This window comes from Hypanus sabinus, chromosome 31 (genome assembly GCF_030144855.1).
Source record: "Hypanus sabinus isolate sHypSab1 chromosome 31, sHypSab1.hap1, whole genome shotgun sequence".
Lineage (NCBI taxonomy): Eukaryota > Metazoa > Chordata > Chondrichthyes > Myliobatiformes > Dasyatidae > Hypanus > Hypanus sabinus.
In genome coordinates this window covers 20,758,158-20,830,246 of record NC_082736.1, presented here as the reverse complement: position 1 = coordinate 20,830,246, position 72,089 = coordinate 20,758,158, and positions in this window count along the sequence as shown.

Genomic DNA, 72,089 nt, shown 5'->3' with positions numbered 1-72,089 from the left:
GGACTGATATACTTCTGCACCAAGAAGTGTTGATCACGAGACATACTCCTCCACCTCTTTTTTGAGAGAGTCTGTATGTTTATCCTGACAGTTTATAGTAAACCAGTCGATCAGAATCGCTGCTTGCGGGACGAAAGTGCTTAACAAGGATTCTCTGAAACAAATTTCACACTGTCCAATTATTCAGTACCCGAGCTCAGAGATCATCCATTTTATTCAACAGAGACTGCAGGTTTGCCAGCGAGATAGTCGGTGTCAGTAGTTTAAAACCCCGTTTCCAGAAAAGTACTTGTATCCCTGATCTGCAGCCACGTTGCCTAAGTGTTCACCGACGTGGACACTTCCGTCCTAATGAGTATTGTTTCCGTCAGTTGTAAGCAGCCATAGTCCGTTAAATGTATTAACACATCGTTGATGACGGTACTGACCTTGGAAGCTGAAACGAGATTCTTTAATCCTGTCTTTTGATAGATCTACTGCTACTCCAGTCGCCCGTAGGCGGCCCCGGAATAGTCGATGTTTCGGCGGAGACCGGCAGCAGGATATTTCAGCCCCGGTACGGGTCCCATGCCACTGAATCTCTTGTGATTTGAGATCTGGTCGTTGCAATTTCTGTGATCCTCCAAGAGGACCACAGATTTGTCCGGTTTGGAGTCTTGCCCGCTTCAACGTTTTAGAGACCTGTGTTGTCTAAAATCAGGGACTACGTTTTTACTCTAGGTATAGTCACCCATCCTAAACCTGAAAACGGTAGTTGCCAGACTAAGAGTAATCCACCGATCTTCAACATTTCGGGTTTCTGCTCAATGCTTGAAGCATGACAGGATAAAAAAACTTATGAAGCAGCCATGAAGATATTTTCTATATATGTATTCAACGAAGGACAGACAGACATAACGGGGCAGTACGAGAGGTCTCCCGAATGCCAAGGAGAGACAGTGGAACAAACATGTTGAAACAGCATGGAAAGACACAAACTCAACAACGTAGCTACAGTGGCGGCTTTATTTTTCCATGGGGCTTCATTAGTGGCTCCTACATGTCCTTTGAACTTACTGCTCTGACGTTAAAATCGTGCAAAATACATGGACACTTCTCTGACACAGGTGACACCAGACGGATGAGGCAGGGAATTAAAGCTCTGACAGACTACAAGATCAGGCCGAAAACTGATGACAGCGACGCCTCTCTTCCAAACAGGCTTAACAAATACTTTGCACGTTTCGAAGCATTAAATACTACAGCAAGGGGGAGAGCCAGTCCCTTTTTACCAACTGACCAGCCGTCTCCAATCATTGATTCAGAGCAAACACGGAGGACCCTTGCCAGGGTTAATCCACGAAAAACGGGAGGTTCCGACAACATCCCTGGACGTGTGCTCAAGGAATTTGCTGATGTCCTGACAGAAGTTTTTCAACATCTCTCTTGGACAAGCCATTGTCCCTAGATGCTTCAAAACCTCCAAAATCATCCCTGTAGAAAAAGACACTGTTGTAGCCTGTCTGAATGATTACCGACCCGTTGCCCTGACCACCATAGTGATGAAATGTTTTGAACGGCTTGTCAATCCTCATATCACAGCCAGCCTCCCCTCATCGCTGGATCCTCTACAGTTTGCCGATCGTCCAAATCGCTCTACGGAGGACGCAATATCCACCGCACGACACATAGAACATAGGTGGGAAGAGATTGAACCAGGGGGGACAAAACAGTGTCAAGGTATGCACAAATGAGTTCAGTGGTGCCGGAGCAAGCTGACACAATAGGTCTACCTGGACAGGCGGGTTTGTGGATCTTGGGTAAGAGGTAAAAACGGGAAGTGCGGGGTGTGGGAATGATGAGGTTAGTGGCAGTGGATGGGAGATCCCCAGGGCTCATAAGGTTGGTGATGGAATAGGAGTGCTCTTTAGTGGGGTCATGATCAAGGGGTAAGTAAGAGGAGGTATCAGTTCCTGGGCGCTCAGAGGCTCCATCCTCCTCTGAGCCCAAACCTTCTCTCTCCACTAACACTACCAGCCTCTCTCGCACCTCTGATCCCATCTCTCATCCCTGCCAGGTCTTTACCATTCCCTCCGACCGCCAACTGTCTAAGGCAGATCGCTCTGTTCTCAGTAAGGCCTCAGCTTTCTCCCCCTTCGCCCAGACCTCAGCGAGTTCCGCGTACGCCATGTCGCTGAACTCTTCTTCCGTCGGGTCCGTCTCCGAGCTTACTTCTTTGACAAGGACTCTCCTCCCCCCACCGATGACCCCTTCTCCCGTCTTCAACTCTCCTCCTCTTCATGGACACCCCGCTCTGGTCTTCTGCCTGCTCTGAATCTCTTTATTGCTAATTGCCGACGGGACATCAACCGTCTCGACTTCACTGCACCTTGTTCCAATTCCAACCTAACTCCTTCCGAACGCTCTGCTCTCCGCTCCCTCCGCACCAATCCCAATCTCAGTATAAAACCAGCTGATAAGGGGGGAGCTGCTGTTGTCTGGCATACTGACCTTTATCTGGCCGAGGCACAGCGATAACTCTCTGATACCTCCTGTTAGGTACCCATTGATCATGACCCCTCTGAGGGCCACCAGGCCATTGTCCCCTGTACCATCACCAACTTTATAAGCTCTGAGGATCTCCCATCCACTGCCACCAACCTCATAGTTCCTACACTTCCCGTTTCTACCTCCTACCCAAGATCCACAAACCTACCTGTCGAGGTAGACCTACTGTCTCAGCTTGCTCCCGCCCCACTGAACTCATTTCTACATACCTTGACACTGTCTTATCGTCCCTTGTTCAATCTCTTCCCACCTATGTTCGTGACACTACTCATGCTTTGAATTTGTTCTATGATTTTGTTTCCTGGCCCCACCGCCTTATTTTCACCATGGACGTCCAGTCGCTATATACCTCCATCCCCCACCGAGATGGTATCGAAGCTCTTCGCTTCTTTTTGGATTCCAGACCTAACCAAATCCGCTCTACTACCACTCTCCTCCGTCTATCGGAATAAGTTCTTAATCTCAATAATTTCTCCTTTGGCTCCTCCCACTTCCTTCAAATTAAGGGTGTAGCCATAGGCACCCGTATGGTTCCCGCTTATGCCAGCCTATTTGTTGGCTTTGTGGACCAGTCCATGTTACAAGTCTATACGAGTATCCGTCCCCCTCTTTTCCCTCGCAACATCGACGACTGCATTGGCGCTGCCTCCTGCACGCAAGTTCGTTGACTTCATTAACCTTGCCTTCAACTTTCACCCTGCCCTCAAATTTACGTGGTCCATTTCCGACACCTCCCTCTCTTTCCTTGATCATTCTGTCTCCATCTCTGGAGACGGCTTATCTACTGATAACTACTTTAAGCCTACAGACTCTCAGAGCTACCTGGACTATTCCTCTTCCCACCCTGTCTCTTGCAAAAATGCTATCCCCTTCTCACAATTCCTCCGTCTCCGCCGCATCTGCTCTCAGGATGAGGCTTTTCTTTCGGACGTAGGAGATGTCTTCCTTTATTAAACAAAGGGGCTTCCCTTCTTCTATCATTAACTCTGCTCTCAAACGCATCTCTCCCATTTCCCGCACATGCGCCCTCACCCCATCCACCTGCCACCCCACTCGGGATAGGGTTTCCCTTGTCCTTACCACCCCACCAGCCTCCAGGTCCAACGTATAATACTCCCTAACTTCCTCCTCCTCCAACGGGATCCCACTACCAAGCACATCTTTCCTTCCTCCCATCTTCCTGCATTCCACAGGGATCGGTCCCACTCGACTCCCTTGTCCACTTGTCCACCCCCTCCCTTCCCACCGATCACCCTCCTGGCACTTATCCTTGTAAAGGGATCAAGTGCTGAACCTGCCCTTACACTTCCACCCTCACCATCATTCAGGGCCCCAGACAGTCCTTCCAGTTGAGGCGACACTTCACCTGTGAGTCGGCTGGTGTGGTATACTGCGTTCGCAGCTCCCGGTGTGGCCTTTTATATATTGGTGAGACCAGACGCAGACTGGGAGACCGTTTCGTTGAACACCTACGCTCGGGCCGCCAGAAAAAGCAGGATCTCCCAGTAGCTACACATTTTAATTCCACGTCCAATTACCATTCTGATATGTCTATCCATGGCCTCCTCTACTGTCAAGATGAATCCACACTCAGGTTGGAGGAACAACACGTTATATACCGGCTGGGTAGCCGCCAACCTGATGGCATGAACATTGACTTCTCTACCTTCAGTTGCTGCCCTTCCTTCCCTTCTTACCCCATCCCTGACATATTTAGTTGTTTGCCTGTTCTCCATCTCCCTCTGGTGCCTCCCCCCCCCAATTCCTTCTTCCGAGACCTCCCGTCCCACGATCCTTTCCCTTCTGCAGCTCGGTATCACTTTCACCCATCACCTTCCCGGCTCTCAGCTTCATCCCACCCTCTCCGGTCTTCTCCTATCATTTCACATTTCCACCTCCCCCAACTACTTCCAAATTTCTTACTATCTTTCCTTTCGGTTAGTCCTGACGAAGGGTCTCGGCTCGAAACGTCGACAGTGCTTCTCCTTGTAGGTGCTGCCTGGCCTGCTGTGTTCCACTAATCCAATTCTCAACCCCATCACTACTTTTTTGTAGAATTTTCTGCTCAAAAGCATTGGTGCTCCAGTACGAGTCCGTATTTGAAACAGTCTCCACACTCTCCACCACACATCCGCAGATGCTTGTCAATGCTTTTGATGACAGACCGAATCTCCGCAATCTAACGAGGAAGGAGTGGCGCTTCCGTGATTTCTTGGCATTATTTATATGATGGTTTCTGGACTGGGCCTCTCAGCACAGAGACACACAGGAATTTCGTCAGCATCAACTCAGTCGAATCATCAAATCCATCTGATCAACTCACATTCGTGACCGGTAATTATGATGGAAGCCTTGATACTTCGATATTCCTGAACATTCTGGCACAGACATGTTGCTGTGAGGTGTGGATCTACTCGGTAATTCTATAATTATTATGTTAACGCTACCGTCGGATGATGACACTCGGCGATAATAAAATGAAAGAAAAAATACCGTAAAACAGCGCCAAAAGTAATACATTTTGGATTATACAGGATTTAAAAAATAATATTATGTATGTTTTAATATCATTAGGAGATTTTTTCAACAATGCATTTAGAGAAAGTAATCAAATGAATTCGCTTCATACATAGAGATACCACGTAAACAAACATAGTGGATTTCCATTTCATGATGTTCCAGGTATAATTCTTCCATGAAGGTAATAAATAAATTCCAAATCGTTCATACAGAAAGATCCCAAAATAGCGGCCGCACGTCGCTCAAATCAACTACTCCACCTATTAATTGTTCTGACGTTGCAAAATAAATAAATCAATTTGCGTTTTATTTACAAATCTCTCCCGTTGCTACAAACAGGTACTTCACTCCATTTTTTAGCTCCTCCCTGAACTTTCTCTGTGTCAGTCCATAGATACACGTGTTGGTACAGGTGCTGAGAAAAGACAACATAAACCCACATTGCTGCAGGATATAGGTCGGTTTGCTCAAATATCTGTCTGTGTAGAAATAGTTTTCTATTTGCCAGTTCATTGAATGTACGACGTAGGGCATCCAAAGTAATATAAAATTTATCGAAAGAGCAAGCAACAGAATCATTGACTTCCTTCGGTTTGCCAACTCTGGATCACTACGATTTTCGCTGCTGTTCCAAAGCACCTGGCGAACTCTATTTGTCGCTATAATCCGTTTGACAGTGGAAACATTAAAGAGCAGAATTAAACAGATTGGTAGTAACGGTGTTGTGATGCTGTCAAATATCTCGTAGGCTTTCCACAGGGGTGACGTGTAGTATTCAGCTACGGGGACACAACGCCGTCGATCGACTGCGAAGTAAACCGGAATGGCCTTGGCACAACACGCTGCACTCACCGTTGCCACCACCACAGTCGCTGTTCTCTCGGTGCAATATCGGTTCCGCAGCTTCTCACAGCAGATGGCGACGCAGCGATCGAAAGTGAAAGCAACCGTCAACCAAACAGAGCAGTCCCTGGTTGCGAGACTCAGCACAAGTAGCAGAGAACACGCCGGAGTTACGAGTAAGAAATTAGCAAACAAGTAGATGTAATTTATCCTCTCTAAGAAAATAACAACGATGACCACCATCAGATCAGCTGCCGCCATGGCCACCAGGTAGAGAGTGATGCATCTGGACAGACCGCATTTCCCGCGGGACAAGATCACAATCGCCGTTAAATTAACTGTAATAGTTATAACAAGTAAATTACAATCAGGTACCGCAGAATGATTAGTATAACTTGATTTTCGTTTTGTGAATAATAATCGATCGAACAGTTGTATCGAATCTCTGCAAGTGTAACAGTCCCCCTGCGCTGATCGAGATGGTCTGCGGATGGCCGCATCCAGCTGATTCTATGTTTTAATGCAGAATTTTGATCTCGCCTATTTCACGTCAAGACGTTATCAACAGAAGAAGGGAAAGAAGTGGACAGCAGAGCGCCGACAACTGGTTCTGTTGAATAGAGATCTAAGGGCCGGGTACCTGTCCTACAAGGAGAGGTTATCAAGTGCTGCCCGAATAGGATGGCGTCTTGCGGAGAATGGCACTTGATGTGGAGAGACCCTATATCGCAATTATATTTCCTTAAAATAATATTTAATTAGATTTCATATAAAATAGAATTCTATTTAAAAAGTTATGATTTCATTTCTCTGTAAATCTAGAGGTAGCTGGAGACTGCTGGCAGTGCCTTCTGATCTCAGAAGATGGGAAACGGCTCATAGGGCTAGCTGGTCACAGGGGGACAGATCATCAAAGTTAAAAGTCAGACGTTACACTTTGTGCGCTCTGTGAGGAGGAACAAAAATAGCAGCGAAGCCTCCTGAACATTAGATAACACACAAAGAGATAAACGACATTATTACAAACTGGTAATGCATGAGAGTTTTAATCCAAGCGCAGCCGAGGCAGGCTTAATCACTGAAACGTTCCTGGGAAATCGCCATGCTCTCAGAAATATGAATATTAATTTGAAAACAATACACGGTTTAGTTCTGCTAATTCAATAAATAGTTGTTTATATAGTTGTATTAAATACGAAAAATGGAAAAGTAAGTTACGTAATGAACGAGACGGTTATTGTAATACACAATCAGGCCATAAGGCAAAGAAGCATAATTTGGCTTTTTGGCCCATCGTGTCTCTACGGCAATTTTGTCATGGATGATCCATATTCCCTCACTGTCGCAATTCCTTGCCGACCCCCCAGCCCCCGTATCCCTTCATGTCCTGACCAATCAGGAATGTAACAACCTCAGCCTCAAATATACATCAAGACGAAGCCTCCACCGCTGCCCTTGAAAACAAATAAAACAAATTTAACATTTTTTCGCTGGAGGGTAACCCACAGCCTCATCTGCACTCTACATTGACTCCCATGTATTCTGAGGCTAATTCCTCCAATCATGGAGTCCCCAACCATGCGAAACATCCGCTCCTTGTCCACTCTATCAAGGGCATTCACGATTTGAAAGGTTTCAATTTGGATACCGCTCATTCTTCCGAATTCTAATGAATAGAGTCCCGTCATTCTGTTTGACATCTTTTAAACCATCTCCTGTTTCAGCACATCATTTCCAAGATAACGGGATCAAAACTGCTCAGAAATCCCAAATTACTCCTTAACAGTGCTTTATGGATTCACCGCATTGCAACCTTGTTTTGAAATCCTAATCCTGTCAAATTTACGAGAAAATCGCATTTGACTCCTCACCACAGGCTCAATCTGCAAATTAACCTTTCGGGAATCCTGAAGAAGGACCCCCAATTCCATTTGCTCGTCATGCTCTTACAGTTGCTCTCCATTTGGAAAATAGTCAACCCTTTCACTTCTTCTACCGAAATGCGTGACAATACGGTTCCCGGCACTAAATTCCATCTGCCACGTCTTTGCTCAATCACTAAGTCAATATAAGCTCTTTGGTGGCCTCTCATCTTTCTCAACACTACCTACCCCTCCACCTTTCTTCGTATCGTCAGCAATCTTTGCAACAAAGCCATAATTATCTTCAATCTATTTATTTAAATTTAATATTAAATCAATCAGTTCCAACGCATTCCTTGTTGGATAGCACCGGTTACCAGAAGCTAACCAGAAAAGAATCCCCCTAATCCCACACATTGCCTCCAGACAAACAAACACTGTTTTATCTACGTTAGAGTATTTTCTATAATGCCATGTTCTCGCAGCTTATAAAGCAGACACATGTATAACACACTTTTAAAGTGTTTCTGAACATCTAACTACACACTAAGTGGTTCTTAGTTTTATATCCTGCTTGATATTTCTTTGAAGAACTACAACAGATTTGTCAAGCATGATTTTCCCTTGAGTACACCATACTAACTATGGCCTATTTTATAATCCACCTCCAAGTAACCTGAAACCATTTCCAGTACAATCGTCTTCATTAGCTTCTCAACCATTGTGTCCAGTCTAACTGGCCTAAAATTTCATTTTTGCTGCCTCTCTCACTTCATTAAGAGTCGAGTAACATTTGCAATATTCCAGTCTTCCAGAACCATTCGAGAACCTAGTGACTCTTGACAGATCATTACTAACACCTCTACAATTGATTCACCCGTCTTTTCCGGACACTGGGGTGTACATCGTCTGGCATACGTGACCTATCTACCTTTAGACTTTGCAGTATTTTAAAGAACTTTGTCCCGATTAAAAGTAACTTCACAGATTTCATGAACCCTGACACTCTGGAACTTCTAGCATACAATGAAAACTGATGCACAACTCTTTTTCATTTCATACACCATTTCCTTTTCTCCCATTACTAAATGTCCAGCATGCCTTTTCAGCGGACCGATATTCACTTTTGCCTCACTTTTTAACTTATTTATAAATCAGAAGAAACTCTTTTCTATTATTGGCTAGCTTCCTTCTGCATTCCATCTTTACTTTCTTATTGGCCTTTGTTGTGCCTTCCCTTGCTTTTTTGAAGAATTTTCATATCCTCGAATTTCCCACTGTTTTTTTCTAATTTTTATTCTGCTGTAATGTTGTCTTTGAATCCCCTAGGTGGCCATGGCGGTGTCCTCCTGCCTTTAGAATACTTCTCCCTTTATCAGATGCATTTATTTTGTGCCTTCCGAAATGTTCCATTAAATTCCAGCTATTGCTGCTGGGCTATCAGCTCTGCAGTGTTATTTTTAAATTCAATTCTGACAAGCCCCTCATTCATGCCCCTGCAATCTCCCTTACTTCACCTTAACACTGATACACCTGTCTTCTTCTTCTCAAATTGGAGGGTGAATTCGTTCATATTACAATCTCTTTCCCCTGAAGGTATTTTTAACTTTAGCTCTCCAATCAATGCTCCAATCAGTCCAGAATAGCTGCTGCCATACTAGGGTCAACCACGCTCTGCTCTAAAATGCCATCTCGTCGGCATTCCAGAAATTCTGTGTCCATGCGACGCCATTGCTCATTTGTTCCTCTCCACTGATCTTCCTCCTGACACATTTCCTTGCAAGTGGAAAAAGTGCTACTCCTGTCCATAAGCCTCCCCCATCACTGTCATTTATGGCCCCAAAGAGTCGTTCAAGGAGAAGCGACACTTGTAAGTGTGTTGGGCCATCGGTTGTATCCTGTGCACACGGTGTGATCTCCAGTAAATCAGTGAGACCAGGCGGAGATTGGGAGATCGCTTCGGCGTGCACCTGCGCCTCGTGTGCCAGAAAAAGCAGGATCTCTCAGTAGCCACATATTTTAATTCCACTTCCCATTCGTATTCCGACCTGTCATCCATGACCTCCTCTACTGTGGCGAGTATCCCGCACTCAAGTTGGAGGAGCAATGTCTTATATTCCGGCTGGGAAGCCTCCAAACTAATGCCATAAAATTCGATCTCTCGAAATTCTGGTAATACAGCCTCTTATCCTTCACCATTCCCTTACCATTGCCCTCTCTCGGCGTATCTCCTTGCCCTCCCATTACCTCCTTCTGGTGCTCCTCACATTTTTCTTTCGGCTATGGCAATCCGTCCTCTCGTATCAGATTCGGACTTCACCAGCCCTTTATCTTTTTTGACAAATTGACGTACCAGATGTTTATCTCCCCCGAACCCTCCTAGTTTCACCCGTCACTGTATTTTCCTTCCACTCGTGCCCACACCGTCTTACCCTGACTCCTGATCTTTTTCTCTCCAGTACTGATGAAGCATTCAGGCCTGTAATCTTTTTTTTTCTACCGAAGCTGCCTGACCCTGGTGAGTTAATCTAGGTGTGTGTGTGTGTGTGTGTGTGTGTGTGTGTGTGTGTGTGTGTTTCTTAACCACTTCCTTACTACTGTTTGGGGTCAGTATGCAACTACCATCATGATCTTTTTTGCACTTGCTATTCCTTAAACAACATTCAAACGTACGCCACGTACTTCTAGAGATTTGAATCAGAATCAGTATCATCGGCCACCTCATCTTTTTCTTATTCACATTGGTAAGTGATACAGCTGCTATTCAGAAATTACTACTCTGGAAGTACTGTTTATCAAACTTTCAGCTAAATTCCTAAATTCTCTCTTCAGTTCCTCCTCATCTTGTCCACCTATGCCATTGGTACCAATATGTACCTGGACTTCTGGTTGCTCACCCTCGCCAAGAAGCAAGTCCAACACATCCCTGATCCTGGCACCAGGAGGGCAACCATCCGGTTGTACCTACAACGCTCACAGAAACTCCTCTCTGTTCGCCTGACTGTAGAATCTCGAATCAACACGATAGTCCCCTTCAACACTCAGCCCTTCCGAGAAACTGTACCAGAGACCCAGTCACTGTGGCTCACTGTAGTATCTAAAGTTGTAAATTATTATTGCGGGGAACGGCATTGGCTATGAATTTCCCCTTATTCTCATGACAGTCACTCTCTCCAGTAACCCGGGGTGTCTACGCCCCTGTAGATACTGTCTTTCACGTACTCATTCTTCTGTACGAGTCGAGGGCCATCGAACGGAATAGCGACACATTGTGTTCCTCCCTTCAGACGACAGTCGCACTGGAAAGGACAAAGTAATCAGGTCATGTCAATTCAAGTCAAGTCAAGTCAAGTTAAGTCACTTTTCTTCGTCACTTCCACGATAACTGCTGTTACAGTACACAGTAAAAATGAGACAACGTTTTTTTTTTTCAGGACCATGATGTTACATGACATAGTACAAAAACAAGACTAAACTAGATAAAAAAACAACACAGAGGGAAAAAAATATATATATTTAAAAAAACTACACTAGATTACAGACCGATTCAGGACTGCATAAAGTGCATAAAACAGTGAAGCGATTACAATAAATGGTAACGAAAACAATAGGGCTGTAAGGCGTCAGTCCAGGCACTGGGTATTGAGGAGTCTGATAGCTTGGGGGAAGAAACTGTTACATAGTCTGGTCGTGAGAGCCCGAATGCTTCAGTTCCTTTTCCCAGACGGCACGAGGGAGAAGAGTTTGTATGATGGGTGCCTGGGGCCCTTCACAATGCTGTTTGCTTTCCGGATGCAGCGTGTGGTGTAAATGTCCGTGATGGCGGGAAGAGAGACCCCGATGATCTTCTCAGCTGACCTCACTTGCGCCTGCGATCCGATATGTTGCAATTTCCAAACCAGGCTGTGATGCAGCTGCTCAGGATACTCTCAATACAACTCCTGTAGAATGTGATGAGGATTTGGGGTGGTAGATGGACTTTCCTCAACCTTCGCAGAATGTAGGTACGCTGCTGGGCTTTCTCTGCTATGGAGCTGGTGTTGAGGGTCCAGGTGAGATTCTCCGCCAGGTGAAAACCAGGAAATTCGTTGCTCTTAATGATCTCTACCGAGCAGCTGTCGATGTTCAGCAGGGATTAATCACTCCGTGTCCTCCTGAAGTTAACAATCATCTCTTTCGTTTTGTTCGCACTCAGAGACAGGTAAATGGCTCTGCACCAGTCCGTTAAGCGCTGCACCTCCTCTCTGTAAGCTGACCCGTCGCTCTTGCTGATGAGACCCAACACAGTAGTGTCATCGGCGAACTTGATTATGTGGTTCTAGCTGTGTGTTGCCGCATAGTCAAGGGTCAGCAGAGTGAACAGCGGTGGACTGAGCACACAGCACTGGGGGGCCCAGTGATCAGTGTGATGGCGTTGGAGATAATCGAGTAATTGGCCACAGCCCCTGGTTTAACGACTACCGTATTCTTGTTTGGAGAAACATGGGGAAATAATTCCGTACTCTTAGAACAAATATCTGATTTGCATGACAGCGTTTTCGCCGGCATCAAGGAGAACCTAAGGGAAAGTGTCATGTTGTTCATTGAACATCATGCAATAGATACCAAGGTAACTCATCTGAAATATGTAGGATGGAGACACCTCTGAAAGTTGGGCACATTTTTAAGTAGTTCAATTGCAATTAGAAAACAGCGTGAAAAGATATTACTCTTGATTTCCTTCGCTGTGTAACACTACACAGCTTTGAAATGATAGTACACCAGAAATGTTATCCACATGGGCACGATATATTTTTAATTCTTATATTTTTAAGCTTCCATTTTCCACGAGGGACAGGGGAACAGCTGATTAGATTTTGGGTATTATTTAATACCTGCCAAATATCGCATCTCCTCCTCCCTTCAGTAAGCTTTCAGGTTATTAATGGCGGAGTTGTGCCGGGGCTGCCCAAGGTCAGAGAGAGATATCACGGCATAGTGCGGTCTCAAAGTTTCGGTTCGAGACCCTTCGTCAGGACAGCAACGGTGAGTCATTGCTGTCTCTGTCATTCTGCTGCGTGAAGTAGTATCTTTGCCGCTTCCCCGAGGAAGCCCATGTGTAGGGTCTGGACGCAAAACATCAAAAATGTATTCCTCTCCATGGATGTTGCCTGACCTATTGAATTCCACCAGCATTGTGAGCGTGGTATTTTCCTGCCTGCGCATTTTGATAAGCATATGTCAACTTTTCTGGCATTTAGTTGTTTTAACAATAGTGCAACGTGACAATGCGCGTTTAGATCGATATTACATTAAATATATCAAACACCTCAATCATATCCCATGTAAAACGCATCCAGTAAATTACCGCACATTACATTTAGAATCTAACTTAACGGTAAATATTTATTTTCATCGTTCAAGAACTAAAGAAAGTGCACTGGGCGGCATATACACCTTGACCGTCAAAATGACATTAATCACCGATGCCACGAGCGGAAAACAAAGGCATGATATTACCTGGAACACCGAGTGCTGCAAGCACCGGGCAGTAAATTCTGACGATGCTGTAAATTGCGGAATATCCCATTTTCTAGCTGAAACAGCGATCAGTTTGCAATTTGTCCCAACTGTCTGCATGCACTAATTTGAGGAGCTTTTATACATCATTCGAAAACACGATCAAAACAGTCAGGGTTCCCAATGGGCTCATTTGACACAATCCACAGAAAAAAACATGAAATGTCAACTGTTTTTACTCATTGTGTTATCGTCTATTATCTATAGTTTGACAAGGAAAAGTAGAAAGACATTCCTTTGTTGGTATCTGGAGGCATTGTCAGTGACGAGGGTTTTTGCAGTTCTGTTGTGTTATGCTTGAACCGGTAAATGTAGTTTCTGGTCGTTATACTTATCATTGAAAAGGAAAAACAAAAGACAACACCAAACACTATCTCCTTCAGTTATGTTTCAATTATAACATTGTTAGAAACATGTGAACTAATCAGACGAAGCGAGTTCATTGTGGGTGAAATGTGCGGTGAGCCTTCCTAGGAGAGCCCAGCTTAGTCGCCTGTCTGGTCTTTCCCGTGCCTTTAACGCCTCAGGCTACAGCCTCAGCCGGTTAAATTTGGAAAGAGACTTTTGATTGCGTTCCTTAATATCTCCTGACTTTACAAATTCGAACAAATCCGAGCAGCTGCAGAAATTTTCCCCACAGGCAAACGTTTGGACATAGATTCACCACTCGCACGCCACAGAAATCCCACCTCAGCTCTGTTCTAACAGACGTTCCTCTGTTCTGTGCCATGCTTACCAGATGGTGAAGGATGAGCGCGGCATGTTTGCCTTCATAATGGAGGCTTTGGAAGAGTTGGAATATCCTGCTATATTTGTATAATGTATTCAGTAGGGTGCACCTGGATCACTGTCTGCCGTTCTGGTCACCACACTGTAGGAAGGACGTCATAAACTGGAGAAGGAATATCTTTCGCAAGGATATTGTCTGAAATGGAGGGCGTGAGTTAGAAGGAGAGATTGGATGGGCAGGCGGTGTTTCCCTCGGTGGTTAACGGGCTGAGGGGAGGCCTGTCAGAATTTTATAAATCATGATTGACAAAGATGGGATGGACAGACAGCTTGTTTTCCAGGGTGACAAAAGTGCGATGGTAGAATTCACAGCTTCAAGTTGAGAGGGATCAGTACTTTAAAAATGAGCGGGGCGAGATCATTTCTTTCCGTTGAGAGAAGTCAGCGCCCGGCAGGCGCTGACGTGGGATCTGGTGGAAGCATTTAGGGTAGTGGCATTCAAATAGGCAAATCAATATGTAGGAGACAGAGGGACGCAGATCACAGACAAACATAAGTCATTTACTTTTACTTAGGATTGTGTTCAGCGGAGACATTGCGAGCGGAGGTGCTCTTCATGTGACAGAACTTCCTGTGTTGTCGGTGATCTCTGATGATGTTCGCCATGGATGCACGTAGTTCACTGCTGTCAGTGTGAGCAGCCATATCTCCTGATCCACAAGGGCTCGATAGGAGAGGGATAATGAGGGGCGGAGAGGAAGACACGGATTTGGTTTGGGGAAGTGAGAATGAAGGGCAAGGGGAGAGGGAGGGGGATGTGTGTAATAACGGTGGGATAGTGTGAGGGGGAGGAGTGAGGGGTGGGGGTGACGGAAGGAGACTGAGAGAGGAAGATGAAGAGAGATGACTTTCTAATAAAGAACACAGGATTAATGTTAAGAAGAAGGTCCCTTATTGTGTCGATTGCAGGGATACTCCAAGTTCCAGGTCCAAGCGGGCAAAAAACCGGCAAGGCAGTGCTGTTAAATGTGTGGGTAAGTAGTTGCTGCGGTGGGATAGATACAATTATAGGGATCAGAGGCCACTCTTCTAGGAGAAGTTGGGATCTGTGTAATGTCAACAGGTTACCCTTAAGATGAAAGAGAGCAAACTCCCTCACCAGTGGGTTGACACTTTTGAGAGTTTATAATTCTTCTGCAATGTGGTGTGAGCTAATGCAACAGGTCAGCAGATATCATGCAGTAGACGGTAGAAGGGAGGTCCAGTAATGCTGAAAGGAAGTCCCGCTGTGGCCGGGAGAATGGAGACACTGAGGTAATGAAGTGTTTATTTATTTAAGTGCCCAGACACCACAGAGTGGATTTCCAGCAACAATTACTCCGCTGCGCAGGCAAGATAATCATGCTCCACACTACACAGTGAATTCTGTACCCCGCAAAGTCCACAGTCATCTCACTGTCCTCCCAGTGTAGACTGGTAGCATTATACCAGCATCTGTCAACACGAGGAGTACAGAAATGTGCATAGAGTAGTCTTCGGACTGCAGAGTCGGCCCTTTACAATTCCAGCACGTCCAGCACAAACCAGCAGGGAGGTTAACATTGAGAACGTTAACAAAATTCCGCATAATGAAATAGAAACATACACACACACAGACACACACACACACACACACACACACACACACACACACACACACACACACACACACACACACACACACACACACACACAAAGAAAAGAACAACAACAACAAAAACAAAAAAGCAGATTGGCGCAGCAGAAGCGTGTTGGGCCGAAAATCCATGTGTTTGTGGGACTAAACTATCCGCTGCTCTATCTTCCGTGGGGATCAACAATTTTCCGTCATTGCATTTTAAAATACGGACTGTCACATTGTGCAGGTATAAATGTGGGTGACCCCTCTTTGCAATTGAAACAAAATATGTATGTCAATATTTTATTTTACTTTCGCGGAGGTTTTTGTTCGGCTGAGAAGAGTAACGCCTGTGTCCATAGTTGTACATTAATGTGATCTATGCTCTGTGCAGTATAAAGTCCTGTTCCGGTATAAAAACCGGAAAGTGATGGGAACACGCAGCAGATCAGCAACATTTGTCGAAAGGGGACTGATTAAATGTTTCGAGTGGATGTGCGTTCGTCATAGCTTTGAAAGAGAGAAAATCAGCTACATTTCCTGAGTGGAAAAGGCGGGCGGAAGTAGTCTTCCATAGAAACATTCTGGCGGTTAGAATCGGGCCATTATTTCTTTTGTTAGGTGTTGTGAACAACAGAATTTCAGTATATGTCCTGTGCGGCAAACTGTAATAATGGGGCTTTGCAGAAAGCGAAGAATGTTTCCGGAGTGTGGACGGGTGCGGTGATAAGGGCAAAGATGCGAGAGATGATAGGATCCCGTTGAAGAGAGCAGAAGATTTGGGAGAAGGACTTGCTGATGGGAGTCTCATGAATTGCTAAGTAAGCTCAAGAGGAACTGTATCCCTATTAGAGTTGCGGGAAGGTGTGTTGATGACGGATGGCCGTGAAGTTGAGGAAATGCGAGTGAGGGCACATGAATGTTGAAGGAAAGGTTTGAAGAAGTATCAGGAGGAAGGCTGGAATCAAAAGCACACTGCCCTGTATCATTCTCTGCATCATATTCTCAGACAACATGTCCTGTTGGTGAATGGTCCTGCCACGAACAGACAACGAGGGTAGAATGTGAGCGTCTTCTTCGGCCAGTCTTGACGCATGGCGTGGAAGAACCTAAAAATAATGCGTGGTCATCTCCGCTCACAGAGTAAAAGTGGACGTCGTTTAAGCTTCGGAATCAGTGAACCAACAAACGTCATAGTGATCGAGTGAGCCCTCCAGTATCTGGATATCCGATTAACAGCTCGCCCTTTCACATTGATTATTGGTTTATAATGTGCTTAGTACTCAAGCCAGTCACACGGGTTGCTTAACTAGTCATGTGTTATTTTCGATAGTGTATAGAGCAAAAGAGAATAGTGGATAATTTAGGAACATAAGAACATAGTTCTAGCTTTTCTTATCAAAGCAGAACAGCTGATGATTAGCTAGCCTTAGAGTACAAAGTTCAAAGTAACATTTATTATCGGAGTAGACACATGCCAACCACTCCGCTGTGTAGATAGGACAGAGAGAACCCACTCGAAACTGTGAAATGCAAACCTAGCACACACCACACTCAGCCCAATGTGGCCAGGGAACTGTGTTCCAGCATATTTCAACACGAGAAATGCACTGACCTGACCTGGATAATCCCGGTTTTGATCTGCACTGAGTCGTCCCTGTACAATTCCCCCGCTCCGCAGTAATGTGGTCAACAGGTAGAAACCAAACATGGTCCTACAGGAGCACAGACCTCTACAGCTTCATTCCGGAGGGATGTTGAATGTTCATCCGACGTATAACCACCATCCCAAACTCATCGCGGAAGATCATCTCCCGTCCATCGACCCCCCATCTCCCCAAAACACACTACACAATACAAAATAGTCGGGAGTTTTCTTTGAGGACAATGACTTCTGCAAAAGTCAAAATTCACACATACTGTAAACAACAGAACGCGCTGTGCAGTGAGCATAGCCTCGCCCCCAGCACTCTTATCCACTGTTAGAACCGAACATAACTACAACACTTCAAGGGCAGAAATAAGCAAAACTCTGAAACGAGACTACAATGGATCGATACCAGCAATCACGTGCCTTCCTCTGTGTATAATCAGGATATTCAGGAGAGAGCTCATAAAATAAATCCACATGACAGCATCTTAAATTCACAGAAGGTATATTTGAACTCTCCAAATATAATGTTATAAAGAAAATGCCATACAACTCATAGACTTGTATTAGCATTGACTGATGGCTGTCCTACACGCGAAAGAAAAAGCTGTCATACATTTTCCATCAGGAGAGGTGTAACTTGTGGATTGCAACAGGAATCCTTCATGGCCGCCTGTGTGGTACTGAGAACAACTGGAATATGGGACTTAAATCTCACAAAGCATCTTGGAGGAATTCCGCAGATTCAGGCAGTACCTTTTGAGAAGATACAATGGAATCAGAATCAGGTTTATTATCACCGGCACGCGTCTGAATTTGCTAATTTAGCAGCGCAGTTCATTACACGACGTAAGATTGAAGAAAGCAAATTAAAACAGAATAATAATAAAAAATAAATAAGATAATCACTTACAGTATATGTATTTTAAAATATGAAAAGAAACAGAAATAATATATATTAAAGAAGTTAGGTAGTGTCCAAGGGTTCAATGTCCATTTAGGAATCAGATGGCAGAGGAGAAGAAGCTGCTGGTATATCGCCGAATGTGCGACATCACGCTTCTGTATCTCCAACCTGATAATGACAGTGAGAAAAAGGCATGCCCTGGGTGTTGGAGGTCCTTAATAAAAGAACGTAGAAAAGTACAGCACATTACAGGCCCTTCGGCCCACAATATTGTGGACGCTGCCTTTCTGAGATACCGCTCCTTGAAGATGTTCTGGGTAGTTATTAAGCTATTACTCAAGATTAGTATTCCCATTCGACACAATCCACTGAACAAACACGCATTGTTAACTATTTTCACACGTTGTGTCATTGTCTATCATATTTAACTCTTCAAGGAGATTTAATGCTACGAAATATTTTCAGTGGAGAGGGTTGGTGCAAATCTGTTTCACAATGTTGGTAACCGTTAAACATACTTTTCATTGCAGCATTGATAGTAACGGGTGGGCCTATAAGATGACGAACGTTCAATGTAGGTGCAGTGAGCAATAGGTAACCTGGGTCGGGACGGTTTAGTCGCCATTTTGCATTTCCAGTGCTACTCTTGCTTCAGGTGAAAGAAATAGGTCATTCAATTTTCAACGAAAAAAATTGATTGCGTTCCCGAATATCTGAGGATTTGAGGAGGTCCAACATATCTGAGCAGCTACCGAAGCAACCGTTCGTGACAATGAAAAGCAGAGATTCACCAACCTGAGTTTCAAGAAATTAGACCATAAGACTATAAGATATAGGATCAGAAGTAGTCCATTCGGCCTGTCGAGACTGCTCAGCCAGTCAACCGTGAGCCGATCCAGTTCTTGTCCTGTGCCTCCAGGTACTCCGTAATCTCATCCCGAACAATCGATGCCTGCATGTTCACAACCACTCATATCAGACTAACAGGTCAACAGTATCTTTTCAGCTGCGTCCCAACATCCTTAGGTAGCGTAGTAACATTTGCAATTTTCCAGTCATCTGGTGCAATGCCAGTGTCTATCGATTACTGAAATATCATTGTTAATGCATGCACAACCTCTCCAGCTACTTCATTCAGAACCCAAGGGTGCATTTCATCTGATCTAAGTGATTTCTCCAAACCCAGAGTACCTTCCTGAGTACCTTCTCAGTCGTAATTTTCACTGCACATTCTTCATTTCCGTGACACTCTTGATTATGTGGTACACTGCAGATCATTTCCACAGTGAAGATTGATGTAAAATATGCATTGATTGAGAAGATCCTGAGAGGAAGGATTTTTGAAGATTTGGAGAGGCCTAATATGTTTCGGAATTGCCAACGTGGCTTTGACAAAGTCAGGTCGTGCCTTACTAGCCCGATTGAATTTGTTAAGGATGTGACTAAGCACATTGTTGAAGGTAGATCAGTGGATGTAGTGTATTTGGATTTCAGAATGGGATTTGATAAGGTATTCCATGTCAGGCTTAATGGAAAAGTAAGGAGGCGTGGGATCCAAGGGTTCCTGGTTTTGTCGGTCCAGAATTGGCTTGCACACTGAAGGCAAATAATGATTGTACACGGGTCATATTCTGCAGGGAAGTTAGTGAACATGATGAGCCTCAGGGATCTGTTCTAGGCCCCCTACTCTTCGTGATATCTATAAATGACGGTGAGGAAATGGAAGTCAGTGCTAGTAAGTTCGCGGATAAAAAAATATTGGGTGTGTTCTGAATAGTGTGGAGGGCTGTCACACGTTACAGCGGGGCATCGATAGCCTGCAGAAACTGGGCTGAGAATTAGCGGACGGAGTTCGTCCCAGATCAGTGTGCGGTAGTTCATTTCATAGGTCAAATTTGATGGCAGAATATAGTAATAATGCTAAGACTCTTGACAGTGTGGAGGGTCAGAGGGATCTTTGGGTCCGTGTCCATAGGACAGTCAAAGCTGCTGCGCAATTTGACTATGCGGTTAGGAATGCATACGCAGTATTCGCCTTCATCAACCGTGGGACTGAGTTCAAGAGACGAGAGGTAATGTTGCAGCTTTAGAGAACCCTGGTCCGACTCCATTTGGAGTACTTTGCTCATTTCTGGTCATTTCACTACAGGAAGTATGCGGATATTCTAGAGAGAGAGCAAAGGAGATTTGCAAGGATGTTGCCTGCATTGGGGGGGGGGGGGGGCGGCATAAATTATGAGTATAGGTTGATTGTACCCGGCCTTTTCAGCTTGGAGTGAAGGAGGATGAGACATGGTCACATAGAGGTCTATAAGGTGATGAGGTGCATTGGTCTTGTGGACAGTCAGACGGACATTAGTGTGTGGTGTGGTGGGACGGATATAAGTGTGCTGGGGGATGAGATTGGTGGTCGGTTCCTATTGAAGACGGAGGGTGTAATGGAGTATAACGAGTTGGATGTGGATGTTCATGATGTGTTTGGTTAGGACAAGAGAAAATGTTTCCCAGTTAGGGAGACAGGAAGAGGTGTTGAAGACGCATGACCGTGAAATTGAGCAGATGCGAGTGAGGGCAACATTCGCTCGGGTAACGGAGAAGTAACCCCATTCTTCGAAGAAGGATCTGGTTGTGGGTCGGAATTCACAGCAGACTGCCCTGATTTATAACCTATAAATCCTTCCTTGCATCAATTACTCAGAGAGTAAGTCCTGTTGGTGAATGTTCCTCTGGCTAACAGACACGGAGCGCAGAATAAAGGTGTCACCTCCGGCCAGTGCTTGACGCAATGAGTGCGGGAATTGATTACTCCGGAACATATCAGTTCACGGAGGAATAAGTGTACGCCCGTTAAGCGTCTGGTTCAGTCAATGTCCAGACAGCCGAGTTTTTCCGGACGCCCTCCTACACTCTGTCATCCTATTAATAGCTGGCTTCTTCGTATTCGATACTGGTTGTTAACATGGTTAGTAACACCGCCTGCTACGGGGTGCTTAAGTAGTCTTGCGTTATTTTCCTTGACGGACGGAACAAAGTAGAGTTTCCGGTACGTTCAGAGGAACATAGTTGTATTTTTTTAACCAAAACATGATAATAGACAATCAGTTCGCATGAATATACAAAATTCAAAGTAAAAATTAAAATTTATTATCAGATCAGAGTGTATAACTCTTTCTTGAATGTAATAATAATGTAATGCTTAATCGTTTGTTCAGAAAGATTGAAATAAAAAGCAGATGCATGCAACTCAGATTAAATACTCTTCCAAATAATAAGTTTCGATGTTGCAAGAAGGATTAATTAAGGTTGCATATTATTTACAAATCTGTCCCGTTGTTAGAAACAGATACTACACTTCATTCTTCAGCTCCTCTCTGAATTTTCTCTGTGTCAATCCATAGATACACGTGTTGGTACAGGTACTGAGGGATGACAACATAAACCCACTTTGCTGCAGGATATAGGTCGGTTTGCTGAAATATCTGTCTGTGTAGAAATAGTTTTCTACTTGCCAGATCAAAGAATGTACGACATTGGGCATCCAGAATAATATAAAATTGGCTGAAACAGCGAACAACAGAATCATTGACTTTCTCCGGTTTGCCACCTCTGGATCATTACGATTTTCACTGCTTTTCTGAAGTCCCTGGCGAACTCTATTTGTCTCTATAATCCGATTGACGGTTAAAACATTAAAGAAGAGAATCAAACATATTGGGAGCAACGACGAGGTGATACTGTCGAATACATGGGATGCTTATGACCTGGTCAAGCAGACGCTATACTTTTAATGCACAATTTATATCTTCCCAGTTTCACGTTCAGAATTTAACCAATGGAATGAAAGCAGAGGTTGGCAGCAGAGCGTCTTCACGGCTCCGTTAAGCAGTGAACAATGGGCTGGATACCGGTCCAGGAAAGTAAAGTTATTAAGAGCTGTCCCGAGAGCATAGCCTCTTGAGGACAACAACACAAATGATGAAGCGACTGTCTTTAATTCCAGAAAATGGTCATGAGTCAATTTCCCAGGAAATCAGGAGTTGTATAAAGACGGTTGAGAAAGCCTTCTGCCGTCGCACGATGTGAAACGGCTGTCAGGACTAACTGATCGCAGATGGACAGATTATCAAGGGTAACGTTAGATGGCATGCTCTGTGCTATCCGTGAAGAGCGGAGATACCAGCGAGGCGTCGTGACTCTGTGGTGCCCCACGACGAGAGAAACGACAAATTTGCCAGTGGGTTTTAGCGTGAGAGTTATTGTGTGTTGACATCCCTACAATTAACTTTCAGCGTGTTTTCAGCTGAATTTTGCTGAGACTGCAGGGAGAGATATCACGCCGCAGAGCGGACTCGGCGGTGACCGGGCCTGATGAGTCATTGCTGTCCTTATCAGAATGTTACGTTAAGTAGTCTCTTTGCAACCTGTTCTGATGAAGTTCTTGCGAAGGGCCCCGACATGAAGCGCCGAATATTTATTCCTCTTCTTCGATGCTACCTGACCTACTGAGTTCCGGTAGCAATGAGTGTGCATGGTACTTTCCTGTCTGCGCGTTTTGTAAGTATGGTTAAGCATTTCTGGCATGCAGCCTTGTTAACAAAAGTACAACGTGGCAATGTATGCATAGGTTATAATCTCATTAATATATACAAATGTATCAAACACCTAAATCAAAATCGCATGTATAATTAAACAATTAAATGAATGAATGCGAATTACAATTAGAATATAACTAAGCTGCGAAGGTTTCTTTTCTTCTTCCAACGACAGCACAAATGCACTGGCCATCTTGGGCATCAAGATGCAGTTAATCTACGAAACCTCGAGCGTAATACAAGTGTCTCGCATTACCTGGAACACCGAGTGCTGCAAGCACCGGGCAGTAGATTCTGATGATGTTGTAAATTGCAGAATATCCTATTTTCTATCTGAAGCGATGTCAATTGCACAACTTGTCCCAAATGCGCGGACGCACTGTTTTAATAAGTCCTTATGAACTACACGCTTAAATCGATTAGTGCTCCCATGATGTCATTAGACACAGTCCAGTGAACAAACAACTATTTTCGTCACATCGTGTACTTGTCTATCACATTCAGTTCTTCAAGGATAATCAGAAGGACATTCATTTGATGTGACTTCGAAATATATTCAATGGAGAGAGTCAGTGCAGTTCTGTTTCGCAATGATTACCTGTCGTAAAATTTGGTAACGTAACTGTAACAGTTGATTATAAGATATTATAGAAGAAAACAAACAAAATAATAATAAATAAATAATTAAGTCAATCACGTCCTGTATACGTATATGGAAAATATTCATAGAAACAGAAATAACATATTTTAAAGAAGTGAAGTAGTGTTCAAGGGTTCAATGTACATTTAGGAATCAGATGGCAGAGGGGAAAAAGCTCTTCCTAAATCGCTGAGTGTGTGACTTCACGCTTCAGAATCTCCTACCTGATTATGACAGTGAGGAAAGGGCATGCCCTGGGTGCTGGAGGTCCTTAACAACAGACGCTAATTTTCTGAGATAACGCTACTTGAAGATGTCCTGGGTATTTAGTAAGCTGGTACCCAAGATGGAGCCGACTACATTTACGACCTTCTGCAGCTACTTTCGGTCCTGTGCAGTAGACGCTACTCTCCCACTCTCACCCTCTCCCAACCCATACCAGACAGTGATGCAGCCTGCCAGAATGCTCTCAACGGTACATCTACAGAAGTTTTTGAATGTATTTTTGACATGTCAAATCTGTATAAAATACTAATGCAGTAAAGCTGCCGGCTTGCCTTCTTTATAACTGCATAGGTATGCTGGTGTAAGGTTAGACCCGGGAACTTCAAGCTGCTCACACTCTCCACTTCTGATCCCACTGTGAAGATCGGTATGTGTTTCTTCGTCTTATACTTCCTGAAGTCCATAATGAGCTCTTTCGTCTTACTGACGTTGTACCATGCTGGTGCTGCGACACCACTTCAGCAGTTGGCATATCGCCCTCTCGTCACCATCTGAGGTTAAAACATCTCTAGTAGTATCATCAGCAATTTCATGGATGGCGGCTGAGCGATGCCTAGCCACACAGACATTGGTATATATATAGGAGAGCAGTGGGTTATACACACTCTCCTGAGGAGGACCTTTGCTGATCGTCAGCGAGGAGAATATGTTATCTCCAATCCGCCCAGATTGTGGTCTTCAGGTTAGGAAGTAGAGGATCCGATTGCAGATGGAGATGCAGAGGCCCAGGTTGTTCAGCTTCTCAATCAGGATTGTGAGAATGGTGGTATTAAATGCTGAGCTATAGTCGATGAACGGCATCCTGATAGAAGTGTCTGTGTTGTCCAAATGGTCTAAAGCCGTATGTCGAGCCATTGAGATTTCATCTGCCGTTGACCTATTATGGCGATAAGCAAATTGCAGTGTGTCCCGGTCCTGTCTGAGGCAGGAGTTCAGTCTAGTCATGACCAACCTCTCAAAACATTATCACAAGATCTGAAGGAGTATTCTAAAGTGCACTGCTCCTTTAAGAGAGAGAGAGAGAGAGAGAGAGAGAGAGAGAGAGAGAGAGAGAGAGAGAGAGAGAGAGAGAGAGAGAGAGAGAGAGAGAGAGAGAGAGAGAGAGAGAGGGAGGGAGGGAGGCAGAGAGAAGGAGGGAGCGGACAGCTTGTGTACTAATTCAGCAGCAGGGAGAGAGAGAAATTCTGTAAGTTGCCTTGGAAACTGAAAAGCGGAGTTATATGATAGAGAGCTCGTGTTCAGCACTTGGAGATATATGCAAGGTCTGTCGTCTTTTTAATCAGACACTCAGGGCACACACAGAGACACACGACACCAGAGGCAAGGAGGACACTGGTGAGCTTTGTGTGCCCACGACAAGGGTGGGGCTTTTGCTCACAGTGTGGGCAAGGAAGTGACCGGTGGAACGCTATTGGTGCGTTTAACCCTGGACTGGGTCGTTAGCGTTACCGTGGAAACGGTCCCCTTTTCTGTGGTCACAAGATGGTGACTGTAAGTTTCGGGAGCTGGATGGCGACGTGGAGGATCGGCTTCGGTATTGGAAGATAAACCAACACTCTAACTCTCTCTCCAACTCTACTCAAACCAAATTCCAGAACTGAACTGATTACTTACCATACTGCCGCAAGACTGTATCACCTGATCACCTGAGCTGGGGAAGCTTGGAAACCTTATTTACTCACGTATATGTATGCATACACTTTCCTAACCTGTTTATATTATCTTGCTTTATATTGCTTTATTCACGTAGTTACTAATACAATAGAGTTCATAAAGGAAGACCCAGACTCCACGTGTGTCCATTCCTGCTGCTTCTTTTACGGGGTACGTAACGGCATTTAATAACTGTAGATGTAAGTGCTAACGTGCGATCGTCATTAAGGCAGCTCACGTTATTCTTCTTAGGCATATGTATAATTGGTGCCTTTTTGAAGCGTGGGAACTTCCGCCCGTAGCGGTTTGAGGTTGGAAATGTATTTGAATAATCGCACTAGTTGGTCGGTACAGTTTTTCGGAGCCTTAACAGGGACTCCATCGGGACTTTCCGCCTTGCAAGGATTTACCCTCTTTAAATGCAGCCTGACATGGGCTTCTGAGATTAAATACACCGGTGCACCAGGGATCTTCACTGCTGTGGTTATATTCTCCCTCTCAAAGCTGGCTTAGAAGTGATGGAGTTAATCTGGTAGTGAAGCACCGCTGCCATTCATGCTATACTCAGGGAGTCAAATTACAGCCTGTTGATCAGACTTCCCGAAGCGAGGGCGTGGAAAAACACGGTAGCCATTCTTCATGGTGGTGGAACAATGGTCTAGTGCAGGGGTCGTCAACCTTTACCACTGAAAGAGCCATTTGGAACCGTTTCCCACAGAAAAGAAAACACTGGGAGCCACAAAACTCGTTTGACATTTAAAATGAAATAACTCTGCATACAATGTTTGTGTTGTTCCCTCTAGTTTTGCAAGTGATGTGTTGATGATAATTGCTGAGTGTTGTTTTTTCAGACAGGCCTGGTTAAAATCTCCCAAAACAATGGTGAAGGCGTTAGGGTGCGCTGTTTCGCACATGTTGATCCCATTATTCAGATTATCTAAAGTCTGATCGACATTGGCCGAAGGTGAAATGTATACTGCTTACAAAATGACCACGGAGAACTCCCGCGTTAGGGAAAAACGAGGGCACGTAACTGGTAGATATTCCAGATCTGGTGAGCAGAATTGGGACAGGACTGATATACTTGTGCACCAAGAAGTGTTGATCAGGAGACATACTCCTCCACTGTATATGTTTGAGAGACTTTATATGTTTATCCTGACAGTATATAGTAAACCAGTTGATCAGAATCGCTGTTTGCGGGACGAAAGTGTTTAACCAGGATTCTCTGAAACAAATGTCACACGCGGACCCACTGTCCCACTATTCAGTACCCTAGCTCAGAGATCATCGATTTTATTCAACAGAGACTGCAGGGTTGCCAGCAAGATAGTCGGTGTCAGTAGGTTAAAACCCCATTTCCTGAAAAGTACTTGTATCCCTGATCTGCAGCCACGTTTCCTCAGTGTTATTCTACGTGGACACTTCCGTCTTAATGAGTATTGTTTCCGTCAGTTGTAAGCAGCCATAGTCCGTTAAATGCATTAACACTTCGTTGATGACTGTACTGACCTTGGAAGCTGAAACGAGAATCTTTAATCCTGTCCTTTGATAGATTTACTGCTGCTCCAGCCGCCCGTAGGCGGCCCCGGAATAGTCGATGTTTCGGCGGAGACCGGCAGCAGGATATTTCAGCCCCGGTACGGGTCCCATGCCACTGAATCTCTTGTGATTTTTGTTACATACCCCGTAACTGGGTGTCTGACCAGCAGAGAAAGAAGAATCCGTTGTAGTCTGGTGGTACTATATTCAGAAGTGTTAATTAATAAAATAAGCAAAACAATACCACTAATGAATATATATATATATAACACAAGTTAGCAATAATAAACATAAAGGTGAAGGAATAATAATAAGCAATAATAAACAAGCTCTATCGATGTCTAGGGGTAAATGAATTGTCAGAGAAAAATTATAAAGTTCAGTTCAGTTCAGTTCATGCGTGCTGAGTTAGATATGGTTGTTGTGTGTTATCGTTGGAGAGCGAGAGCTGAGAGAGAGAGAGAGAGAGAGAGAGAGAGAGAGAGAGAGAGAGAGAGAGAGAGAGAGAGAGAGAGAGAGAGAGAGAGAGAGAGAGAGAGAGAGAGAGAGAGAGAGAGAGAGAGAGAGAGAGAGAGAGAGATGTAACAGCAACTGTTGCGGCAGGGAAACCTTTTACTCCAGTCCTAATCCGTCGTGTCGTTGTGGCCATTCAGTTATGACCCCTCTGTCATTCAGCTAGACCGTTCTTCTGTGGTGGACTCGTCACTCTGTCCTGAGTGGACACACACATGTCCCCACCGGCCCTGCTATAACACTGTGAGTTTAACTGACCGATCTCCTGGTTCGGTCTCCGATGCCCCCACCTTTCCTGTGGGTTCCAACACTCAATCAGTGTCCACTAGTGTGTCTCCTGGTGTGTCTGAAGGGTGTCTCTCCAGACCTGTCTTTTATCACTACGAACCGGGTCTCAGTTATCAATCAATTTTGAATGAATGTGTCCATCAAACGAGCCCACTCCTGCAGTCCACTGAGGAATGTTAATGAGCAAAATAGTAGATAAATAACCCTTGCAGAAGTCGTAATACAGTTAATCAACAAGTCTCTCTCCCCTCTCTTACAGATGTTCTTGCATGTTTTCCATCTCTCTCTCTCTCATGAGCCGCATAGCAACAGTAATGGTTTATGATTCTCAGGGAGGGGGGATGGGTAACTCTGCACCCCATTGTCCATCAGAACTGTGCATCACTCATAACATTTGAGATCTGGAAGTTGTAATTTCTCTGATCCTCCAAGAGGAGCACAAACTTGTCGTCCGGTTTGGAGGCTTGCCCGCTTCAACATTTTAGAGACCTGTGTTGTCTAAAATCGGGACGAGTGTTTTTACTCTAGGTTTAGTCACCCATCCTAAACCTGAAAACGGTAGTTGCCAGACTAAGAGTAATCCACCAGTCTTCAACATTTCGGGTTTCTGCTAAGTGCTAGGAAGCATGACAGGATAAAAAAACTTATGAAGCAGCCATGAAGATATTTTCTATATATGTATTCAACGAAGGACAGACAGACATAACGGGGCAGTACTAGAGGTCTCCCGAATGCCAAGGAGAGACAGTGGAACAAATATGTTGAAACAGCATGGAAAGACACACAGTCAAAAACGTAGCTGCACTGGCGACTTTATTTTTCCATGGGGCTTCATTAGTGGCCCCCACATGTCCTTTTAACTTAACCCTCTGATCTTAAAATCGAGCAAAATACTTGGACACTTCTGTGACACAGGTGAAACCAGACGGATGAGACAGGGAATTAAAGCTCTGACAGACTACAAGATCAGGCCGAAAACTGATGACAGCGACACCTCTCTTCCAAACAGGCTTAACAAATTTTTTGCACGTTTCGAAGCATCAAACACTACAGTAAGGGGGAGACCCAGTCCCTTCTTACCATCTGACAAGCCGGCTCCAATCATTGATTCAGAGCAAACACGGAGGACCCTTGCCAGGGTTAACCCACGAAAAGCGAGAGGTCCCGACGACACCCCTGGACGTGTGCTCAAGGAATGTGCTGATGTATTAGCAGATGTCCTGACAGACATTTGTCAACATTTCCCTTGGACAGGCCATTGTCCCCAGATGCTTCAAAACCTCCACAATCATCCCTGCAGCAAAAAAAAAAAAATCAGTTGTAGCCTGTCTGAATGATTACCGTCCCGTTTCCCTGACCACCATAGTGATGAAATGTTTTGAACGGCTTGTCAAGCCTCATATCACAGCCAGCCTCCCCTCATCGCTGTATCCTCTACAGTTTGCCGATCGTCCAAATCGCTCTACGAAGGACGCAATATCCACCACACGACACATAGAACATAGGTGGGAAGAGATTGAAAATGGGAGGATAAGACAGTGTCAAGGTATGCAGAAATGAGTTTGGTAGAGTAGGAGCAAGCTGAGACAATAGGCCTACCTGGAAAGGCAGGTTTGTGGATCTTGGGTAGGAGGTAGAAACCGGAAGTGCGGGATGTGGGAACAATGAGGTTGGTGGCAGTGGATGGGAAATCCCCAGAGCTGATAAGGTTGGTGATGGTATTGGAGACAATGGACTGGTCATCCTTCGTGGGGTCATGATCAAGGGGTAAATAAGAGGAGGTATTATCTCCTGGGCCCTCAGAGGCTGCATCTTCCTCTCACCCCAACACTTCTCTCTGCACTAACACTACCAGCCTCCCTTCCCCCTCTGGTCCAATGTCTCATCCGTGCAGGGTCTTTTCCATTCCCTCCGAACTTTAACTGTCTAAGGCAAGGCGCTCTGTCCTCAGTAAAGGCCTCAGCTTTGACCCCCTTCGCCCACGCATCAGCGAGTTCCGCGTACGCCATGACACTGAACTCTTCTTCCGCCGGGTCCGTCTCCGAATTTACTTCTTTGACAAGGACTCCCACCGATGACCCCTTCTCCCGTCTTCAACTCTCCTCCTCTTTATGGACAACCCGCTGTGGTTTTCTGCCTGCTCTGGATCGATTTATTGCTAATTGCCGACGGGACATCATCCGTCTCGTCTTCACTGCACCCTGTTCCAATTCCACCCTGTCTCCTTCCGAACGCTCTGTTCTCCACTCATTCCGCTCCAGTGCCAACCTCACTATAAAACCTGCTGATAAGGGGGGAGCTGTTGTTGTCTGGCATACTGAGCTCTACCTGGCCGAGGCACAGGGAAAACTCGCTGATACCTCCTCTTATTTACCTCTTGATCATAAACCCACTGAAGACCACCAGACCATTGTCTCCTATACCACCAACCTTATAAGCTCTGGGGATCTCCCATCCACTGCCACCAACCTCATAGTTCCCACAACCCGCACTTCCGGTTTCTTCCTCCTACCCAAGATCCACAAACCTGCCTGTCCATGTAGACCTATTGTCTCAGCTTGCCCCTGCCCCTCTGAACTCATTTCTGCATACCTTGACACTGTCCTATCCCCCCACTTGTTCAATCCCTTCCCACCTATGTTTGTGACACTTCTCATGCTTTGACGTTTTTCAATGATTTTAAGTTCCCTGGCCACACCGCCTTATTTTCACCATGGACGTCCAGTCCCTATATACCTCCATCCCCCACCGAGATGGCCTCGAAACTCTTCGCTTCTGTTTGGATTCCAGACCTAACCAATTCCCCTCTACCATCACTCTCCTCCGTCCAGCGGAATTAGTTCCTTCTCTCAACAATGTGTACTTTGGCTCCTCCCACTTCCTCCAAACCAAGGGTGTAGCCATTGGCACCCGTATGGGTCCCAGTTATGCCTGCCTTTTTGATGGCTTTGTGGAACAGTCCATGCTCCAAGTCTATCCGGGTATCCATCCCCCTCTTTTCTTCGCTACATCGACGACTGCATTGGCGCTGCCTCCTGCACGCATGCTGAGCTCGTTGACTTCGTTAACTTTGCCTCGAACTTTCACCCTGTCCTCAAATTTACCTGGTCTCTTTCCAACACTTACCTCCCCTTTCTTGATCTTTCTGTCATCATCTCTGGAGACGGATTATCTACTGATACCTACTATAAGCCTACTGACTCTCACAGCTACCTGGACTATTCCTCTTCCCCACCTGTCTCTTGCAACAAGGCTATCCCCTTCTCACAGTTCCTCCGTCTCCGCCGCATCTGCTCTCAGGATGAGGCTTTTCATTCCAGAACGAAGGATAAGTTTTCCTTTTTTAAACAAAGGGGCTTCCCTTCTTCCACCATCAACTCTGCTCTCAAACGCATCTCTCCCATTTCACGCACATCTGCCCTCAACCCATCCACCCGCCACCCGACTCGGGATAGGGTTCCCCTTGTCCTCACTTACCACCCCACCAGCCTCCAGGTCCAACGTATAATTCTCCGTAACTTCCGCGACCTCCAAGGGTATCCCACTACACAGCACATCTTTCCCTCCCCTCAACTTTCTGTTTTTCACAGGGATCGCTCCTTACGCGATTCCCTCGTCCACTTGTCTCCACCACAACCCCTGTCCCTTCCCACCGAACTCCCTCCTGGCACGAATCCTTGTAAGCGGAACAAGTGCTGCACCTGCCCTTACACTTCCACCCTCACCACCATTCAGGGCCCCAGACTGTCCTTCCAGGTGAGTCGACACTTCACCTGTGAGTCGGCTGGTGTGGTATACTGCGTCCGGTGCACCCTGTGTGGCCTATTATATATTGGAGAGACCGGGCGCAGACTGGGAGACCGCTTCGCTGAACACCTTCGCTCGGCCCGCCAGAGAAATTAGGATTTCCCAGTGGCCACACACTTTAATTCAACATCCCATTCTCATTCTGATATGTCTATCCATGGCCTTCTCTACTGTCAAAATGAATCCAAACTCCGGTTGGAGGAACAAAACCTTACATACCGGCTGGGTAGCTGCCTATCTGATTGCATGAACATTGACTTCTCTAAGTTCCGTTACTCCCCTTCCGTCAGTTCTTAGCCCATCCCTGTCATATTTAGTTGTTTGCGTGTTCTCCATCTCCCTCTGGTGTCTCCCCCCATTCCTTCTCCCGAGGCCTCCCCTCTCCTTCTCCAGCTCGGTATCACTTTCACCTATCACCTTCCCGGCTCTTAGCTTCATGCCACCCTCTCCGGTCTTCTCCAATCATTTCGCATTTCCCACTCCCCCCACTACTTACACATCTCTTAATATCTTTCCTTTCGGTTAGTCCTGACTTGGCCCGAAACGTCGACCATGCTACTCCTTGTAGATGCTGCCTGGCCTGCTGTGTTCCACCAGCATTTTGTGTGTGTTCTTGTTTGAATTTTCAGCATCTGCAATTTCCTCGTGTTTGCATAATTAACAATCCAATTTACCACCCCATCACTACTTTTTGTAGAATTTTCTGCTGAAAGGCATTGGTGCTCCAGTACGAGTCCGTATTTGAAACAGTCTCCACACTCTCCACCACACATCCGCAGATGCTTGCCAAGGTTTTTGATGACAGACCGAATCTCCGCAATCTAACGAGGAAAGAGTGGCGCTGCCGTGATTTCTTGGCATTATTTATATGATGGTTTCTGGACTGGGCCTCTCAGCACAGAGACACACAGGAATTTCGTCAGCATCAACTCAGTCGAATCATCAAATCCATCTGATCAACCCACATTCCTGACAAGTAATTATGATGGAAGCCTTGATACTTCGATATTCCTGAACATTCTGGCACAGACATGTTGCTGTGAGGTGTGGAGCAACTCGGTAATTCTATAATTATTATGTTAACGTTACCGTCGGATGATGACACTCGGCGATAATAAAATGAAAGAAAAAATACCGTAAAACAGCGCCAACAGTAATGCTTTTTGGATCATACAAGATTTCAAAAATAATATTACGTATTTTAATAACATTAAAAGATTTTGTCAACAGTGCATTTAGAGAAAGAAATCAAATTAATTCTCTTCGTATACAGAGATACCACGTAAACAAACATAGTGGATTTCCATTTCATAATGTTCGAGGTATAATTCTTCCGTGAACGTAATAATAAATAAATTCCAAATCGTTCATACAGAGAGATCCCAAAATAGCGGCCGCACGTAGCTCAAATGAACTACAGCACCTATTAATTGTTCTGACGTTGCAAAATAAATAAATCAATTTGCATTTTATTTACAAATCTCTCCCGTTGCTACAAACAGGTACTTCACTCCATTTTTTAGCTCCTCCCTGAACTTTCTCTGTGTCAGTCCATAGATACACGTGTTGGTGCAGGTGCTGAGAAAAGACAACATAAACCCACATTGCTGCAGGATATAGGTCGGTTTGCTCAAATATCTGTCTGTGTAGGAATAGTTTTCTATTTGCCAGTTCATTGAATGTACGACGTAGGGCATCCAAAGTAATATAAAATTTATCGAAAGAGCGAACAACAGAATCATAGACTTCCTTCGGTTTGCCAACTCTGGATCACTACGATTTTCGCTGCTGTTCCGAAGCACCTGGCGAACTCTATTTGTCGCTATAATCCGCTTGACGGTGGAAATATTAAAGAGCAGAATTAAACAGATTGGTAGTAACGGTGTTGTGATGCTGTGAAATATCTCGTAAGCTTTCCACAGCGGTGACGTGTAGTATTCAGCTACGGGAACACAATGCCATCGATCCACTGCGAAGTAAAACGGAATGGCCTGGGCACAACACGCTGCACTCACTGTTGCTATCATCACGGTCGCTGTTCTCTCGGTGCAATATCGGTTCCGCAGCTTCTCACAGCAGATGGCGACACAGCGATCGAGAGTGAAAGCAACCGTCAACCAAACAGAGCAGTCCCTGGTTGCGAGAGTCAGGACAAGTAGCAGAGAACACGCCGGAGTTACGAGTAAGAAATTAGCAAACAAGTAGATGTAATTTATCCTCTCTAAGAAAATAACTATGATGACCACCATCAGATCAGCTGCCGCCATAGCCAACAGGTAGAGAGTGATGCATCTGGACAGACCGCATTTCCCGCGGGACAAGATCACAATCGCCGTTAAATTAACTGCAATACATATAAAAAATAAATTACAATCAGGTACCGCAGAATGATTGGTATAACTTGATTTGCGTTTTGTGAATAATAATCGATCGAACAATTGTATCGAATCTCTGCAAGTGTAACAGTCCCCCTGCGCTGACCGAGATGGTATGCGGATGGCCGCATCCAGCTGATTCTAAGTTTTAACGCAGAATTTTGATCTCGCCTATTTCACGTCAAGACGTCAACCAACATAAGAAGATTCAGAAGTGGACAGCAGAGCGCCTACAACTGTTCTGTTCAATAGTGAACTAAGGGCCGGGTACTTGTCCTACGAGGAGAGTTTATCAAGTGCTGTCCCGAATATGATGGCGTCTTCCGGAGAATGGCACTTGATGTGGAGAGACCCTATATCGTGATTACATTTCCTTAAATGACTATTTAATTAGATTTCATATAAAATAGAATTCTATTTAAAAAGTCATGATTTCATTTCACTGTAAATCTAGAGGTAGCTGGAGACTGCTGGCAGTGCCTTCTGATCTCAGAAGATGGGAAACGGCTCTTAGGGCTAGCTGGTCACAGGGGGACAGATCATCAAAGTTAAAAGTCAGACGTTACATTTTGCGCGCTCTGTGTGGAAGAACGAAAATATCAGCGAAGCTTCCTGAACATTAGATAACACACAAAGAGATAAACGACATTATTACATACTGGTAACGCATGAGAGTTTTAATCCAAGCGCAGCCCAGGCAGGCTTAATCACTGAAACGTTCGTGGGAAATCGCCATGCTCTCAGAAATATGAATATTAATTTGACAACAATACACGGAGTTTACGTTCTGCTGATTCAATACATAGTTGGTTATATGGTTGCATTGAAAATGAAAATGGAAAAGTGAGTTGCCTAATGAACGAGATGGTTATTGTAATACACAATCAGGCCATAAGACAAAGAAGCACAATTTGGCTTTTAGGTCCATCGAACCTCTACGGCCATTTTATCACGGATGATCCATATTCCCTCACTGTCGCAATCTCTTGCCGACCCCCCACCCCCCGTATCCCTTCATGTCCTGACCAAACAGGAATGTAGCAACCTCAGCCATAAATATACATCAAGACGTAGCCTCCACAGCTGCCCTTGAAAACGAATACAACAAATTTACCATTTTCTCGTTAGAGGGTAACCTACAGCCTCATCTGCATTCTAAATGGACTCCCCTGTATTCTGAGGCCATTTTCTCCAGTCATAGAATCCCCAACCATGCGAAACATCCGCTCCTTGTCCACTCTATCAAGGGCATTCACGATTTGAAAGGTTTCAATTTGGATACTGCTCATTTTTCCGAATTCTATTGAATAGTGTCCCATCATTCTGTTTAAAATCTTTTAAATATTTCCTGTATCAGCACATCATTTCCAAGATAACGGGATCAAAACTGCTCAGAAATCCCAAATTACTCCTGAACAGTGCTTTATGGAGTCATAGCATTGCAACCTTGTTTTTAAATCCCAATCCTTTCAAATTTACGCGAACATCGCATTTGACCCGTCACCACAGGCTCAGTCTGCAAATTAACCTTTCTGGAATCCTGCAGAAGGACCCCCACTTCCATTTGCTCGTCATATCTTTGTAGTTGCTTTCCATTTAGAAAATAGTCAACCCTTTCATTTCTTCTACAAAAATGCGTGACAATACAGTTTCCGACATTACATTCCATCTGCCACGACTTTGCTCAATGATTAAGTCAATATAAGTTCTTCGGTGGCCTCCCTTCTTTCTCAAAACTACCTACCACCCACCCCCCCCCCGACCTTTCCTCGTATCGTCAGCAATCTTTGCAACAAAGCCATGAATTCCATCAACCTATTTATTTAAATTTAACATTAAATCAATCAGTTCCAACACATTCCTTGTTGAATAGCTCTATTTACCAGCAGCTAACCAGAAAAAGATCCCTCTATTCCCACACTTTGCCTCCAGCCAAACAAACACTGTTATATCTCCGTTAGAATTTTCCCTGTAATGCTATCGTCTCGCAGCTTGTTAAGCAGACTCATGTATGGCACAGTGTTAAAGTGTTTCTGAACATGTAACTACACACCAACTGGTTCTTCTTTTTATATCCTGCTTGATATTTCGTTAAGGAATTACAGCAGATTCGTCAGCATGATTTCCCCATGAGTACATCATACTAACTATGGCTTATTTTCTAATGCGCCTCCAAGTCACCTGAAACCATATCCAGTACAATCACCTTTATTAGCCTCTCAACCGTTGTGTTTAGTCTAACTGGCCTAAAATTTCATTTTCGCTGCCTCTCTCACTTCTTTAAGAGTCGAGTGACATTTGCAATATTCCAGTCTTCCAGAACCATTCCAGAACCTAGTGACTCTTGACAGATCATTACTAACACCTCCACAATTGATTCACCCGTCTTTTCCGGACACTGGGGTGTACATCGTCTGGTCTACGTGACCTAGCTACATTTAGACTTTGCAGTATTTTAAAGAAATTTGTCCCGATTAAAAGTAACTTCACAGATTTCATGAACCCTGACACCCCTGAACTTCCAGCATACAATGAAGACTGAAGCACCATTCTTTTTCAGTTCATACACAAGTTCCTTTTCTCCCATTACTAAATCGTCAGCATGGTTTTTCAGCGGTCCGATATTCACTTTTGCCTCACTTTTTAACTTATTTATGAATCAGAAGAAGCTCTTTAATATTCTTGTCTCTGCAATCTCCCTTACTTCATCGTGATACTGATACACCTGTCTTCTTCTTCTCAAATTTGAGGGTGAATTCGTTCATATTGCAATCTCTTTCCTCTGAAGGTATTTTTAACTTCAGCTCTCTAATCAATTTTCTGTCATTGCATTACACTCAGTCCAGAATAGCTGATGGAGTCAACTGGGGTCAACCACGCTATGCTCTAAAATGCCACCTCGTCGGCATTCCAGAAATTCTCTCTGCGCGACGCCATTGCTCATTTGTCCCTCTCCACTGATCTTCCTCCTGACACATTTCCTTGCAAGTGGAACAAGTGCTACTCTTGTCCATAAGCCTCCCCCATCACTATCATTTATGGCCTCAAACAGTCCTTCAAGGGGAAGCGACACTTTTCTCGGTGTGTTGGGCCATCGGTTGTATCCTGTGCACACGGTGTGACCTCCAGTAAATCAATGAGACCCGGCATAGATTGGGAGATCGCTTCGGGGTGCACCTGCGTCTCGTGCGCCAGAAAAAGCAGGATCTCTCAGTAGCCACATATTTTAATTCCACTTCCCATTCGTATTCCGACCCGTCAGCCCACGACCTCCTCTACTGCGGCGAGTAGCCCGCACTCAAGTTGGAGGAGCAATGCCTTATATTCAGGCTCGGCAGCCTCCAATCTAATGCCATGAAATTCAATCTCTCGAAATTTTGGCAATGCAACCTGCTACCCTTCACCATTCCCTTACCATTTTCCTCTCACAGCGTATCACCTTACCCTCCCATCACCTCCTTCTGGTTCTCCTCAAAGTTTTCATTCGTCTATGGCAATCCATCTTCTCATATCAAATCCGGACTTCGCCAGCGCTGTATCTTTTTTGACGAATTGACTTCCCAGATGTTTACCTCCCCCGAACCCTCCTAGTTTCACCCATCACGGTATTTTCCTTCCACTCATGCCCACACCGTCCGACCCTGACCTCTGATCTTTTTCTCTCCAGTACTGATGATGCATTCATGCTTGTAATTTTCTTTTTCTACCGAAGCTGCCTGACCTGGTGAGTTAATCGTGTGTGTGTGTGTGTGTGTGTGTGTGTGTGTGTGTGTGTGTGTGTGTGTGTGTGTGTGTGTGTGTGTGTGTGCGCGTGTGTGTGCGTGTGTGTGCGTGTGTGTGTGTGTGTGTGTGTGTGTGTGTGTGTGTGTGTGTGTGTGTGTGTGTGTGTGTTTCTTAACCATCTCCTTACAACTGTTTGGGGTCGGTATGCAACTACCATCATGATCTTTTTTTGCACTTGCTATTCCTTTGCTCTACCCACTATGATTAAACAGCATCCAAACGTATCTCACTTATTTCTAGAGAACTGATTTGTTTTTTACCAACAGAAGAACCCCGCCCCCTTGCTTTCCATATAACCATACAACAATCACAGCACGGGAACAGGCCATCTCGGCCCTCCTAGTCCGTGCCGAACTCTTAATCTCACCTAGTCCCACCTACCCGCACTCAGCCCATAGCCCTCCACTCCTTTCCTGTCCATATACCTATCCAATTTTACCTTAAATGACACAACTGAACTGGCATCTACTACTTCTACAGGATGCTCATTCCACACAGCTATCACTCCCTGAGTAAAGAAATACCCCCTCGTGTTTCCCTTAAACTTCTGCCCCCTAACTCTCAAATCATGTCCTCTCGTTTGAATCTCCCCTACTCTCAATGGAAACAGCCTATTCACGTCAACTCTATCTATCAATGTGTATCTTTGGACTTTAAGCTCGAAATATTATTGTTCAGACATATTTCAGTGATGACTGCATGATCATACATTACTTTGGCATTTTTTACGTTTTAACTTTTACGTTTCAATTGATCCAGTGGACTGTTGTTTTGCCATGCCATCAGACTCTCGTTGCTTGGAGTCTCACTACTCATTGATTCTGTCTGTAAGCAAACGATCACTCTGGTTCCCATCCTCCGCTATCTTGTTATAATCAACGAAAGAACTCCACTCAGCCTGCTCGCAAAGATATTGTACGCACTGGTGCTCAGGTATAACTTGTCTCTTTTGCTCAAGTCGTACGTTCCCCAGAAGAAATCCCAGTGATGCGTAAATCTGATCCTCTGCCCCAGCATCAGATTCACCTGCAAACTCATCCTTTTCTTATTCACATTGGTAAGTGATATAGCTGCTATTCAGAGATTACAATCCCGGAAGTACTGTATCTCAAACTTTTAGCTAGCTTTATAAACTCTTTCTTCAGTTCCTCCTCAACTTGTCCACCAATGCTATTGGTACCAAAGTGTACCTGGACTTCTGGTTGCTCACCCTCACCATTGAGAATGTCAAGGCGCAGATCCGACACATCCCCGATCCTGGCACCTGGAGGACAACCATCGGGTTGTACCTATAACGCCCACAGAAAGTCCACTCTGTTCCTCTAATTGTACAATCTCCAATCAACACAATAGTCCTCTTCAACACAGCTCTTCAGAGCAACTGCACCAGAGACACAGTCACTGTGGCTCACCGTAGTATCTAAAGTTGTAAATTTATAACGGCATTGGCTGTGAATTTCCCCTTATTTTGATGACAGTTGCACAGTCACTCTCTCCAGTAATCCAGGGGTTTCTGCGTCCCTGTAGATGCTGACTTTCACATCCTCATTCTCCCGTATGAGTCGGGAGCCACCGAGTGAGTGAGCGGAATAGATACACATTGTGTTCCTCCCTTCAACCGATAGTTGCGCTGGAAAGGACAAAGTAATCAAGTCAAGTCAAGTCAAGTCATTTTTTATTGTTATTTCGACCTTAACTGCTGGTACAGTACACAGTAAAAATGAGACAACGTTTTTTTCAGGACCATGGCGTTACATGACACAGTACAAAAACTAGACTGAACTAGATAAAAAAAAACAACACAGAGAAAAATAACTACACTAGACTACAGACCTACACAGGACTGCATAAAGTGCAGAAAAGAGTGCAGGCATTACAATAAATAATAAACAGGACAACAGAGCAGTAAGGGGTCAGTCCAGGCTCTGGGTATTGAGAATTCTGATAGCATGGGGGAAGAAACTGTTACATAGTCTGGTCGTGAGAGCCGGAATGCTTCAGTGCCTTTTCCCAGACGGCAAGAGGAAGAAGAGTTTGTATGAGGGGTGCATGGGATCCTTCATAATGCTGTTTGCTTTGCGGATGCAGCGTGACGATGTCCGTTATGGCGGGAGAGAGACCCAGATGATCTCAGCTGACCTCATTCTCCGCTGCGGTGTCTTAGGATCCGAGATGGTGCAATCTCCAAAGCAGGCAGTGATGCAGCTGCTCAGGATACTCTCAAAACAACCCCTGCAGAATGTGATGAGGATTTGGGATTGGAGATGGACTTTCCTCAGCCTTCGCAGAAAGTAGAGATGCTGCTGGGTTTTCTCTGCTATGGAGCTGATGTTGAGGGTCCAGGTAAGATTCTCCGCCAGGTGAGCACCAAGATATTCAGCCGTCCATGTTCAGCGGGGAGTGCCTTCCTGAAGTCAACAACCATCACTTTTATTGTGTCCACATTCAGAGACTGGTTGTTGGTTCTGCACTAGTCCGTTAGCCACTGCACCTCCTCTCTGTAAGCTGACCAGTCGTTCTTGCTGATAAGACCCACCACAGTAGTGTCATCGGCGAACTTGAATATATGGTTCGGGCTCTGTGTTGCAGCACAGTCATGGATCAGCAGAGTGAACAGCCCCTTGCTCAGTGTGATGGTTTTGGAGATAATTCAGCAACTGATCACAGACCCTAGTTTTAGGACTAACATGCTCTTGTTTGGAGAAACATGGGAAAATAATTCAGTACTCTCAGAACAAATAACTGATTTGTATGACTCTCCGGTATCGGGAAGAACCCAGGAGAACGTGTCATGTTGTTCATTGAACATCATGCAATAGATACCAAGATAACTCTTTGAAGTTTGGGCACATTTTTATGTAATTCAATTGCAATTACTAAACTGCGTGAAACGATATTAGCCTTGATTTACTTCGCTGTGTAACACTACACAACTTTGAAATGACATTGCACCAGATATTTAATCCACATGGGCACGATATAGGTTTATTTCACTCAGCTTGTGATGACGGCAGAAGAAGCTGCTTTACATGAGGGAGAGGGGAACAGCTGATTAAATTTTGGGTACTGATTAATACCTGCCAAATATCAAATCTCCTCCGCCCTTCAGAAAGCTTTCAGGGTATTATGAGCGGAATTTTGCCGGGGTTGCCCAAGGTCAGAGAGAGAGAGCTAACACGGCACAGTGCGGTCTGAACGCTGACCGGGCCTGATGAGTCATTGCTAAACACAAAGTGCACTGCAGATGCTGTGGTCAAATCAAGACGTAGAAAAATGCTGGATGAACTCAGCAGGTCGGGCAGCATCCGTTGAAAGAAGCAGTCAACGTTTCGGGTCGAGACCCTTCGTCAAGACAGCAACGATGAGTCTTTGTTGTCACTATCATTCTGCTGCGTGAAGTAGCATATTTGCCTCTTCCCCGAGGAAGACCATGTGAAGGGTCTGGACGCAAAACATCAAAAATGTTTTCCTCTCCATGAATGTTGCCTGACCTATTGAATTCCATCAGTATTTTGAGTGTGATATTTTCCTGCCTGCGTATTTTGGTAACCATATGTCAACTTTTCTGCATTTAGTTGTTTTAACAATAGTACAACGTGGATACGTACGCTTAGATCGATATTTTAATAAATATATCAAATACCTCAATCATATCCTATATAAAATCAATCAAGTAAATTAGCGCACATTACATTTAGAATCTAATTTAACGGTGAAGATTTACTTTTATCGTTCAAGACCAAAAGAAAGTGCACTGGGCAGCATATGCACCTTGAACGTCAAAATAACATTAATCACCGATGCCACGAGCGGAAAACAAAGGCATGATATTACCTGGAACACCGAGTGCTGCAAGCACCGGGCAGTAAATTCTGACGATGCTGTAAATTGCGGAATATCCCATTTTCTAGCTGAAACAGCGATCAGTTTGCAATTTGTCCCAACTGTCTGCATGCACTAATTTGAGGAGTTTTTATACATCAGTCGAAAACACGATCAAAACAGTCAGGGTTCCCAATGGGCTCATTTGACACCATCCACAGAAAAAAAAAACATGAAATGTCAACTATTTTTACTCATTGTGTTATGGTCTATTATCTATAGTTTGTCAAGAAAAAGTAGAAAGACATTCCTTTGATGATATCTTGAAGCATTTTCAGTGACGAGGGTTTTTGCAGTTCTGTTGTGTTATGCTTGAACCGGTAAATGTAGTTTCTCGTCTTTATACTTATCATCGAAACGGATAAAAACAAAGAACAACACCAAGCACTATATCCTTCAGTTATGTTTCAATTATAACATTGTTAGAAACATGTGAACCAATCAGACGAAGCGAGTTCAATGTGGGTGAAATGTGCGGTGAGCCTTCCTGGGAAAGCCCAGCGTAGTCTCCTGTCTGGTCTTTCCCGTGCCTCTAACCCGCAGGCGACAGCCTCAGCCGGTTAAGTTTGGAAAGAGAGTTTTGATTGCGTTCCTGAATATCTCCTGACTTTACAAAGTCGAACAAATCCGAACAGCTGCAGAAATTTTTCCCCACAGGCAAACGTTTGTACATAGATTCACCATTCGCACGCCACAGAAATTCCACCTCAACTCTGTTCTAACAGACGTTCCTCTGTTCTGTGCCATGTTTACCAGATGGTGAAGGATGAGCGCGGCATGTTTGCCTTCATCATGGGGGCTCTGGAAGAGTTGGAATATCCTGCTGTATTTGGATAATGTATTCAGTAGGGTGCACCTGGATCACTGTCTGCCGTTCTGGTCACCACACTGTAGGAAGGACGTCATAAACTGGAGAAGGAATATCTTTCGTAAGGATATTGTCTGAAATGGAGGGCGTCAGTTGGAAGGAGAGAATAGATGGGCAGGCGGTGTTTCCCTCGGTGGTTAGCCGGCTGAGGAGAGGAGAGGTCTGTCAGAATTTTATAAAACATGATTGACAAAGGTGGGATGGACAGACAGCTTGTTTTCCAGGGTTACAAAAGTGCGATGGTAGAATTCACAGCTTCAAGTTGAGAGGGATCAGTCGTTTAAAAATGAGCGGGGCGAGATTATTTCTTTCCGTTGAGAGAAGTCAGCGCCCGGCAGGCGCTGCCGTGGGATCTAGTGGAAGCATTTAGGGTAGTGGCATTCAAATAGGCAAATCAATATGTAGGAGACAGAGGGACGCAGATCACACACAGACATAAGTCTTTTACTTTTACTTAGGATTGTGTTCAGCGGAGACATTGCGAGCGGAGGTGCTCTTCATGTGACAGAACTTTCTGTGTTGTCGGTGATCTCTGATGATGTTCGCCATGGATGCACGTAGTTCACTGCTGTCAGTGTGAGCAGCCATATCTCCTGATCCACAAGGGCTCGATAGGAGAGGGATAATGAGGGGCGGAGAGGAAGACACGGATTTGGTTTGGGGAAGTGAGAGAGAAGGGGAAGGGGAGAGGGAGGGGGATGCGTGTAATAAAGGTGGGAAAGTGTTAGGGGGGTAGAGAGAGTGGAGGGCGTGGCGGAGGGAGACTGAGAGAGGAAACTAAAGAGAGATAACATTCGAATAAAGAACACAGGGAATTGACATGCTAAGAAGAAGGTCTCTTATTGTGTCGATCCGAGGATTACTCCCAGCTCCAGGTACAAGCGGGCAAAGAACTGGCAAGGCAGTACTGTTTAATGTGTGGGTAAGGAGTTGATTCAGTTATAGGGATAGAGGGATAGATTCAGTTATAGGGATCAGAGGCCTCTCTTCTAGGAGAAGTTGGGATCTGTGTAATGTCAACAGGTTACCCTTAAGATGAAAGAGAGCAAACTCCCTTACCAGAGGGTTCGCACTTATGAGAGTTTATAATTCTTCGGCAATGTGGTGTGAGCTAATGCAACAGGTCAGCAGATATCATGCAGTGGACGGTAGAAGGGAGGTCCAGTAATACTGAAAGGAGGTCCCGCTGTGGCCGGGAGAATGGAGACACTGAGGTAATGAAGTGCTTATTTATTTAAGTGCCCAGAGACCACAGAGTGGATTTCCAGCAACAATTACTCCGCTGTGCAGACAAGATAATCATGCTCCACACTGCACAGTGAATTCTCTGTCCTGCAATGTCCACAGTCATCCCACTCTGTCCTCCCTGTGTAGACAGGGAGCATTATACCAGCATCTGTCAACACGAGGAGTACAGAAATGTGCATAGAGTAGTCTTCGGACTGCCGAGTCGGCCCTTTACAATTCCAGCACGTCCAGCACAAACCAGCAGGGAGGTTAACATTGAGAAACTTAACAAAATTCCGCGGCCTATATATAAACAAACAGAAACATACACACACACACACACACACACACATACACACACTCTCTCTCTCTCTCTCTCTCTCTCACACACACACACACACACACACACACACACACACACACACACACACACACACACACACACACACACACACACACACACACACACACGCTCAGAAAAGAACAACAACAACAACAAAAAGCAGAGGGGCGCAGCAGAAGCGTGTTGGGCTAAAAATCCATGTGTTAATGGGTGTAAACTATCCGCTGCTATATCTTCTGTGGGGATCAACAATTTATCGTCATTGTATTTTAAGATACGGACTGTCACCTTATGCAATTGGATTATGTGGATTACTCCTCTTTTACTCCGTGAAGTTGAGGAAATGCGAGTGAGGGCACATGAATGGTGAAGGAAAGGTTTGAAGAAGTATCAGGAGGAAGGCTGGAATCAAAAGCACACTGCCCTGAATCATTCTCTGCATCATATTCTCAGACAACATGTCCTGTTGGTGAATGGTCCTCTCACGAACAGACAACGAGGGTAGAATGTGAGCATCTTGTCCGGCCAGTCTTGACGCATGGCGTGGAAGAATCTAAAAATAATGCGAGGTCATCTCCGCTCACAGAGTAAAAGTGGACGTCGTTTAAGCTTCGGAATCAGTGAACCAACAAACGCCATAGTGATCGAATGAGCCCTCCATTGTCTGGATACCCGATTAACAGCTCGCCCTTTCACATTGATTATTGGTTTATAATGTGCTTCGTACTCAAGCCAGTCACACGGGTTGCTTAACTAGTCATGTGTTGTTTTCCATAGTGCATAGACGAAAAGAGAATTGTGGATAACTTAGGAACATAAGAACATTGTTCTAGCTTTTCTCATCAAAGCAGAACAGCTGAGGATTAGCTGGCATTAGAGTACAATGTACAAAGTTCAAAGTAGCATTTATTATCAGAGTACATACATGTCAACATATACACACAGAGATTCTTGTTCGGCGGGCATACTTAGTAAGTCAAAAGAGTAGTAACTTCTAAATGGATCTGTAAACTGTTAACATCAGAGACAGTAAACGGGTAACAAACAGATAATTATCAGTTAACAAACAGATTCTTAACTGCCAATGCAGATAATAAATAACTCGCAACAAATAACAACAATGCAATAACAATGTAATACCATCTACCTGATGGCAGCAAAAGGCAATGGCCCAGGTGCTGAGGAGATTTTGGTTTTTCTACCGGAGCGTTTCATGTAGATACCCTTAATGGTTGTGGGCATTTAGCCGTGATGTAGGGGACGGAATACAGGACTTTTTGGAGCATTTTCAGTCCAGAGGACTTGGTGTTCCCATGCCCAGGTTGGAATATAACCATTCAGCACCATTTTCAACAAATGCCGAAACTTCTTCCGAAGTTTTTGATGACACGTCGAATCTGCTGATCATCCTGCGGAAGTGGAGGAGCTGTCGTGTGTTTCTTGTTTTTTTTTTTTTGCAATTGTATCTATACGGTGCTTCCAGGAAAGTTGCTCAGAGTTAGGGAAACACAGGTACTTCATCAGTATAACCTAAATGCAATGGCAAAGCCGCAACTTATTAACTCTCATTCGTGACCAATAGATAGGATGCAATACCTACTACTTCGTATTCTGGATCGCTCCTTCTCGGACATGTGAGTGTGAGAGGTTTAGAAACTGGGTAATTCTACAATGATCATATTGATCTTCCTGTCCAAGACAGACATTCAGAGATAATAAAATGAATCCGGATGCTTTGGTAGCAGAGACAACAAATTATTATTTTCAGATTATACAATGATTCTGTTTATATCTTACGTATGTTTCTCAAAACACGCGAAGATTTTGTGAACAGTGCGCTTACTGTATGAATCAGCTTAGGAGCTCTGCAAATTCAGAGATACCTTATAATCAACCACAGCCGAATGAAATTTCTGGATATCCAAGACTAATACCCTTTCCTGAAGAGGTATGGGTTAATTTGAACAATATCTTTCTTCAAATATCAGTAAGCCTTTACAGTGAGATCCCTAAACTGCGGTCGTTTACAGAACGAATCAAATACGTACTCTCGAAAATAATTGTTCTGAAGAGGAAGGAAGTAATAATTGTCGTTTAATTTAATATGCAAATAACTCCGCTGCCTCAAACAGAAACTTCACTCTATTCTACAGTTCTGAGAGACCCCGACAGCAGGTCCCAGTTCGGCGAAGAAACGAAGTTAGTGTGTAACATCAGATCACGGTCATCAAGAAACCTAAAAAGGGGAAAATAGTGATATTAAAGATAGAAATAGAGCTGCATCCGAAGTTACAAGCAGAGGAATCGCAGTTACGGCCGGTCGTCCTCCTAAGCTCAATCATTTGATTTGTTATTGGGAAATGAACCTTTCATGTGTCAGAACTCTCGGCGGAATAACATTTTGGAGCAGGTGAGCGCAATTCTGCCTGCTTTGCCATAGATTTTGATAGCGCTGGAGAGGGATAGGGATTGACAATTTGGTAAAACATATTAATTGGAAACTTCGGAGCATTAATTGGGAGCAGATGTTCTCACGGAAATGCACGGAAGTAATGTGCAAATTCGCAGGGAACATTTGCATGGTGTAATGCATAGGAATGCTCTATTGAGGCAGGGAGAGGTTGGTAGGGTAAAATATGTAAAAAACCGAGTAAAGCAGAAAAGGTAAGCTTACGAATGGTCAAGAAACTAGGCCCTGATTGAGCTGTAGAAAATTACAGGTTTGCCAGGAGAGAGCTAAAGAATGAAAATAGGCGAGCTAGAAGAGGCCATGCCAAGTCCTTGGCGGGAAGATTAGGCAACAACCCAAGGCTTTCTGCAAGTATGGGACAAGCAAGAAATTGAGACGTGAGAGAATAGAGCCAATCAGGGGCAACACTGGAAAGTGTGCATTGAATCGGAGGAGTTTGTAGAGGTAGTTAATGAATGTTTTGCTTCAATATTCTCCAGTGAAAAGAACCTTGCTAATGGTGGGGATGATTAACAGAGGACTGAAACGCTTGAGCATATAGACATTAAAAATACTGGAGCTTCGGAAAAGCATTAAGTTAGATAGGTCGCCGGGACGAGGTGAGATACACTCCAGGAGACTCAGGGAAGCGAAGGCGATTGCTACGACTCCATTGATGATCTGTGCAGTATCAGTAAGTGCCGGAGACTTACCGGAGAGTTGGAGGTTTGCAAATGCTGTCCCTTTGCCAAAAAAAGGGTGTAGATATAACCCAGGAGTTTACACACCAGACGTAACCATACATGACACTACCACCTCCTCAGACAACAACTTACTTGCACTCTGCAAATTTTCGGTGAAAACATATTTCTCAATTTCCATTTGAAAATTTCCTCGCGGTCTAAAGCGATTAATTCTCCATTTGCCGTCCACTGGCCCGGAAATAAATATTTACGAGTCAATCTATGTCTATAACAATTTATAAAATTCCCTAACCTTACTTACGTTTCAGAAGAATAAAATTTCAAAGCCCTTTTGACCTCTTTTTATCACCAAATCTCCCTCGTCCTGGTTATCCTGAAATCCCTTTTGCCTCAATGCAATTAAATAACTTTGTTCTGAATGGCAGTGCAGCCGGATCTGTGTAAAGTACTACTGACCGTAGCTTGGCAAACGTCATGAAGTCCGTTTGGTCTCTTTAAATGGAAATCGTCCCTGGATATCCCGTTGGATTTCTTTGCAGAAATAACAGAGGAGATATATAAAGGGCAGTCAATGGGTGTTGTTAAATTTGTCTACTTGGAATTTCAGACTGGAGCTGCACACAATCCTATCGAGAACGACTACAGGAAAATTACTAGCATGGACAGAAGGTTGGTTGACTGGCAAATATTGGGAAGGAAGGTTTTTTTTTACTGGTTGGCTGTTGTCAGCTAGTGGTGTTCCACCCTCCTCAATGAAAGTCGTGCGTAATCCACGTAACGTAAACGATCTGGATGGCGGTATCAGCGACTTATAGCCAAAGCCTTCCGACAATCCAAAGGTAGGTGCACGGCAAGTAAGGCCGAAGAATCGAGGAGATTGCAGATGTACAAGGGAGAGCAGCCAATGACTTGCAGATAGAGTAGAATGTCGGGCAGTTCAGATCATGTGATTTGATGAAGGGAGGAAAAGTGTAGGGCATTTTACATAAGTGTACAGAATTCAAACATTGGAGACGTAAGGGGTCGTGAAAGTCCAAGTGTGTGATCACTAATGGCGTCGTTGCATGTTGTACCGGTAGTGAATAGGGCAATGCAGTGTGATAAATCATTCCATAGAAATAGAATGGTACAGCACAGTACAGGCACTTTGGACCACAATGACGTGTCGACACTTAAACCCTGCCTCCCATATAACTCCCCACCTTAAATTCCCCCATACAACTGTCCAGCAGTCTCTTAAATTTCACTAGTGTAACTGCCTCCACCACTAACTCAGGCAGTGCATTCCACACACCAACCACTCTCCGAGTAAATAAAAACCTTCCTCAAATATCCCCCTTGAATATACTATAACTTACCTTAAAGCCGTGTCCTCTTGAAGTGAGCAGTGGTGCACTGGGGAAGAAGCTCTCGTCCACTCTATCTATTCCTCTAAATAACTTTTACAAATCTATCATGTCTCCTTTCATCTTCCTTCTCTCCAAAGAGTAAAGCACTACCTTCCTTAATCTCTGATCATAATTCATACTCTCTAAACCAGACAGCATCCTGGTAAATCTTCTCTGTACCCTTTCAAATGCTTCCACATCCTTCCTATAGTGAAGCGACCAGAACTGGACACAGTAGAAAAAGTGTGGCCTAACCGCAGTTTTAAAGAGCTGTATCATTGCCTCGCGACTCTACATTCTATCCCTCGAATTATGAAAACTAACACCCCATAAGCTTTCTTAACTACCCTATCTACCTGTGAGCGCAACGTTCGGGATTCAGTGGACATGCACCCCCTGATCCCACTGCTCCTCCACACTGACAAGTATCCTGCTATTTACTCTGTACTCTACCTTGGGTTTTGCCCTTCCAAAGTGTACCGCCTCTCACTTCTCCGGATTGAACTCCATCTGCCAGTTCTCAGCCCACTTCTGCATCCTATCAATGTCTCTCTGATAGCTTCAACAGTCCTCCACACTATCCACAACAACACCAACCTTTGTGTCGACAGCAAACTTGCCAACCTCCCCCCATCCACCCCCATATCCAGGTCGTTAATAAAAATCACGAAAAGTAGAGGTGTCAGAACCAATCCTTGTGGGATACCACTAGTTGCATCCCTCCAATTGAAAGTATACCCTCCACTACGGCTTTCTGCAGGCAAGCCAATTCTGAATCCACCTGGCCAATTTTCACTGGATTCCATGTCTTAAGAGTTTTTGAATAAGCCCACCGAGTGGAATCTTGTCAAATGCCTTAATAAAATCCACGGAGATCACATCCCCTGCACTACGCGCCTCTCCATTAATATCAACGTGCTCCAGAACATCAACCTCACTCATATTGTCCTCTCTGTCATCAAGTTCCCTCTCATTGGTGAATACCGATGGGAAGTAATGATTGAGGACCTCGCTCACTTCCACAGCCTCCAGGCACATCTTCCCACTTTTATCTCTAATCGGTCCTACCTTCACTCCTCTCATCCTTTTGTTCTTCACTTAATTGAAGAATGTGTTGCAGTTTTCCTTTACCCTTCTCACCGTGACTTCTCATGCCCCCTTTTTGCTCTCCTCAGCCCCGTCTTAAGCTCCTGTCTTGCTACCCTACAGAAGAGAAGTATATATCGAAAAGGAAGTAATGGTCATATTTTAAAAACCTATTGCTCCAACCGCATTTGGAGTTATATGAGCAATTTCAGGACGAGCAGAGAATATAGAACATGCAATATAGAATAGCACCGCGTTGTGCTATGGATTTTGCGCGCGATGTTGTGGCGACCCTTTACACATGCGAGTGAAAGTATCCTGTCAGAAATGTCGGGTCGGCAAAGGAATGTAAATGTCGCTGTAGCTCCGTCCTGAAGTAGGAATTACAAGGATCGGATGCTTAAGCTTCAATTGTATCTTCAAGATTAGGTGTTTTCCTTCAGTGGATAATATCAGCGATTTGCTGCAAGTGGAGATGGCTGAATCTGATATCATCGTGTGTTTACGAGCCTTTGAAAGGGAAGCATGAACAGGCATGTCATTGTAATGTATTTGCTAATGGGATTACTGTGTTGTTGTCATGCAAACGGCTGACGGCTGTCACTATTGCCAGTGGTGGTCTTTCACGGATGTGCTCAAGAGTTTTATGCGGCGTCCTGCAATGAGAAATGTTATTGGACTTCAGTATCGAGAAGAGATCGAACTTGCCTGCGGCTGGATTGCTGGTTCACATTGCCAGTGCAATAGGTGAAACAATGGGGAGTGGGTGCGGCGAGAATTTAGTTTCACTGATTTAAGTTTGAGGGAGTGCAATTTTCTGTAGATTTATGGGTGTGGCCAAACAATGAAGTTACAACACTGGGGATAGACACAGTGCGTAAAGTAAGTGCTATCATAGACTCGGGAAAAGGAGTAATAACATGGAAACGACGGACGACAAAACATGTGGACCTGAAAAGCACTTAACATTGCACACAGAGAGGCAGGAGCCCCAAACAGTGAAGAGTTTTGAATTCATTGGAGTCAGTCCCACACATGGGGGCTGAGCGCAGTCGTGGACTTTTGGAAGTAATGCAGAGGACGCAGCAACGATTTCAGTAAAGGCTCACCAGAAAAGGGATACTATGGAGCAGAAAGGGAACGACATCAGTGTGGGCAGGACAGCGGAGAAACAAGAAGCAACAGAAATTACATGTAGAGAAAGAAACTACAAATGCCAATTCAGTAAGATTACATAGAGATGAGAACGGACATTCATAACCATATAACAAATAGAGCAAGGAAACAGGCCATCTCGGCCCTTCTAGTCTGTGCCGCACTTGTACTCGCACCTTGTCCCACCGACCTGCACTCAGCCCATAATCTTCCATTCCTTTCCTGTCCATATACCTATCCAATTTTATTTTAAATGACAATATCGAACCTGCCTCTGCTACTTTTACTGGAAGCTCGTTCCACATAGCTACCATTCTCTGAGTAAATAAACAACCCCTCGTGTTACCCCTGAACTTTTGCCCCCTAAATCTCAACTCATGTCCTCTTGTTTGATTCTCCCCTGCTCTCAATGGAATAAAGCTTATCCACGTCAACTCTATCTATCCCACCCATAATTTTAAATAACTCTATCAAGTCCCCCCCTCAAGCTTCTACGCTCCAAAGAATAAAGACCTGACTTGTTCTACCTGTTTTCTGCAACTTAGGTGCTGAAACCCAAGTACTAATCTAATAAATGTCCTCTGTACACTCTCTATTTTGTTGACATCTTTCCTATAATTCGGTGATCAGAACAGTACACGATACTCCAAATTTGGCCATACCAATGCCTTGTACGATTTTAACATTACATCCCAACTCCTATACTCAATGCTCTGATTTATAAAGGCCAGCATACCAAAAGCTTTTTTCACCACCCCATCCACATGAGATTCCACCTTCAGGGAACTATGCACCATTATTCCTAGATCACTCTCTTCTACTGCATTCCTACATGCCCTACCATTTACCATGTATGTCCTATTTTGATTAGCCCTACCAAGATGTAGCACTACATACTTACCAACATTAATCTCCATCTGCCCTCTTTAAGCCCACTCTTCTAATTGGCCTAAATCTGTCTGCAAGCTTTGAAAACTTATTTAATTATCCAGAACACCACTGTTTTAGGATCATCTGAATATTTACTAATCCAATTTACCACCCCATCATCCAAATCATTAATGTATATGATAAACAACATTGGACACAGTACAGATCCCTGAGGCACACCACTAGCAACCGGCCTCCAACCGGACAAACAGTCTCTACACCGACTCTCTGGCATCTCCCATCCAGCCACTGCTGAATCCATTTTACTACTCTAATATTAATACCTAAAGATTGAACTTTCCTAACTACCCTTCGGAGCGGAACCGTGTCAAAGACCTTACTGAAATCCATATAGACAACATCCACTGCATTACCCTTTTCAACTTTCCCAGTAACCTCTTCAAAAAATTCAATAAGATTTGTCAAACATGTCCTTCCACGCACTAATCCATGGTGGCTGTTCCTAATTAGACTCTGTCTGTCCAGATAATTATATATACCATCTCTAAGAATACTTTCCATTAATTTACCCATTAATTTTCCATTAATTTCCATTAATTTACCCAGCATTGACGTCAAACCTACAGGCCTATAATTGCTAGGTTTACTCTTAGAACCCTTTTTAAACAATGGATGACCATCAGCAATACTCCAATCCTCCGTCACCATCCCCGTTTCTAATGATAATTGAATTATTTCTGTCGGAGGCCATGCTATTTCTACACTAACTTCCTTCAAGGTCCGAGGGAATATCCTGTCAGGGTCCGGAGACTTATCCACTTTTATATTCCTTACAATGGCCAGTGCTTCCTCCTCCATTGTGTCCTTTGCTTACACAGTTCAATATCCTTCTCCTTAGTGAACACCGATGAAAATAAATGGTTCAAAATCTCCCTCATCGCTTTTGACTCCACACATAGCTGTGCACTCTGACCTCTAAGGGGCCAATTTTGTCCCTCGCTATCTTTTTGCTATTAATATAACTGTAGAAACCCTTTCGATGTATTTTCACGTTACTTGCCAATGCAACCTCATATCTTTTTTTTTTGATTTTCTAATTTCTTTAAGATTCTTTTTACATTCTTTATATTCCTCGAGCACCTCGTTTACTCCATGCTGCCAGTATTTGTTGCAGATCACTCTCTTTTTCCGAAACAAGTTTCCAATATCCCTTGAAAACCATGGCTCCCTCAAACTTTTAACCTTTCCTTTCAACCTTACAAGAACATAAAGATTTTGTGCCCTCAAAATTTCACCTTTAAATGACCCCCATTTCTCTATTACATCCTTCCCATAAAACAAATTGCCCCAATCCACTCCTTCGAAATGCTTTCGCTTCTCCTCAAGGTTAGCTTTTCTCCAATCAAAAATCGCAATCCTGGGTCCAGTCCTATCTTTCACCATAATTATATTGAAACTAATGGCATTGTGATCCCTGGACCCGAAGTGCTCCCCAACACATAATTCTATCTAACGTATCTTATTCCCTATCAGGAGATCCAACACTGCCCCTTCTCTCGTTGGTACCTCTATGTATTGCTGCAAAAAAACTACCCTGCACACATTTTACAAACTCCAAACCATCCATCCCTTTTACAGTATGGGATTCCCTGTCTCTGTGTGGAAAATTAAAATCTCCCACGATCACAAACCTGTGCTTACTGCAAATAGCTGCCACCTCTTTACAAATTTGCCCCTCCAATTCTCGGTCGCCATTAGGTGGTCAATAATACACCCCTATAAGTGTAACTACAACTTTCCCATTCATCAATTCCACCCAAATAGCTGCCTAGAACAGCCCTCTAGTCTATCCTGCCAGAGTACTACTGTAATATTTTCTCTGACAACCAATGCAACAGCTCTCCCTCTTGACCCTCCGCTTCTCTTGCACCTTGACCAACGAAATCCAGGAACCCCGCCTTCAACCATGTTTCACTAATAGCTACTACATCATATTTCCAGGTATCAATCCATGCTCTAAGATCAAACACCTTCCCTACAATGCTCCTAGCATTAAAATAAATGTATTTAAGAAATTCTCCACCTCTTCCCCTCTGTTTATCTCTAACAGTGCAAACAACTTTACTATCTTCCTTTTCAACCTTCTCCCATACATCTGCTCCTGCACTCTAGTTCCCCTACCCCTTGTAACTAGTTTAAATCCACTGGAGTCTGCTTAACAAACCTTCCTGCAAGAATATTTGTCCCCCTCCAGTTCAAAGGTAAACCACCCCGCAGGAACAGGTCCCACCATCCCTGGAAAACTGGCCAATTACCGATATGTCTGAGGCCTTCCCTCCTGCAGCATGTCATTAGCCACGTATTGATCTGCGCTATCTTACTCTTTCTAAACCCACCTGCAGGTGGCACAGGTAGCAATTCTGAGATTACTATCCTGGAGGTCCTGTCCTTTAACTTGGAGCTTAACTCCTGAAGCTCACCTTTCAGGACCTCCTGCACTTTCTACCCACGTCATTGGCCTATACATGGTCCAGGACATCCAACTACTCACCCTCCTTCTTGGGAATACTGTGAATTCGAACCGTGATATCGCAGACCCTCGCACCAGGGAGGCAGCACACTATACGGGCTTCTCGATCACTTCCATATAACCTCCTATCAGTCTCCCTAACTATCGAATCCCCTATCACTACTGCCCTCCTCTTTTCCCTCCTTCCCTTCTGAGCTGATGGTCCAGTCTCAGTGCCAGAGAAGCCACCACTGCAATTTGTCCTCGGTACGTCTTCCCCTCCAACAGTATCCAAAACGGATTACTTATTGTTTATTAGGCAGAAGGCTGAAGAACAGGACCTCAAGTGTGGCGTTCTCAGGATTTCCGCCGGTACTACGTGACAGTGATGGTAAGAATTGGAGGAAATGGCAGTTGAATGCGTGGCTGAGGAGTTAGTGCAGCGGACAGGGTTTTAGATTTTTGGACCATTGGGATCTCTTCTGGGGAAGGTGGGACCTGTACAGATTGGATGTATTGCACCTGAACTCGAGGGGGAATAATATCCTTACTGGTAGGTTTGCTATCATGGTTCGGAAGGGTTTAAAATAATTTTCAAGGGGGATGGGACCTGGAGCGCAGGGCAGTGAAAGAAGTTCATGGAGTAAAGCCAGATCTAACATATAGAGAGGCTTTGAGGAAAGAGCAGTAGAATAAAGGGTATAAAGGTAGTTAGGTAGAAGGACTAAAGTGTTTGTACTTCAGTGCAAGAAGCATCAGGAACAAAGGTGATGAACTGAGAGCTGGGATACGTCGATGAAATTGTAATGCAGAGGTCGGGATTCCTGGTCAGGGATACTATTACAGCGGCAGAAAACGTGGGTAATGTGGCATGATCCTCTTTTGAGTCAGTATAGGTGTAAGTCAGGAACGGAAAGGGGGCAGTTACTCTACTTGGGGTATTCTATAGGCCCCCTGGTAGCAGCAGATACACCGAGGAGCAAATTGGGAGGTGGATTTTGGAAAGGTGCACAAATAACCGGTTTGTTATCATGTGTGACTTTAACTTCCCTAATATTGATTGGCACTTGATTAGTTCCATGGGTTTCGACGGGGCAGAGTTTGTTCAGTGTGTCCAGGATGAATTCCTCTCACAGGCCAACTAGGGGGAATGCCATACTAGATCTAGTATTAGGTAACGAACCGGATCAGGTCACAGATCTGTCAGTGGGTGAGCATCTGGCGGACAGTGATCACCGCTCCCTGACTTTTAGTATTAGCTTCGAAAAGGATAGAATCAGAGAGGACAGGAAAAAATTTAATTCGGGAAGGGCAAGTTATGAGGCTATAAGGCTAGAACTTGCGGGTGTGAATTGGGATGATGTTTTTGCAGGGAAATGTACTATGGACATGTGGTGGATGTTTAAGGATCTCTTGCAGGATGTTAGGGATAAATTTGTCCCGGTGAGGAAGATAAAGAATAGTAGGGTGAAGGAACCATGGGTGACAAGTGAAGTGGAAAATGTAGTCAGGTGGAAGAAGGCAGCATACATGAGGTTTAGGAAGCAAGGATCAGATAGGTCTAATGAGGAATATAGGGTAGCGAGAAAGGAGCTTAAGAAGTGGCTGAGAATGGCAAGAAGTGGGCATGAGAAGGCCTCGGCGAGTAGTGTAAAGCAAACCCACAAGGCATTCCTCAATTATGTGAAGAACAAAAAGATGACAGGAGTGACGGCAGGACTTCTCTTCGGTATTCACAACTGAGAGGAAAGTTGATGACGGTGAGGACAATATGAGTGAGGTTGATGTTCTGGAGCATGTTGATATTAAGGGAAAGGAGGTGTTGGAGTTGTTAAAATACATTAGGACGGATAAGTCCCCGGGTCCTGACGGAATATTCCCCAGGCTGCTCCATGAGGCAAGGGAAGAGATTGCTGAACCTCTGGCTAGGATTTTTATGTCCTCGTTGTCCACGGGAATGGCACCGGAGGACTGGAGGGAGGCGAATGTTGTCCCCTTGTCAAAAAAAAAAATATTAGGGATAGTCCAGGTAATTATAGACCAGTGACCCTGACGTCGGTGGTGGGAAAGCTGTTGGAAAAGATTCTTAGGGATAGGATCTGTGGGCATTTAGAGAATCATGGTCTGATCAGGGACAGTCAGCATGGCTTTGTGAAGGGCAGATCGTGCCTTACGAGCATGATAGAGTTCTTTGAGGAGGTGACCAAGCATATAGTTGAAGGTAGTGCAGTGGATGTGATCTACATGGATTTTAGTAAGGCACTTGACAAGGTTCCACACGGTAGGCTTATTCAGAAAGTCAGAAGGCATGGGATCTTGGGAAGTTAGGCCAGGTGGATTCAGAATTGGCTTGCCTGCAGAATGTAGAGAGTCGTGGTGGAGGGAGTACATTCAGATTGGAGGGCTGTGACTAGTGGTGTCCCATTAGGATCGGTTCTGGGATCACTACTTTTTGTGATTTTTAATAACACGGATGTGGGGATAGAAGGCTGGGTTGGCAAGTTTTCAGACGACACAAAGGTCGGTGGTGTTGTAGATAGTGTAGAGCATTATCGAAGAATGCAGAGGATGCATTATTGATGCATTACATTGATAGGATGCCGAAGTGGGCTGAGAAGTGGCAGATGGAGTTCAACGCGGAGAAGTGTGAGGTGGTACATTTTGGAAGGACAAATTCCAAGGCAGAGTACAAAGTAAGTGGCAGGATACTTGTCAGTGTCGAGGAGCAGAGGGATCTGGGGGTACATGCCCACAGATCTCTGAAAGTTGCCTCACAGGCAGATAGGGTAGTTAAGAAAGCTTATGGGGTGTTAGCTTTCATAAGTCGAGGGATAGAGTTTAAGAGACGCGATGTAATGATGCAGCTCTATAAAACTCTAGTTAGGCCACACTTGTAGTACTGTGTCCTGTTCTTATCGCCTCAGTATATGAAGGATGTGGAAGCATTGGAAAGAGTACAAAGGAGATTTACCAGGATGCTGCCTGGTTTAGAGTGCATGAGTTATGATCAGAGATTAAGAGAACTAGGGCTCTGCTCTTTGGAGAGAAGCAGGGTGAGAGGAGACATGATAGAGGTGTACAAGAAATTAAGAGGAATAGACAGAAGGGACAGCCAGCGCCTCTTACCGAGGGCAATACTGCTCAGTACAAGAGGACCTGGCTTTATGATAATGGGATGGAAGTTCAAGGGGGATATTAGAGGAAGGATTTTCACACAGAGAGAGTGGCTGGTGCGTGGAATGGACTGCCTGAGTCAGTGGTGGAGGCAGATGCACTAGTGAAGTTTAAGAGACTACTAGACAGTTATATGGAGGAATTTAAGCTGGGGGTTATATGGGAGGCAGAGTATGAGGGTCGGCACAGCACAATGGTCCGAAGGGCCTGTACTGTGCTGTACTATTCTATGTTCTATATTCTGTTGTTGATGGGATCGGCCACAGGGGTGCTCTGCACATTCTAATCCCCTTCCCTCTCCTGACAGTCACTCAGCTACCTGTCTCCTTACTCTCAGGTGTGAATATCTCCCTTGAACTCATGGTTATTTCTACCTCTACCTCCCGAAGTTCATCCAGCTCCAGCTCCAGTTCCCGAACACGGTCTGTCAGGAACTGCAGCTGGGTGCATCTTTTGCAGGTGTAGTCATCAGGGACAATTGTGCTCGCCCTGACTTCCCACATACTGCAAACGGAGCACTCAACTGCCCTAACTGCCGCCACCATTACCTACTACTGAGCTAATTAAATAAATTAAATGAACCTACCTGGCCTTACTTCACTTGGAGCCTCTGCTCGCTTTTTGGATTCTCCCGCTGATCTCAGAGGCCGACTTTCACGTGCTTGCGCATTCGGGCCCATTTCAAACCTCGCCTCTGCCTGTTCACGTCTCTGCCTGTTGAGCCAAAGCCGTCTCACTCTGCCTCAGTCCACACCGACGATGGCCGCTGCATATATCGTTCTTTTTTTTTAAACCTTTGGCGTGCTACGTCACGCAAATGCGCAGAATAGCTTCTTTTCCCCGATCAGTTTAAAAAAAAAACGGCTTCTCTCCGAGATGCCTTTACTTCTTCCCTCTCCAACTCTTGCTTAGAATTAAAAGTTATGACCAGGCTAACACGTTAAGGGACCGGACAATACTACAGCAGTACAATGCTAATTAAGAGAGAAAAGGAGGGAAATGAGATGGTCGTCTCACAGCCGAGAAACCAGATTATAAATAGTGTGCTCTCTGAAAAGGCAGAGTTCTCTCCCAGTTAGATATGATCACACATAAATCTTGTGAGGAATTTAGCTTGTGTTTCTGTAGAGACTGGGCGAGGTTGTGAGTGGAAGCTCTGGACTCATGTTAACTACCGTAAATTCAGAAGTATAAACCGATAATTTGACCTTAAATTTTGGTCCTAAAATTAGGAGGTCGGCTTATACAAGGGTGCCAAATTTTGAAGAAAGAATACACGGAAGACAGGTCGTATTTATTGGCTGTTTTTGATTCAAATTCTTTCCACTTTCGTCGCATGAATTCTTTGAATGATTTATTTAAACTCACATCCAGTGGCTGAAGCAAGAAGATCAAACCATCGGGAATGACTAGAGTATCCGTATTTTCAGCTTTCAATTCTGCTTTTGTCTCAACTGACAAGTGCGCTTTGAACACGATACTCAATACTGAGTACACGTGCTGATCCCGCCACACCGTTTTATGTTTTAACGGGAGTGCGATGGATGCTGAATGGTTTCACGGGGGTTACATTTCAGAGGATTATTTTCCATTGGAAACCTAATCCAAAATTTCCCTCCCTGATTTATTTATTAAAAGAAAATCGCTTATAACGTTCTACCGTGTACTGGCCTGTCTTCTTAGCAGGTAATTTTTCACAAAATTTCCCGGTTACGGATCCGGCAAAGCGAAGGAGCGGTGTGTGAGATCTTGTGATGTTTTCGGGTTAAATCAAAAACCTCTACAGAAGGGGTCGGCTTATGCAAAGGTAACATGAAAAAGTCACTTTTTAAATCTTGAAATCCGGTTATGTTTATACTCCGGAATATACGGCAATACGACCCACTTTCTTGTCACCCATACAAACAGAGCAAGAGATCTAAATTAAAACCGGGAATAGCATCACTGCAGAGAACCGAAACGATGTAAATCAGGCTGCTGCATCCGGAACCTCATTGAAGTAGACCCACAGCACAGGAGAAGTCAGAGGGCACTGAGAAAGTGGAAGAACATACGTGAATAGCATGTCAAAGTATAATGTCAGAGGAGTCTGCACTGAAGTCTGTTTGCTGAAAGTGCATGATCAGTGGTAAATCTCAGAGATTAAAACTTTTGGGAAATATATACGGATATGCGTTACAGCAGAGATATCAGGCTCCACAAGTTGACGGACTGGCAGACCGGAAAAAAAAAAGAAAATGCGCACAGCGTCTGAAGGCTGTCACCACAGCCTGAATGGGGAGTGAATAATAGTGTGCCAATCCCTTTGTATGGTTGTTCTAGCGATCGAATAGACAGTCTGAAAGTGGGTGCCACCGGGGTGAGGCCCTTTCTATCATTTAAATAGAGACATCCCCTACACCTTCTGTACATCGATGTATGGGCAGGTGAGGCTGATGCAAATGTAACTTACTGGTGCTCCTGACCAGAGAGGAACCATTGCAATCGCCGGGAAGGCGATCATCACTGTTTTTCAAATAACTGTTACTCAAATTTCTGGAACACTCTCTGTATAGACCCCTGTCGGTAGACATTAGGGTCGATAGCGGAGATGTCGATGCAGATGAGCATCTGACACGGAATTGGAGAAGGCGTTGCCTAGTGCAGTGAAGTCTTGCTGCTCCTTCTGATTTATTCCTCCTTAAAGATGAGCTTTTTCTGCAACATGTTTTTGTTCAGTAGGGTCGAGTAGTGACTGTTAGAGTGTATCCTGTAGCTAGGATACATGCAAATATTAAATGCACTGGCAACCAATCGTCAGACATTAGCGTTGATTGTAGAGTGAATTTAAAACAAAAGTTTTCCTGGACCTAAGGACTGGAGTTCATTGCAAACCAGGCAATGCTGAACAACATTAATTTTGGGCGTCTGGAGAGTGCGTGTGAAGAAGCGGGTATGTGAAAACTACATGTAATTCAAAGGAAACATTGTAGATGCATTGTTACATTGTAGATGCAGTGTGTGTTTTATAGTTCTTCGAGTCAACAAACATGCATATGGAGGCATATGGAGGGAGGTGGAGGCATTCGGGAGTTGACTAAATATAAAAAATATCATTGGGATTGACATTGTTGATCATACCCCAAATAAATATTGACTGGCACTCTGTAAGATGATTTGCCGGACATGGGAGGTTCATGTCCTCAGACCTCGGCAGCGGCACTGTGAGAGAAGCCTATTGGTACGGTGTGTGGAGTTGATATTTTCCCAAGACTGAAACGACATCGGCAGGTTGGGGGAGGGGCCTGAATTTAAAGTGACTGAATGATGTCAGAGGTAGATTTAATTACTTTATTTTACACAGAGTTTGCAGGTTGCATGGAATGCGCTGCCAAGGGTGTTTATAGCGTCAGACACATAAGGGACATTAGGAAACCCTACGATAGGCGCATCGATCATAGAATAATACTTGTGAGCGAAGGGTTTGATTGATCTTGGACTGTATTAAGAGTAAGCACAACTTCATGCGCCGAAGGGCTTCTACTGTTCGTTGATCGACTCTGTATATCCCATGTTCGTGCGCGTCTGGGCACATACTGCGCGAGTATGTGTGGTGTCTGTTTTCCTCGGAGGCTGCGGTTTCTTCACACACATCCATTAAACAATAGACAATAGGTGCAGGATAAGGCCACTCAGCCCTTCAAGCCAGCACCGCCATTCAATGTGATGATGGCTGATCATTCACAATGTACCCCGTTCCTGCCCTCTCCCCATATCCCTTGACTCCGCCATCTTTAAGAGCTCTATCTAACTCTTTTTTGAAACCATCCAGAGAATTGGCCTCCACTGACTTCTGAGGCAGAGCATTCGATAGATCCACAACTCTCTGGGTGAAAAAGCTTTCCCTCAACTCTGTTCTAAATGGCCTACCCCTTATTCTTAAACGGTGGCCACTGGTTCTGGACTCTCCCAACACTGGGAACATTTTTCCTGCATCTAGCGAGCCCAATTCCTTAATAATCATATATGTTTCAATCAGATCCCCTCTCATCCTTCTAAATTCCAGTCTTTGCATCTGAACCACTTGCGATGTCAGTTGTTAATCGCCTGCTGTAAATTTCCCCGCCAGAGATTTTAGAGGGCTATGAAGAAACCTGAGAAGCAGGAGTGTCAATCTCTGAATTGCTACCTGGCCACGCGTCAGAAACAGAACAGTATGGCAGAAAATTGCGTGGCTGAGGAACGAGTGGAAGAGCCAGGGCTTCGGCTTCCTGGATCACTGGGATCTCTTCAGTGGGAGTTATGACCTGCACAAAAGTTTGCATCTGAACGGGCGGAAGACCAATATTCTCGCTGGGACTTTTGGAGCAGCTATCGGGGAAGGTTTAAACAAATATCCTAGGATGGTTGGAAACGGAGTGAAGGGACTCTGAATGGAACGGATGATAAAATGCAAATTGGAAGGAGATGCTGGGGTGTGATCATAGTGCAGAAATGCTTCTGGTTACAGGGGGAAAATCAGAAACGTGCATGGCAGATAGATTCCAAAAACAAAGAAATTTTCAAACGTGAAAATATTAGAAACTTAAGTGACAAGGATGTACTAAGAGCTAATGAAAAATCAGAAAGGATGGCGTGCAAAAAGGCCGAAATTCAGGGTAAGATATACGGTTGTAAATTTTTTAAAAACCTGCAGAAAGCAATTAAAATCATTAGGAAGTTAAGATAAAATATGAAAACAAGCTAGTAAAGAATATCATGTTGGACGCAGAAATCAACATTGAAAAATAAAAGAGATGAGAGTGGATATAAGACTGCTAGAAAAGAGTCCGAAGCCATAGTAACGGGGGACAAGAAGCTGGCATGTGAACCAAATGAGTATGTTGCTTCAGTGGAAGACACCAACAGTATGCCGGGTGTTGAAGGGGATGGGGAAAGAGAAGTGAGTATATTTGCTTTTATAAGGGAGATGATGCTGAAAAAGCGAAACTGCTCCTTAGAGATTGTGGAGGGATCAGTAATGGTCTTTCAGTAATCATTGGAATTTCTCGTATTTCCGGAGGAGTGGGAAACTGCGAATGTCAGTCTACTCTTTATATGAGGAGGGAGGTGGCAGAAAGGAAATTATAGACCAGTTAGCCTGAAGTCAGTGTTTGGGAAAGGTTAGACTCAATTGTTAAGGATGAGGTTACGTTGTACTTTTTGGCACAGGACAATATTTGTGGGCAATACCAGTATGATAAACAAATGGAGCGAAGTGATTGTTGAATGGTTGGATTTTTAGAAAGGCCGATGACAATGCACGACACAGGAGGCTGCTTCTTTAGGTAAGAAACCATGGCTTTCAGGAAAGCTACTAGCACGTTTATAGCATTGAGAGCATTGGCTGATTGTTATGAGAAAACAAGCAGGAATAAAATAATCCTGCTGGTGACTCACGGTGTTACAAAGTGGTTGCTGTCGGAAACGTTTCATTCCAAGTGTATGTCACTGGTTTAGATTATGAAATAGATAGATTATTGACAAGTTTGCAGATGATACGAAAATTAGTGGAGGAACAGGTAGTTTGAGGAAAACGGATGGCTTCAGAAGGACTTAAACAGATTAGCAGCTACTACTTAAGCAGTAGGGATATCCTCCTTAAGACTGCTTAAAGAAGTAGCCCAAGAAATAGTGGATGCATTAGAGATAATTTTTCAAAACTCCTTAGATTCTGGATTAGTTCCTGAGGATTGGAGGGTCGCTAATGTAACCCCACTTTTTAAAAAAGGAGGGATTGAGAAACTGGGGAATTATAGACCGGTTAGCCTGACATCGGTGGTGGGGAAAATGCTGGAGTCAGTTATCAAAGATGAGATAACAGCGCATTTTGAAAGATGTGAAATCATCAGATAAAGCCAGCATGGGTTTCTGAAAGGAAAATAATGTCTGACGAATCTTATAGAATTTTTTGAGTATGTAACTAGTAGAGTGGATAGGGGAGAACCAGTGAATGTGGTATGTTTGGATTTTCAAAATGCTTTTGACAAGGTCCCACACAGGAGATTATTGTGCAAACTTAAAGTATACGGTATTGGGGGTATGGTATTGATGTGGATAGAGAATTGGTTGGCAAACAGGAAGCAAAGAGAGGGAATAACCGGCAACCTTTCAGATTGGCAGGCGGTGATTGGTGCAGGAACGCAAGGCTCAGTGTTGGGACCTTAGTTGTTTGCAATATATATTAATGACTTAGACGAGTGAATTAAATGCAGCATCTCCAAGTTTGCCGAAGGCACGAAGTAGGGCGACGGTGTTAGCTGTGAGGAGGATGCTAAGAGAATACAGGGTGACTTGGATAGGTTAGGTGGGTAGGCAAATTCATGGCATATGCAATTTAATGTGGATAAGTGTGAGGTTATCCACTTTGGTTGCAAGAACAGGAAAACAGATTATTATCTGAATAGTGGGCGATTAGGAAAAAGGGAGGTGCAAGGAAAATTTGGTGTAATTTTACACCAGTCATTGAAAATGGGCATGCAGGTACAGCAGGCGGTGAAAAAGGCTAATGCTGTGTTGGCTTTCATAGCAAGAGGATTCGAGTACAGGAGCAGGGTGGTTTTACTGCAGCTGTACAAGGCCTTGGTGAGACCATAGCCTGAATATTGTGTGCAGTTTTGGTCCCCTTATCTGAGGAAAGACATTCTTGCCTTAGAGGGATTACAAAGAAGGTTCACCAGATTGATTCCTGGGATGGCAGGACTTTCATCTGAAGAAAGACTGGCTTATACCTGCTGGAATTTAGCGGATTGACGTGGGATCTTATTGAAACGTATAAAATTCTAAAGGGATTGGACTGGCTAGAAGCAGGAAGATTATTTCCGATGCTGGGGAAGTCCAGAACGAGGGGTCACAGTTTAAGAATAAAGGGGAAGCCTTTTATGACTGAGGTGACGAAAAACGTCTTCACACAGAGAGTGGCGAATCTATGGAGTTCCCTGCCAAAGGAAACAGTTGAGGCCAGTTCATTGGCAATATTTAATAGGGAGTTAGATATGGCCCTTTTGGGTAAAGGGATCAGGGGGTATGGAGAGAAAACAGGTACAGGTTCCTGAGGTGGATGATCAGCCATGATCACACTGAATGGCGGTACAGGCTCGAAGGGCCGAATGGCTTACTCCTGCACCTATTTTCTATGTTTCTATTTTTAGTGGAATGCGCAGGTAAGCGGTAAACGAAATTCGATGTTGGTAAATACCTGGTATGCTCTTTCTGCATACCATTCGCTAAATGGGGAGAAAATAGAAGAAAACTGAGATGCAAAGTGAGTTGAAAGTGTTTAGCTTCCAGACTGTGTCGTTGGTATGAAAGTTAGTTGCAGTGTTACTACTTATTAGAAGCGATCTAAAATCTAATAGCAAGGCTGTAATGTTCAGCTATTATGCTACCTGTGAGGCCTCACGTTGAGTATTGTGAACAGTTTTGGATTCCGAACCTCAGAAAAGGCCAGGAGTTGGGCTGGGGGTGGGGTGGGAGGAGAAACCATTTGAACCAGATATTTTCGTATCCCTGAGCAGTCTTGATGGGCCCAATGGCCTAATTCTGCTTCTTTGTCTCGATGAGCTTATACGGACAACTAAGCCTAAAGGACAGATGAATGACGGGCGAAGATGGGCAAATCTGGCACACGGATCAGAGGAACACAGAGCAAAAGGCTGACGGAATAGAGCAGGTCAATTAATATCCATGGGGAGGAATGAAGTGCCGAAGCTTCGAGTGGGGACATTAAGCAGGACTGAAAAGGAAGAGGGGAGACACCGGAGGAAGAAGATGGCTGGAGAAGAGGGATTACATGATAACAAGTGGGGGATGATGGCGGGTGATGGGAGAAGGTGGGTTGATTGGAGAATAGTTAGAATTGAGAAGTTGGGAGATAATAGGTGGAAAAGATAAATGGTTGAAGTTGAAGCCGAACTGCAGGGAGGAGTGGGGAAGGGGAAGGAGCAGAGTGACTAGAGAGGCGATGGGCAGGTGACGAGAAGAGATGAGGCAAGAGGGAATTCAGGGTAGAAACTGGAAACAAAATAAAGGGAAGGAGAGGGGAATATCACTGGATATCATAAAAGAACAATGCTTATCCCGTCAGGTTTGCGACTAGTCGGATGGAATATGAGGCACTGCTCTTCTAACTTATGGTTTGAATTATCCTGGCTTGAGAGGAGGGGGTACATCGAAATGTGGGATTAAGAATATGTAATGCAATTCAACGGGTGACCGCTTGTAAAATCCTGCTTATTCCGGATGGAGCAAAGGAGCTCGTCAAAGCGCTTCCCCGATCAATAACGGGTCACAAACGGACATCCGATTAGCCAAAGCAATTTGACATTAATTTCTAATGCGAAGTAGGATTTCAGTCTGTTAGTGGGATGCTTAATTCGTCTTGTTATCTTCCTTCTTGCATGCAACGAAAGAGACTTTCGGAAGGCAGATAACTTACCACGACCAGATGGTGCAAAACCCAGGGTCCTGAAGAGGTTGTTGAAGAAATCGTGAAGCATTAGAAATGATCTTTGAAGAATCCTTAGATTCTGCATTCGTTCCAGAAGTCTGGAAAATTAGAAATGTCACTCCAATTTTTAGGAAAGAACAGAGGCAGCAGAAAGGAAACTATAGCCCAGTTAGTTAGTCTAACCTCAGTGGTTGGAAGGAAGGTGGAATCGATTATGCAGTGTGAGGCCTCAGGGTACTTGAGGCACATGACAAAATAGGCCTTAGTCAGCATGGCTTCATCAAGGGAAGACCTTGCCTGACAAATCTTTTGGAATTCGCTGTGGAGCAGGGTAGGTAAGAAAGTTTATGGGGTTTTAGCTTTCATCAGCCGAGGGATAGAGTTTAAGAGTCGCGAGGTAATGATGCAGCTCCCTAAACCTCTGGTTAGGTCACACTTGGAGTACTGTGCCCGGTTCTGGTCGCCTCACTATATGAAGGATGTGAAAACATTGGAAAGGGTATAGAGGAGATTTACCAGGACGCTGCCTTGTTTAGAGAGTATGCATTTATGATCAGAGATTAAGTGAGCCAGGGATTTACTCTTTGGAGAGAAGGAGGATGAGAGGACATCATAGAGGTATACAAGGTATTAAAAGGTATAAATAGAGTGGACAGCCACGGCCTCTTTCTAAGGGCCTCTTTCTACCACTGCTCAATACAAGAGGACATGGCATTGAGGGACGTCACTTGATGACGTAGGATCGAGACGCTGGAACCCAGCTCTCCCGTAAAAAATCAATAAATTAATGTTTACGTGAAGAAACGTTAGTCAATACTTTCTAAAAGTGAATTATAAACTATTCAGGATTGTTCCAAGTTATGCCTCACAAACAGAAGATGAAGAAAACTACTACCGTGAAGGCAACGCAAGTTGGAACAGAATCAAGGCGCACTTCTGCCAAAGAACCGCGGGCGCAGGTACATTATACAACCGGCGATACAGAACAGGAAACTGCGGCAACATCGACCATTTCTAAAGAAAAAGATCAACGAGAACTGCGCAAACGTGAAGGAAGGAGCATGGGCAAACGGGAGCAAATTGATCTACAAATCCCAGTTGCGATTGAAACCGAAAGTGAAAGTGAATCTCAGGGCGAGTCAGATTCTCTGGAAAAATCAGACGAAGATGGAGGTAAAAGTCTTTCTGGAAATATAGAAAAGACTTTGATGCAAATAATGCGTAAATTAGGCGCATTAAAAGTAATCAAAAGAAAAATGACAAATATGGAGATGATGATTGGTAAAATGACAAAAATTCAGGAGAAAAATGGAAAAGAGAATTATAGATTTGGAAACTACAACGGAAGACATAGTTGAAAGAATGAATAAAATGGAAGATGATACTACTGCCTGGACATCAGAAAGAAAACATTTTATGCAAAAAATTGACAAGCTTGAAAATTTTATTAGACGAAACAATATTAAAATTGTTGGACTGAAAGAAGATATAGAAGGAGAAGATCCAATAATTTTTTTCAAAAATGCATCCCTGAAAAATTAGAAATGTAAGGAGAAACTCTAATTGAGATTGAAAGGGCTGATAGAGCCTGAAGTTCAAGATCTCAAGCTGATCAAAATCCACGAACAATTTTGATAAGTTGCTTAAGATACCCAGATAAAGAAAAGATCCTGAAGGCGGCTGCCCAATGTGCCAAAAAGAGAAACGGGCCATTGATGATAGCAGGAAAGGCAGTTCTTTTTTTATCCTGATATAAGTTATAACCTTTTGAAGAGAAAGAAGGAATTTAACCCAGCGAAAAAAGTCTTATGGGAAAAGTGTTATCAACTTATAATGCTTCACCTAGCAACGCGGATAATTTTTTTGGAGGAGGGAAAAAGAAGATTTTTTACCGATTATCGAGAAGCGGAGGAGTTCGCACAAAAACTTCCATTTATTCGCTAATTACACATAGAGACTTCCAAGCGTGATGGATTAAAGATGAAGATAGAGACAGTGAATGGAAGTGATGGACATTTAAGGACGATACAGGGGAGAAAAGCAACATTTCATAAATACTAATTGAGAATAGTATTTTTTTTCTTATTATATATATACTTTTTATGTTGCGGGGGTGGGGACTGGGGAGCTTTGGTTAGGTTACTGCGGGATTCACGTGTGTAATCACGGCGATTGCCATGACCCGTACAACAGAGGGAGGTAATTTTGTGTTCCTTATTTTTCACAACATTAGTAGGGGGGTATTTTGTTTTTTTCTTTATAATCTATTTTTCATCTATCTTTCTGCCTGGATGATCAGTGGGGACACACATAGCAACATGGAGAATTTTATAAAGATTTCCCAAGATACGACGAAAGTTGAAAGATTAGGTATTATTATAGATTGGAGTAACATAATAAAAAATAATGACTAATTTACTGAATTTTTAAAGTTTTAATGTCAATGGGCTTAATGGACCGGTAAAAAGAACAAGAATTTTAACATACATTAAAAAAATGAAAACAAATATAGCTCTTTTTACAAGAAACACATTTAACAGACAAAGAACATCAGACATTAAAAAGAGACTGGTTTGGAAATGTTATTGCAGCATCATTTAAATCAAAGGCGAGATTAGTTGCAATTTTGGTTAATAAAAATTTACCAATTAAAATACAAAACGTATTAATTGATTCGGCGGGGAGATATGCAATTATACATTGTCAATTTTTTTCGGAACTATGGACTGTTATGAATATTTATGCACGAAATGAAAATGATGTAAAATTTATACAAGGTGTCTTTTTCAACTTGGCTAACGCACACGACAAAATATTAATAGGTGGAGATTTTAAATTTTGTCCTGATCCAGTTTTAGATAGATCAACAAAGGTTGTCACAAAATCAAATGTAGTAAAATTAACTCTATCATTGATGAAAGACTTAAACTTGATTGATATATGGAGAAGGATTAATCCAAAAGAAAGAGATTACTCATTTTATTCAAATAGACATAAAACATATTCAAGGATAGATTTTTTCCTATTATCAACGAATATTCAAGATAGGGTGAAAAATGTGGAATATAAAGCGATAATATTGTCAGATCATTCTCCTTTGATAATGACAATGATAATGACAGATAAGGAGGAATCAATTTATAGATGGAGATTTAATTCAATGTTACTAAAACGTCAAGATTTTGTGATTTTATGAAAAAGCAGATTCAGTTCTTTTTAGATACAAATTCACATTCAGTTGATGATAAATTCATATTGTGGGAAGGAATGAAGGCATATTTGAGAGGTCAGATAATATGTTCTACTTCTAAAATTAAGAAGGAATATATGATAGAAATAGATCAATTGGAAAAAGAGATTACAAAATTAGAAAAAAGAATCTCAAGGAAATATGACAGAAGAAAAACGAAGACAACTTATTAATACGAAGTTACAATATAATACACTCCAGACATATCGAACAGAAAAAGCAATTATGAGAACTAAACAGAGATATTATGAACTGGGTGAAAGATCACATAAGGTCCTTGCATGGCAGTTAAAAACAGACCAGACTTCTAAAACAATAAATGCAATTCGAACAAAAGTAAATACAATTACTTATAAGCCTTTAGTAATTAATGAAACTTTCAAGAATTTTTATTCTGAGTTGTATAAATCAGAATCACAAAATGATAATGTCAAGATAGAAAGGTTTTTATCACAAATAACTCTTCTAAAATTAAATACGGAAGAACATTAGGGATTAGATATGCCTTTTACATTGAAAGAGGTCGAAGAAGCTCAAGGATCACTTCAAAGTAACAAATCTCCAGGAGAAGATGGTTTTCCGCCTGAAATTTATAAAAAGTTTAAAGATTTATTAATTCCTCCTTTTATGGAGTTAATACATCAAGCGGAAAGAACGCATAAACTTCCAGAATCTTTTACGACAGCTATTTTAATAGTATTGCTAAAAAAAGATAGAGATCTTTTAAAGCCAGCATCATATAGACTTATTTCTTTATTAAATACTGATTATAAAATAATAGCAAAAATCTTATCTAACAGATTATCTAAACACTTACCAAAATTAGTACATATGGATCAAACAGGATTTATTAAAAACAGACAATCGGCAGATAATGTAACTCGGTTATTTAGTATAATTCATTTGGCACAAAAGAGGGAGGAAATGAGTGTGGCAGTTGCTTTGGATGCAGAAAAAGCATTTGATAGATTGGAATGGGATTTTTTATTTAAAGTACTGGAAAAATATGGATTAGGAGTATCTTTTATAAAATGGATTAAAACCTTAAATACTAACCCCAAAGCTAAAGTAGTGACAAATGTTCAAATTTCAACACCATTTCAGCTAACAAGGTCAACTGGGCAAGGTTGTCCATTATCACCTGGTTTATTCGTGTTGGTGATAGAACCATTAGCTGAATTAATTAGAATGGTTCCATATATTAAGGGTTTTAGAGTTAATCAGGAAGAATACAAGATTAACTTATTTGCTGATGATGTTATGCTTTATTTAACAAACCCATTGCACTCGTTGCGTAAATTATCCTATAGATTAGAAGAATATGGGAAAAATATCAGTTTATAAAATAAATTGGGATAAAAGTGAAATTTTACCTCTTAATAAAGGAGATTATAGTCAATGTCGATTAATAATTCAATTTAGATGGCCGACAAATGGTATGACATGTATAGGTATAAGAGTTGATAATGATATAAAGAAATTATATAAATTAAATTACTTACCATTACTGAAAAAAATTCAAGAAGATCTTGATAAATGGATGGTATTACCAATAACATTAGTAGGTAGAGTAAATACCATAAAAATGAATATATTCCCTAGACTGCAACTCTCATTTCAATCACTGCCAATACAACTACCTCAGAAGTTTTTTCAAGAGTTAAACAAATATGTGGGGAAGTTTCCTTGGAAAGGTAAGATGTCAAGAATATCTTTGGAAAAATTGACATGGAAATTTGATCTAGGAGGGTTACAACTTCCAAATTTTAAGTATTATTATAAAGCAAACCAACTTAGATTTATTGCATCTTTTTTGATGAAGATAAACCGGCATGGATTTGAATAGAATTAGACAAAATAGGAGAAAATATACCAGAAGAGTTTATATATAAATGGGAATCTAAATGGATACGGGAAAAGAAAGAATCTCCTATATTAAAACATTTGATTGACTTATGGAATAAGATAAATGTTGATGATGAGACAAAGAAATCTTTATTAGAAAAGAGATCTTTAATTCAAAATAGATTTATTCCTTTTACAATGGATAACCAACTTTTATATAAATGGTTTCAAAAAGGGATTAGATATATAGGAGATTGTTTTGAAGGAGGTATATTAAAGTCATTTGATCAATTAAAGAATAAATATAAAGTATCAAACAATACTCTTTTTTGTTACTTCCAAATAAGAGCTTATTTAAGAGAAAAATTAGGTCAAACAATGTTATTGTCGAAATCTAACGAAATAGAAACTTTAATTCAAAAAGGAAAGATTAAAAAAATATCTCATGTATATATAACTTGATTCAAAAACAGGCAATTAAACAAGGAGTCCATAAGTCAAGAAAAAAATGGGAAAGTGACTTGAATATTAAATTTGAAGAAACAAATTGGTCAAGACTATGTCTTGTTAGTATGACAAATAGAATAAATGTCCGGTTAAGATTAGTGCAATATAATTTTTGCATCAATTATATATTACACCACAAAAAATAAATAAATTAAACCCAAATTTATCCGACCAGTGTTTCCGATGTAACCAAGTAATCGGTACTTTTTTTACATTCTACTTGGTCTTGTTCTAAAATTCAACCTTTTTGGACAAAGTTAAGAGTTCCATTAGAACAAATTATTGGAACACAACTTCCACATAATCCAATCTTAATTTTACTAGGCGAGATTGAAGGGATAAAACCGAAACCCAAATTGAATAAATATCAGAAAGAATTTATGAAAATTGCATTGGCAGTAGCCAAAAAGGCTATTGTAGTTACATGGAAATCGGATACATACTTAAGTATAGATCGTTGGAAGAAGGAAATGTATTCCACTTGAAAAAAATTATTTACAATTTAAGAGATAAATATGAAACATTTTTGAAAATTTGGCGCCTTTATTTACAAAAGACAGGATTAAATATATAGGTGCTCCGAAGTTGAAA